This window comes from Thamnophis elegans, chromosome 2 (assembly GCF_009769535.1).
Source record: "Thamnophis elegans isolate rThaEle1 chromosome 2, rThaEle1.pri, whole genome shotgun sequence".
Classification (NCBI taxonomy): domain Eukaryota; kingdom Metazoa; phylum Chordata; class Lepidosauria; order Squamata; family Colubridae; genus Thamnophis; species Thamnophis elegans.
In genome coordinates this window covers 28353974-28416769 of record NC_045542.1, presented here as the reverse complement: position 1 = coordinate 28416769, position 62796 = coordinate 28353974, and the positions used below count along the sequence as shown (strand labels likewise).

Sequence of the window (62796 nt, the reverse complement as noted above, 5' to 3'; positions counted from 1 at the left end):
GAAGAAGGGTAGTCATAAATCTCAAGGGGTGAATCTAATGAGAATTCCAGCACTATCAGCCTCAGGGTCAACGAGCCTTGGGTATGGAAAAGAAATCACGGGAAAGAAAGTTTTTTCTGCTGCTTTAGATTTATTAAGGCTGGATCTCACCTGTAACTTCTCAGAGCAAGCTGTAGTAACTTGATGGGCTTAACAAGATACTTTGAAACAAACTGTCATAAGTAAAAGCAGCTCCAAAGTGATTCAGTTTTTGGGGAGCTGGTTTGTGTCAATCTTGCCTGTTTCAGCCCTGGAGGCATCACATTTTTATTTTAATACTGAACTTCTCAATCATAATTTCTATCTCACTCATCTTTTAAATGTTTTGTTTCCCACACTAGTATGATAACTTGTAGCAAAAAGCAATCGGAACGACAATAATAACGCTGCAGCTGCGTGGGGAAGATGGCTGCCTGAGTTTTTCGCTCCGGCTGGAAGAGAGCTGAAATCGCCTCAAAATTGAGCCCCAATTATTGCTACCTCAGACCGGCTTTTACAATCTTGGCTTGTGATCCCTGTGGCCGACTTTTTTGCCTCCGACTCCCACTACTACTACTGCAACCATCTGTGACTGTTCTCGGCTTGCCTTCCCAGACAACGCTGCCTCCCTGAACTGTTTCCACCACTCACACCCCCTGCCACTCTGGCTGTTGCTGCTCGGCCATGGAGTTCTTTGATCTCCATCTTCGCCGAGAGCTGTGCATGCCACCCTGTATTTACAACTCTTGCAGAAAAGGAAAGTGGAGGACAAAGAGGACGTGGGTAGGGAATTTGCTCTCTCCCCTTGCGACCGGGATTAACCCCACACCTATTCTAAACTGTAGAACTTTGTCCCTTCTATTTGATCCAGCGGAAGAGGAGATCCTGGGCGTAAAGACTTGCCCTCTCTTGCCCTATTACTATTATCTCCAACTGCGCCAATCGCAATTTTCCGTGTTTTATGTATGAGGTGTGACTGGTATGTTCGATGGATGACTGTACCCACTTTTTAACCCCATTATTGTTGTATTTTCTGTGTTTTTAATTGATTTATGTGGGGAATGCATGGATGAGCGGCTGTGTTTGCGTGAGAGGATGACTGATTCGAAGGGCCTGTCCGGAAATGCGGGAGCCATAGGGGTGGTTGGAGGGACTACGGACACGGGAGTGGGCCGGAGCATTACGGTCTTAACAGGGAGGGGCAGATATGGCGGGGACTTTAGGGCTGGCCATTACCGGCCATTTCAATTTGCCTTCGCTCGGTGAACGCTCTGATGGAGCGCAGGAGTTCATGGCCTCCATGACAGCCATGGGCTTGACCCAAGTAATCCGGGGCCCAACTCACTTGGCGGGGCACATGCTCGACCTCGTATTTCTTTCGGAGCAGTGGAGTTGTGATCTTGGTCTGAGGGGTAGTGAGATCTTACCCCTGTCATGGTCGGACCACTACCTACTGAGGCTTGACTTTCGGAGACCAAACCCCCACTGTAGGGAGGAGGAACCGACCAGGTGGTTCCGCCCCAGGCGACTTATGGACCCTTTGGGGTTCCAGACGGAGCTTGGGGTTATTCCTGATATTCTCGCCCGCAGTCCGGCGGAGACTCTGGTTGCTGCTTGGAACTCGGCAGCAACGGAGTCTCTTAACCGGATTGCGCCTCTATGGCCGCTCCGAGGCAGTGGATCCAGGAGGGCCCCTTGGTTTACTGAGGAACTCCGGGAGATGAAGCGCCGAAAGAGACGCCTAGCGCACCAATGGAGATCCAGGAAATCCGAATCAAACCGAGCACTTTTAACATCCTGCATCAGAGAGTACATCCGGGCAATCAGGACGTCAAAAAGAACTTACATTGCCACTCTGATTGCTTCCGCTGAGTCGCGCCCAGCCGCCCTGTTCAGGATAACCCGTTCCCTCCTAAATAGGAGGGATACGGGTGATCCTTTACAGGGCAGAGCTGAGGACTACGTCCAATTCCTCGCAGATAAAGTTGCTCGGTTTCGGGCGGACCTGGACTCCAATCCTGCAGAACCAGCCGAGGCACTAAGGGATAATTTGGTAGGTCATCGCTGGGTTGAATTTCAAGCTGTTACCCCTGAGGACGTGGACAAGGCCATGAGAGCTGTAGGTGCCTCCACATGTGTACTGGACCCGTGCCCCTCCTGGCTGGTTGTCAACAACAGGGAGGTGACACGGGGCTGGATCCAGGCAGTTGTTGCCGCCTTCCCTTCGCATTAAAGGCGGCGGTGGTGAGACCCCTCCTGAAGAAACCATCTTTGGATCCAGCCTTCCTAAACAACTACCGTCCAGTCTCCAACCTCCCCTTTGTGGGGAAGGTTGTTGAGAAAGTGGTGGCCTTTCAGCTCCAGCGGTCCTTGGAGGAAACCAGTTACCTGGATCCATTCCAGTCAGGCTTCAGGCCTGGCTACAGCACAGAAACTGCTTTGGTCGCATTGACCGATGATCTCTGGAGAGCCAGGGATGGAGGTCATGCCTCCATCCTAGTGCTCCTTGACCTCTCTGCGGCTTTCGATACCATCGACCATGGTATCCTTCTGCGACGACTGCGGGAGGTGGGGGTGGGAGGCACTGTCTTACAGTGGTTCTCCTCCTACCTCTCGGACAGGTCGCAGTCGGTGTTAATTGGAGGGCAGAGATCGACCACTAGGCAGCTAACATATGGGGTGCCGCAGGGTTCGGTCCTGTCCCCCCTTCTTTTCAATATCTACATGAAACCGCTAGGTGAGATCATTCGACGGCACAGGATAAAATACCACCAGTATGCGGACGATACACAGCTGTATCTGTCCGCCCCGTGCCAACTCAATGAAGCAATGGACGTGATGAGCCAGGGCCTTGAGGCTGTTAGAGACTGGATGGGGGTCAACAAGCTTGTACTCAACCCAGATAAAACCGAGTGGCTGCTGTGCTTCCCTCCCACTAATTGGCCAGGTGTTCCATCTCTCAGGCTGGGGGGTCAAATTGTATACCCCTCAGATAGGGTCCGCAACTTGGGAGTCCTCCTGGACCCACAGCTGACTTTCGAACACCATTTGTCAGCTGTGACCAGGGGGGCATTTGCCCAGGTTCGCCTGGTGCACCAGTTGCGTCCCTACCTGAACCGGGAGGCTCTCACAACAGTCACTCGTGCCCTTGTGACCTCTAGGCTGGAGTACTGCAACGTGCTCTACATGGGGCTGCCCTTGAAGAGTATTCGGCGACTTCAGATGGTCCAGAATGCAGCCGCGCGAGCGATCGTGGGTGCCCCTCGATTCACCCACGTAACACCTATCCTCCGCGAGCTGCACTGGCTGCCTGTTGATCTCCGGGTACGCTTCAAGGTGCTAGTTGTCACCTATAAAGCCCTTCATGGTATTGGATCTGGGTACTTGAGAGACCGCCTACTGCCAATTACCTCCTCTAGACCAATAAGATCCCATAGATTAGGCCTCCTCCGAATTCCATCAGCCGGCCAATGTCGACTGGCAACTACCCGGAGGAGAGCCTTCTCGGTGGCTGCTCCGACCCTCTGGAACGAACTCCCCGTGGAGATTCGTACCCTCACCACCCTCCAGGCCTTCCACATAGCCCTTAAAAGCTGGCTGTTCCAACAGGCCTGGGGCTAAAGATTTGTAACCCCACTCGAATGGTATGACTGTTGTGTTTTTAACGATGTACGGTTTCTATGTTTGTAACTTGTCTGTCTTTCCCCTCCCTCCAATTGTGAGCCGCCCTGAGTCCCCCCAGGGAAAAGGGCGGCATACAAATAAAGTATAAACTATATAAAAAAAAACTAAACTATAAAAAAACTATAATGGAACATTTGAAAGATGTGTAAACTCACCAGTGGAAATCCCAAAACATTAGTAAGACTAGAAACTTAGCATAGGCACATTTGCCATTTCATCATTTCCAACTTCCTTGTGAGATTACGGACGCACGGACGGATGGATGGATGGACAGTCTCATTCACACACGCACTGATTTAGGGTGGAGGAGAGCAAGAAACTAGAACCCTGTTTTTCATTTTCTTTATAATATACACTTGTATATGATTTTCAATATTCTAACCTTCCATTGCCGGGGGATGATAGGAACTGCAATCCTTGGGGACACTAGACTGGGAAAGACTGATTTGATCTCTTAATGCTATATAGTCAGTCAAAATGCTTATACAGGTAGTCCACAATTGGGCCCAGAATCTTGATCATTTAGTGAAACAGTTGTTCAGCAAGACACCCATGTGACTGCTCAACCATTTCAATCCCAGCTCTCCCAGCTGCGGCAGTTAAGCAGCCAGTAAAAGACCTGCCTGCCAAAGGAGAACAAGCAATTCCATTCTATCCACAGAATTGGGCTATAGAGAAACAAAGTTTCGACCCCAAATATTTCTGCAGCCTGTTAAGGATTCCCTAAGAACAGAGATGGGGGTGGATTCTTCAGCAGCTTACAACCTTTTCTGCTGGTTTCCCCATTGACTTTCTGGGGAAGCCTGCAAAGAAAATTGCAAATGACAATCACATGATCACATGGCACTTTCCAACCAGTTGTAAAGTGTGCACAGGTTGCCAAGTGTCCAGATCACAAGCACATTACTGCAGGGGTGGAGGGGGCATGGAACAGCATGAAGTTTTAGAATGGCCAGAAGTGCTTTACTTTCTGAAACTTCATATTTTTGAATAATCATTAAATGACCAGTTGTAAATCAAATGAAGGTAAAGATTCCCCTGCTTATATATGCTAGTCATTCCTGACTCTAGGGGACGGTGCTCATCTCCATTTCAAAGCCGAAGAGCCAGCACTGTCCAAAGACGTCTCCGTGGTCATGTGGCCGGCATGACTAAACGCCGAAGGCTCACGGAACACTGTTACCTTCCCACCAAAGGTGGTTCCTATTTTTCTATTTGCATTTTTACATGCTTTCGAACTGCTAGGTTGGCAGAAGCTATGACAAATAATGGGAGCTGACTCCATTACACGTCGCTAGGGATTCGAACTGCCAAACTGCCACCTTTTTGATCGACAAGCTCAGCATCTTAGCCACTGAGCCACCACGTCCCTTTTTGTAAATTGAGTACAATGTAATAATTGTATAATATAATAATTGACTTTTAACCAGTGCTATCTATATATAAAGGACTGAAAAAGCTGCCTTTTAAATTCTGAGAGATGCTGCAATCTTTCAGTACAAACAGCACCTTTTCTTTAGTTTTTCCTTGGATTAAAAGGTTGTGATGCTCCTTAGACTACTCTATATGTTGCACAATTCAGCCACGTATGCAAACCACTACACAGACACGCAAGTAAGGTTTCAACAATCAAACAATACTTGCAAGAATCGTTTGCACTTATCCTTTCTCCACTCCTCCACTGTGTGATTTAAGAAAGTGAGATCCATGATGGCATCTAATTATCCATCTCTAATAGCACATATGTGAATAGCACATTTTTTTCTGGGATTGCAGCCTGAGGGAGGAAGTAAAGGTTTCTGTGCAACTCCCCTAATCAGAGAATCTGGGAATTGTCCACAGATCAGGCTTTCTCAACCTTAGCTATTTTTAAGACATGTGGATTTCAACTCCCAAAGTTGAGAAACACTGATCTAGATCAGCGGTCACCAACTGATCGTCCATGGGCCACTAGTGGTCCATGAGAAAAGTTTGGTGGTCCGCAGAAAAATGGTGGCAAAGAGCTGGAGGGCCTTGTTCCAGTGGGACTGCATCATGGCCTAGAACTGATCTATCTCCGTCCGCTGAGCTTCCAGCTGCCAGTACCTGGCCTTGCACTCCCGCAGGTCTTCCCTCTGCTTGGAAAGCCTATGCCCGCAGTCCTCAGTGAGGTGCTTCTACTGCGCCTCCTTCTCGGTCAGATCCAATTTGAACTGGGCTGTTGGGTGGCTACTTAGCTCCAACAACTCCTTCCTGTTGGGGCCCTAAGGTGAGGAGTGGCTGGGAGGTGAAGGGCGAGTAGAGGCTGGAGAGGTGCCCCTTGACATGAGTGACATCAAGTGGCCACACCCACCCAGTCACATGACCACCTAGCCACACCCACCTAGCAGTTATTAGGTAGATCATATTAGTGGTCCACTTGATTTAAAATTATTAATTTAGTGGTCCCTGAGATCTGAAAGGTTGGGGACCCCTGGTCTAGATGGCTCCAGAGTGGGGGACGCTGGCGCGCATAATGTACTGTCTCTTCTAGTGAGAGCGACAGAACAGCTCGATATAAAATGGATAGTTGTGAGCTTGGATAGGATTTCTAACGATGCGCTGCTTGTAAACGAATGAGGTACATCACTGAATAAGCCTAGAAGAATGCACACTTCTCTTAACAGTCTTTTCTTAGTAGCCATGAAGGTTTCCTCTGAAATTTATCCATGCTGACGCTAGAAGGAGCTACATTACCACACATCCTTCCCACGTTTTTCACACAGACTATGAAATATGAATGTTTATGCATTTGCGGCTTGACAGTCCTGGGCCACATTCTGAAAGCATCCCCGTCTGTGGACCAAAACTGAAAACACTAACTAGGAAAACGTTCCTTTGCTTCCTTTCAGGAATATCGAGCTGTTCCGAAGCACATTATGCACCCCAGCGTTTCCCAATCTGGAGCCATCTAGACCGCGGTTTCTCAACTTTGGGAATTAAAAGTCCCCATGTCTTAAAAGTAGCCAAGGCTGAGAAAGCCTGATCTGTGGACGATTCCCAAATTCTCTGATTAAGGGAGTTGCATTCCGGTACAACAGAAGGGCGCCGGGGTTGGGGAAGCAAACGTCAGGTAGGTGCTAAAGGAAAAAGACGGTCTTGTGCAAGGAATCTTCTTTGTTTGGGACACGATCGCCCCTTGTCTTCCCACACACGTAACGGTGCGGGAGCAGCGAGAAAAAAAAACTCGTCTGAGACAGTTTCGGATTTACACTTAAAAGCTGAATCGGCCTTTACAAAGATCGCCTTTTTGTAAGCTTAGGACGCCGGCCAACAAGATCCGGTTTCTCAGCCTGAGGCTCACCGCAGCGGAAGCTCCGCTACCTGGGCCGTTTAAAAAAAAAAAGCAGCGTTGTTTCACAGTGCTACCGACCGCAGACGGCTGCAATGATGGGGCCTCAGGGGAACTGACGCTTCGCTTGAGAACTGTCCTCCACAGGTTCCAAAGGAAGCTGTCTCCGCCACCCGTCAGCTTTTGTCACTGAAGAAGAACCCTGAGGACTAGCGGCTTGGAAAATGGAATTGTAGACCTCTCCTAACTTCAGACAGAGTTTAACAGAATGACAGACTTGGAAGGGACCTTGGAGGTCTTCTAGCCCAACCCTGCCGCTCCCTCTCGGAGTTTTCATTCTTCCCGAGGGGAAAAGCCTTCCTGGGAGGAATGGGCCGAGTGGAGGGGGAAAGCAAGCTTGGCTGATAGAAAACAGCCCCGATAATGTCTCTTATACCTGTATTGGGGAAGCGTCCAGACAGAGGTCAGAGCTTTTGTCACTAGATAAGAACCCTGAGGACTAGCGGCTTGGAAAATGGAATTGTAGACCTCTCCTAACTTCAGACAGAGTTTAACAGAATGACAGAGTTGGAAGGGACCTTGGAGGTCCTGTAGCCCAACCCCGCCGCTCCCTCTCGGAGTTTTCCTTCTTCCCGAGGGGAAAAGCCTTTCTGGGAGGAATGGGCCGAGTGGAGGGGGAAAGCAAGCTTGGCTGATACAAAACAGCCCCGATAATGTCTCCTATACCTGTATTGGGGAAGCATCCAGACAGAGGTCAGAGCTGGAAGCCCGACTATTAGCAGCGCTTCCCAGGCAGAAAGGTAAGTTTTTCTGGGCGGTGGGCATGGAGCTGCGAGCCGAGGGGGCGTGGCCTCCCGGAGACGGGGCGTGGCCCGAGCGGCGCTGTCTTTGCAACCGGAGGCTTGACTCGCCGAGAGAAGGCGGAGGGGCGTGTCTCCCATCGAATCCCGGAGCCCAGACACAGCATCGTGTGGCGCGGCCACCCGTCTGCCTCTCCTTTCCGCCGCTCTCCCAGCCATGACCCTGCGAAGACTCCGGCGCCTCCGGCCCGGACAACCGGCCCAAGAAACGGCGGCCAGCGTGGCCGGCCCGGAAGCTCACGGGGGCCGAGGGTCGGAGCTGGAAAAGGCGCTGGCGGCCTCGGGGGGCACCTTGCCCCGAGCTAGGAGGGTAAGTGGACGGACGCCGCCCCTGCCGGAGGGGGACACGGCGGCAAGAACCCGAGCGTTGCACACGCGCGATCCTCCTAACCCGGCGCCGGCTCTCCTCGGCCAGTCTCGCCCCCCCCCCCCCACACACTCACACCCCTTCCAGTCCTGGGTGTGTCTCGTTGCGGACCCGATTAACGCCTATTTGTCATTGCCTTTCCTACCCGTCTTCTCCCGAGAGGCGAAGAGCCCCAAGGACTGGGAATTAGGGAGGAGACCCCCCGACCCCCTCGGGCTTTCGCTGCCCCGTTCTGCGAGGAGGGGCTGCCTTTTCCCCGTTCATTCTCCGCGAAGGCATCGTCTCTCCTCCCCACGTCCCCTCCGCGACCTGCCTGGGGTCAACACGGTCCTCCTTCCATCACCCAAAGGTGCTTTTTTCCCCCCAAGAGGCAACTGGACTTTCTGGTTTTTCTTTGAAGACGTTTCGCTTCCCATCCAAGAAGCTTCTTCAGCGTCTTCAAAGAAAACCCAGAGAAGTCCAGTTGCTTCTTTGAGGGAGAGATAGAGAGAAAAGCACCTTTGGGACCACCCTGATTTTGGATAGACAATCACCTGCGATACTTCTCGATGCGGGAGGCACACTTCTCCCTGCCTTGAAGGGTCCGCGTGGGAGAAAGAGGGAGCCGAGAGGAGGAAGATTCACACGCACTTTGGGGTCCGTTTGCAAGACTGATCTGACTAGGTGGCTCAGTGGCTGAGACACTGAGCTTGTCGACCAGAAAGGTCGGCAGTTCGAATCCCTAGTACATGTCTCCTGCGTGAGGGGTGGTGGTGATGGACAAGATAACCTCCAAGGTCCCTTCCAACTCTGTTACTGTTTACTGATCTTAGCCTCCTGCTGCCATCCCGACCTATGACAAAACGTAATGCCTGCCTCGGGTGAGGATGGTGGAAAGAAGCCGGAGCCACCAGAAATTCCTTGTAGTGGAGAGCTCTCCAACCTTGGCAATTTTAAGACTTGTAGACTTCAACTCTCAGAATTGGCTGGCTGGGGAGTTGAAGTCCACAAGTCTTAAAAGTTGCCAAGGTTGGTGACCTCTGTTATAGTGGACCTGTTAGTCCTGGGATTGAGCAACTGTCCTGGATTTGCTTGAAGAAGCTAGTGGGCAAGTCTCCTGGGTGGGCTAATGCCTCTTCTTGATTGTTACCATTTAGTATCTGGAGGCAATTTAAACTTGTAATTGACTGATGGCTTCCAGTCCATGAAAGCAGTACTGTAAATAAAAATTAATGGGTGGCAAACCATTTTGGGGACTGGAATCTACCAAGTGAGGGGGAGGAGAGGCTTCTGTGATATACTTTTTTTTGTGGGGGGGGGGGGCTGCTCTTTGGCCCTGCTAGTTGCATTTGCAGCTGACTTTCTAGATGGAAAGGCATCACATCTATGAACTCACTGAATTTGTTGTTTTACATCGCAAAAATGTGTGGGCTTATGTCTCACAAAGCATGTTCAGTGAGAAAATTTACCTGACTGTATATCCTACTGGACGTGGTTTGAATATATTTGAATAAGTATACACTATGCTCTTTTTTTGAGATACAAATGTAAAACATGACTGTCTACATTCAAAGAGGTTGTGGTGTTCAGATGTTTCATTGTTTGCATGGGTTTCTTGCTCTCTGGAGGGAATCGTTAGGAAGGCAATATGGTGAAGAAGAAAGAAAAATGTCCATCTGTTCAACATCTCAAATTCTGTGGTTACTGTCCCCCTCCTAGTTACAGAATCCATTTTAATTTTTTTTTTCCGTTGAGCTCTGATTAATTCGGCACAAAGCAAAAAGTCTCAGAATTCAAGAATGCTCGGTGGAGGGAGTGAACTGAGCTCCCAAACCTTCCACCCCAAAATTGATTTCTGATAACTCCTGACTTTTCAGACTCATTTACTGAGGGGAAGAAGTACTGTAATTCATTTTGCAACTGGAGCCAACTCAGCTCAGCCAGTGAGCTATTCACTCATGCAAACTAATCTTTATCTATTGCTAGGTTAGGTTATAGCTGATTTTTTTTTTGAAACTTCTAAGTGCGTAGGAAGAAAAGAAACAAAAAAACCTCCTTAAAATCATCCCCTTCTCCAAACCTTCCTAGTGTTCTCTTGGCGAGTTAGACTGTATGTAGCTTCCATAATTCACAGCTAGCAAGGTGGAAATGTAAGTGTCGGGATGGTGTGCTTCTGAGAATTTGAAATTGAAAGAAATACGGTGCTGTTTTCTTGGGTGGGGGTTTATGAAACAAGTTTTATATCTAAATTTGTTTCTGAGATGTTATGTTGGCAATTCTCACCGTAATTTGAGGGGAAGGGTGTTGGAATACTTCTGGACTCACTATTAAGCGACTACGGTTTACTTTCTTAGTGCTCCTTTTAACAAATTTGTATGTGTCACAGTTACTGCTGCAGATACTGTTGCCTCCAGTTCATCGTTTTATGGCTGTGGTGACTGTGGTTTAAATGGGGAATTAATTTATGTGGTCTTCTCTATTTTTTTTATTGTGAAAGAGGGGATAATGGCACAACAGCCCTTCTTTGTCTCAACAAAGGGCAAGATCAGAAAGCTTACAGGAAGCTATTCAGAAAAGCCAAGAACCTTTGCTGGACCTATTCAAAATGAATCAAACCTAACAGGGATATATGTGTCATTTATATATCATGAAAGTATCCTAAAAACACACCGAAACCTTTTTTTTTTTTTTTTGGCACTCACAGATGCTTTCATCTATATCAGGAGTCTCCAAACTTGGCAATTTTAAGACTTGTGGACTACAACTCCCAGATTTCCCCAGCCAGCATGGCTGAGTAAGGAATTCTGGGAGTTGAAGTCCACAGGTCTTAAAGTTGCCAATTTTGAAAACCCCTGATCTATATGTTTGAGCAAAAATCCCACTGCCCCACCCCCTACTTATCCTGCCTAAAGCAAAGTCAAATGCAATGCAGGTAGTCCTCAATTTACAACACTTCATTTAGTGATCGTTCAAAGTTACAACAGCGCTAAAAAAAAGGGACTTATGAGTCATGACCGTTTTTCACAATTACGACCTTTGAAGTCACGTGATCAAAATTCAGATGCTTGGCAACTGGTTCATGTTTATGACTGTTGCTGTGTCGCAGGGTCATGTCATCCCCTTTTGCGACCTTCTGACAAGCAAAGTCAATGGGGAAGCCAGATTCGCTTACCAACCGGGTTACTTGCCTATCAACTGCAGTGATTCGCTTAACAACTGTGGCAAGAAAAGTTGCAAAATGAGGCAATATTCACTTAACAAAGGTCTCAATCAACAACAGAAATGTTGGGCTCAATTGTGGTCGTAAGTCAAGGACTACCTGTATGTTGGGGAGGGGGCACTTTAAAAAAAAGATTGTATTTGTCATTTAAAAACTTCAAATTGCATTCCAGAAACCAGCTTTGGAGTATCAAACCCTGAGCTGCATTTGAAACAACTGTTAGAAGGAAACAGGGACTCATTTCCTGTAAGGCCCTTCGTGTCCCATAATAGCGTCCTGTGGTTATGGCTGCTTGCTACTGTGTGCAGATGCAACAGCTGTTAAAAGAAACTCGGTCTGCTGTGACTTCTGTGGTTTCCCCCCTGACAGGCAGTCGGCTTAGTGGGTTCTAGACTTTACTAATTGCCCTCTGAATGGAAAGAGAGAGGCGGCAGACTGCCGCACGGGGGTGAAAACTGTGCTAAAGCACCTTGACATCACTTTTGTCCAGAACAGAAGTGACGTAACTGGGAAGAAACAATTACGGGAAAGAGGGAGGAGGCATGGACTGTATGAGCCCACATGGAATGGCTTAGAGCCTAATTTTCAGTGTTCTGTTTCTCCCACCCTCCCTCCCCTCAACCTCCCTGCTGGTTTGAGGTTAGCAGCAATATTTTGATTTCTGTTTCCTGCGCTCATTGCCAAGCATGGGAGTTCCCAAACAAGAAACACTGACAGTAATCGTATTGCTTTCGGGGATGGCTTTTACCTCCAGCTATGCTATATTCTAGCCGTGGTGGCACAGTGGTTAGAATGCAGTATTGCAGGTGAATTCTGCCGATTGCCAGGAGTTCGATCCTGACCGGCTCAAGGTTGACTCAACCTTCCATCCTTCCAAGATCGGTAAAATGTGGAAGCAGATTGCTTGGGGGCAATAGGCTGACTGTGTAAAATGCTTCGACAGGGCTGTATAGGTCTAAGCGCTATTTCTATTGTTATGTTTGTGCTGTTGTTGTGTAGCTTTGAGCCTAGGTCCCTCTTTCCTAGGAAACTCTGTGGTTTATGCTTAGGGGAAGGTTCATTTCCCAATGCTTGGTTTTGCCCTGAAATGCAATGAGGTTTTCAGAAGGCAAACCTTTGTTACTGCTTAGCTCCCCAAGTAATTTTGGCCTGATTGCTGTCTGAGAACTTCTTTTTAATATTTTTTATTAGAATTTTATAGTGCAATAAAAGCATAAAGTGAAAAGGGGGGGGGGGGACAAAAATTTGGATTTTTGTTTAAGAACTTCTGAAATAGAGTATTTATTGAAAAAAAGGTAAATGTGGAACATAACATGTCACTTTAAGAAGGACAATTCAGATATTAAAGAGTAGGATAGGGAGACAGGTGCTAAACCAGTTTGTTTCAAACTTGACAACTTTACAATATCCTGTTTCTCCAAAAATAAGACCCAACTGGAAAATAAACCCTAGCATGATTTTTCCAGGATGCTCGTAATATAAGCCCTTTCCAAAAAATAAGCCCCAGTTAAGATCATCAGCCAGAGGGCCACAATTAGTACCATATTAATACAAGACTGGGTCTTATTTTCGGGGAAATACGGTATGTGAATTTCTATCCCCAGGATTTCCTAGCTAGCCATGTTCCTCATGTTGCCAAGTTTGAGAAACTCTGTGCTAAACAATTGATTGACTTAAACCCGATGAGTAGTGAGCAAATAATAACCGGGTGCCCTTTCCCTCTTTAAAAAGGAAACTTGGGTTTGGAAGAGTTGTCTGCTTTCATAGTTTGTACGTTTTGCATGCTTGGCGTGTATGTGTGCGTGCTTCCAGGCTGGAGACCACTTTTTTAATTAGAATTTTTCAGTGCAGTAAAATATACAAAAGAAACAAGAACAAATATAGAAAATGAGAAACAGAGGTACAATGGCTCCTTCTGTCCTTTCTTCTAACAGTAATTACCATCGTAAACATTTTTCCTGCATCTTCTAAATCATTTATAATCCCCAAATCATCAATTCCTTCTTCTTTTCTTTCATCCAAAGTCCAGTCTTTTTTTTAAAAAAAGCATCTGTTGTTTTATCTCTGCTAAACTAGTTAGCTTCGCCATTTCTGCAAGTTCAATGAATCTTCCAGTGTAGGCATTTCATTGCTTTTCCAACACTATTCCACATACAATAATAATTTTGCTGCACTTACCATATACAATATTAATCCCATATTTCTTTTCTAATTTCTGTGCTGGAGACAAGGTTAAGAAGCAATTCTGAAGTATGGAGAACTGAGCCTAGCTCAACCCTGAGATTAATTGTGTGCACATGGAGTGCAAAGAAATCCTCCAACACCTTATATTGGGTGTATTTACTGTCTTTTAGCTCCAAGATCCTTTCTAGTAATATTACACTGTAGATTTCTGGTGACTGCAAACATGTAGCCTGGTCAATTGTATAGTGTCAAGATGATTTTACCCAAATGGGCTTTCTTTTCTTATCCTGCCCATCTTATCGACCTGCCTTGTTTGTCCCACTAGATGACAAATTGTTCATTTGTTTCTCCAAATATAGTAAATTGACCTCCTGGAGGAAGTTAAAACTTGATTTAATACAGATGTGCCACTAGAATATCTACAGAGCTATCCTGGCCTTTCAAAGGAGCAACATATTTGCCTGGGATGAACCCCATGAGGTGATGTCATAGAAAGGATAGAACTTCTTGGGCCTCCATTTCAGGCACCTTGATGTGAGAAAGAAGCTAACCGGGTTAGGTCAGATTAATGCTGAGAGGGGAGACCACTAGGAAATACCAGGGCTTTAGTTAAAACTGGGGAAAAAAGAAAGTTGTCCAAAACAAAGCAATGGTAAACCAGTTCTGTATATTTGCCAAAGGAACAACAGGAAGCTCACATTCAAGCTCGGCTCAAAGCACACTTTACAGACTTACAACTATAATTGAGCCCTGTTGCTAAGCAAGACAGTTGTTAAGTGAGTTTTCCTCCATTTTACGACCTTTCTTGCCACCATTGTTAAGTGAATAGCTGCAGTTGTAAAGTTAGTAATGCGGTTGTTAAGTGAGTCTGGCTTCTCAGTTGACTTTGCTTGTCAGAAGGTGGCAAAAGAGGGTTGCACTGCAACCATTATAAATATGAACAGTTGACAACAGGTCGAATTTTGATCCCGTGACCATGGGGATGCTGCAACAGTTGTACATGTGAAAAGCAGTCACAAGTCAGCTTTTTTTCCCAATGTCGTCGTAACTTTGAACACTAAACATATGGTGCTAAGTCAAGGACTACCTATACTTTTTTTCAGATGGTGAATGCCTTTGGACAACCATTCTGGCTTGCTTCATTCACCAAGGTCTTGGATAGACTTTGGTCTATAACCGTGATGGTGAACCTATGGCAGGGGTCAGCAAACTGTGGTTCTGGAGCCGCATGTGGCTCTTTCCTCCCTCTGCTGCGGCTCTGTCACCGGTCGGCACCACAATTTTGAGAGGAGCTTCCAGTGGGGGTAGGGAGGTGGAGAGAAGCACAGTGCGCCAGGAGAAGACTCTATGGCAAGGGGAGGGTTTTCCAGTTGTCTCCACAATTGATAGGGTTTTCGGTTATGACAAGTAGAGGAAAAAGTATGCCGCGCTAGGAGGAGACTCTATGGTGGGGGAACTGAACTTCCGGTCAGCTCCAGAATTGAACAGGGGGCTTCCAGTTAGGATCTTTGTGGCTCCCAGTGTTTTCTTTTCTGTGGGAAATGGGTTCAAATGGCTCTTTGAGTGTTTAAGTTTGCCGACCCCTGACCTATGGCATGCACGCCACAGGTGGCACACAGAGCCCTCTTTGTGGGCACGCAAGCCATCGCCCCAGCTCAGCTCCACCGCACATGTACGGTGCACCTCCCACTAGCCAGGTGATTTTCGGGTCTCTGCCGCGATGCATGGGGCGCATGCGGGAGATGCACGCACCTGCGTGGGGGTGGGTGGCGTTTTTGGTCCTAGGAGGTTGCAAGGCCTGCTAGGCCCAAATCGGAGTGGGGGGATCACACATGCATGCGCAGGGGCAGGGAAAGCATGAGGGTCATGCGCGCATGCGCAGCCCCCCGGGTGGTGTCATGCGTGCATTGCATTATGGGTGTGGGTACATTTGTGCTTTTGACACAGGACAACAAAAAGGTTAGCCATCACTGGTTTATAACCTCAGAGGCCTGTAAAAACTGCAACCCTGGAAAAGTTGCCCCCACCCATGTCAGGAAGCAGCCACTTTCTCAGCCTGCAAATGAAAAGCCTTGTTTGTTTATGGAACCATCAGCCTTTTGTCCAGTTTGGGGAAGAGGGAGAGTTGATAGCGCTCATTTCACTTTCAAAATTGAAGCATGCAATGATTTGCATGGACTCTGAGTCTCTGTCTCCCCCACCCACCCCTGTGGTTCTGCATCCTGGAATTTCTCGGGTTGGCATGGGGGGGGGGAGGTGGAACTAAAGAACCCTCGAGGGTCTTGTTATTCTTTTGTGTTTGTCCCTTTTCCTAGCGGCCTTCCCCACCCCACCACCCCACCTCTCGCAGTCCTGGCTGCCTGGCACACAGTCTTCAGCCCAAAAGGGCGTTTAGCATTTCTCCCTGTTCCTGCCGCCCCCGCCTGATATTGGAAGCACATGTTTCTTTCCCCTCAGTGTCTGGGTTTCATTACTGGTGGAGACAGGCTTCTTTGCAGGTCTGAGGCTGCGCCCTTGCATCTTGGGCCCAGGGAGCAACGCAAGGGGACGAGAGGGGATGAATAATCAGAGAAACAACGCAAGCATCCGCTCGCTCTCCGCTGGTTGCCATTTGGAAAAGCTTCTATCGCCGCTGCTGTTGCCAAGACCCTCTTCCTTTAGCTCCAAAGGTTCTTCCCTCCGGTGGCTCCTCACAATGCAAACCGCCTCATCCCCCAGCAGGATCAATAGGCTGCCCACACTTGCTGCAAACAGCAACCCGCTTGCCTCTCCGGTCCCTTCTACACGTGGCAGCGACCCATGGAGGCACACACGCAGACAGGCATGCACCCACCCCACCCCACTGAAACCCAGCTGGCCGCTTCAAGGCTCTGAGGTTGAGGCTGTGAAGTCAGCATTCGGTTTCCTTGGCTGGATGCAGCGGTTCAAAGCCAGAAAGAGGGAAGGAGGGAGGATTGGAGAACTGGAACATTCTCCCTATTGTACGTTGGGTCGGCTGGAGCTGAGCTGGGGGTGGGTGGAAAGAGATTTTGAATGCTTGTGTTCTTGGGACAATTGGGCATTTTTTTCCTTCCCTGCCTTAACGACGGGCAACTTTAAAAGGTCCCAGCAATGTCTTAAGAGCAATGATGGCAGAGCTTTTGAGGGTTGGCATATCAAACATTTGGAAGATGCCTAACTTGACTCTGCTGGTGGGTCACACACAAACCCCACCTTGAACAAAAGAGAAACAATTCTTTTTACACAAACACACACACACCTGCCAATCTAGGCCATCCTGAATAGCAGCACTCAGTGACAGGGCTGAGGCTGGGCCTGAAGTGTAGGCTTTGACTTCACCGCAGTGTTCCTGCTGTCACTCAAAAAGTCTTCCTCCACCACACCCCAAGGTGCGATTGTTGTGCAATCCAGCACTCCCAGGGTCTGCCATGCCCTGCTTACCGTCAGGCAATGTTCTCTTTCTGTTGACGGGCCCCTGCGGCCTACCCGAGCTTGCTCCAGATCACATGAAGCCTTCGCTCGTGAAACAGCCTCTGAAAACTGCCCCAAATCTATTTCAAAAAGAGTTGGGCAATGCTGCTGTGTCGCCAAAAATGATGATGTGATACCTTTGACATGTGCCGTACATTCTCCACGATTGGTGGAGACAGCAGTCATGTAGGGTTCACTCTGTCCAGTAACCAATAGGGCTGAGTCTACAGATTATAAAGCCTTCCTCCTTGCTGCTCTTCCCCAGCTTTTTAGATTCAGCCAGTTCTGGGCTGGATGTGTAGTTGTATTTCTCTGATTATATTGTTCTTTCTTACTAATTGGCTATTTCTAAAACTTTCATATTTCAACCCCTGCCATTCTTAAGATCTTGCAGGCAGCAAGACTGACAAATGATAATCTCTACCAAACTATAAGTGAGCATTATGACTGTAAGCTTCCCACTCAATAATGAAATGGGCGGCATATAAATAGGAGGGAGGGAGGGAGGGATGGATGGATGGATGGATGGATAGATGATAGATAGATAGATAGATAGATAGATAGATAGATAGATAGATAGATAGATAGATATAGATAGATAGAACTGCACTGGGATTGAGGAAAAGATTCAGAAGTCATCACCAGGTGTGCTGCTCCTATATCAGTGATGGCTAACCTTTTCATAGTTGTGTGCCAAATGCGCTTGCACATCCAATGCAATGCATGCACGCGTGACCCCTGTGTGCCCCATGCATGCACGTGTGACCCCTGTGCGTGCTCCGTGACCCACCACCACCATGCATGCACATGCGTGCATGACCCTCACACTCCCACTGCCCACCACGCATGCATGTGCATCTCCCGCATACACCCCACCCACCGCACATGCGCAGCAGAGACCCAAAAACCAGCTGGCTGGCAGGAGGTGCACATGCATGCACGGCGGAGCTATGGCACGCATGCCATAGGTTTCGCCATCACAGTCCTATATCCTTCCAGCCATGAAATCAATGGGTATGTGTCTCTTGAATTGATATTACTCTTACTTCCTCGCAAGAGATCTTGACCAGGAAGGATTCTGAACTGTAGGGAAGGGTGTGTGCTCAGTGTGCAATTATTCAAGTCTTTTACTTAAGTGCAGAATGAATGAATGGGATTTCTGAATAAGGCTTAGGACTCAGGTTCAGCTTTCCAGTACCTGCTGTTTTTATTAAGTAGAATTTGAATTTTGACTACTGTCTTTCCCCAAAAATAAGACAGGGTCTTATTTTCTTTTGACCCCTGAAATAAGCACTTGGCCTTATTTTCAGGGAGGTCCTATTATTTTTGAGGTGCAGGAGGCGGTCATCTCATGGCTGCTGCTGTATTGCAATATTTTGGGGGGAGGGCTTATTTTAGCACATGCACTCAAAAGCCCGATTGGGCTTATTATCCAGGCAGGTCTTATATTCAAGGAAACAGGGTAGCTTGCTACAGCCTCCAGGGTTTTGTCCAGACTCCTCTGGAGGAAAGAGGCAGAGCTGGTGAAGACACTCCTCGTGTGCCTTGGGAATCAACTGCCATTACAGTAGGATTCAAATCTATTTACTCCATTCTCAGCAGGCCACCCAAATATCCCACTTCACTGATGGGAGTTTGTTGAGGTCACTGAAATGCCATTGTCCAGCTTGACAAATACGGCCATTTCATCCCAACATGGAGCTGGAAACCCTTGTCTTTCCCCCCCCTCTTGCTTCTGCCATTCCTTTCCCTCCCACACTCTTCTGAAAAGTCATTGCAATCCTGAACCTTTTGAAAATGGTTGCAACCATGCAAATTAAAAAAGACTTGGTGCCTGCAGGTTAAAACAGAGGTCATTCTAGGCTGGGGGAAGAGGGTGGAGTGCTTGCTTGTCAGAGGCGGGCAGGATGAAGTCTTACATGAACAGCTGTTTATTTTCAAGCATAATTCCAATTGCATGTGTAGCTGCCTAATAGAAAACTGATGCTTCGTTTCTTGGCTGCGCCTTGCAGGAGACGTTGAGTTCAGCCATAAACCAAAGACATGCACGTTTGCACACTTGTACAACTCGGAAAGTTTAATGAAAGCCAGAGCATTGTCAATTGCCATGTTGTTTGCCATTATGCCAAGATGGCTGACATTCTTCAGGGGGTGCGACATGGCATGAATGTGGGATACCACCCACCTCCAAGGGTGGTTGAATCCATTTGTATTAATAATTTTTCCTAATTGGTCCTCCAAATTTCAGTTCCCATCATGTACTGTGTGGAAGCATCAACAATGAAAGTGTTTGTTCAGAATGGTCCTGGCAATTAATTTTATTTTAAAATTAGGGCTTCGGAATAAAATGGGCTTTTTTCTTCCAAAGGTTTTTTTCTCTTTCCGTGGCAACAAGCCATGTAGCTTTGAAAGCCTACAGTGTTCAGATGTGACTTTCTGAATGCTTTTCATCAACCCCGGTGGTGGGTGTAAGACCCTCTTAGTTGGCCTTTGTGGTTTTGGAGTGGGGAAACGTAACCAAGCTTGAGATGCAATTCCAAGAAATCTTCAGGATCATGTGAAAATTGGATATAAAGCACTAGGATGCCCCCAGGAGATTCAGCACCCTAGATGGTGATGTGCTATTTGTTTTGATCAATTTTTTTTAGTCAGATGATGCCAATCTCGGCTGGCTTCCTTGACCGTTTTTTGTTTTTTGTTTTGCTTCAAGCAATGAAACAGAAACCTCATTCTGAACGTCCATGAATGAGGACCTAATGTGCTTTCAACCTAGAGGACTTCCCATTCATGCATTGTGCAAGTCGCTTCATAAAAGGGAATAGCCGGTTTTTGGGTAGCAATCCAAATTGGGATGATGGTGGCATAAGAGGACAGATTTCCCATGGAGCAAAGGAACTGTTGTTTCTAACATCATCCAGAGATGCAGGAAGCTTAATCCAGATCAGGATTAGAGAGAGGGGGAGGGAGGGAGGGAGGGGGAGGAAGAGAGAGAGAGAAAGGGAGAGAGAGAGAGAGAGAGAGAGAGAGAGAGAGAGAGAGAGAGAGAGAGAGAGAGAGAGAGAGAACGTACAGGATGAAGACCAGGGAATGCCTCCTCAGCTTCCCTCCAGCAGGCTCCCCATCCGAATTCCCCTCCCTTGTGTGCTGTTAACCAATTGCATGAATGGCCTCTTGTCTAGCAACTGGCTTCCCAAAACAACCTCTGTGCTTTGGAGTTAAGGCAGAGACCTTGTTTCATTTTGGCAACCTGTTTTCATTGCCAGGTTGGCAGTGGACAGGCGTCCAGAGCAAGCTGACAAAGCTGAGCTTTTAGCATTGTTGAAAGCACGTAATGAAAATGACCCAAGTAATTCTTACAAACAGCTTGGTAAACAAGGGAGGCAAAGGTTCTCTCAGATCTTGATGCCACTTTAAGGACTGAAAGAAGAGTCATTAGGTGGCAGGAAAATGTGCTTTGCATGCAGCCTTTAAGGCCTCTGGGATTGTTCTGTGGCTCCGTTGTGCCAGTCCTTGGCTCAGTGCCACCAGTACTATCTCGGAGTGAGATTTGAGGCCAGCATCCTGCCATATACTTGGCTAATTCTCTTTTTTCCACCTCTCCCTCAGGGCTCTGGATTCAAGTGGCACTCTCTGAGCCAGTCGCCTGAACAGCACAGGTAGGTGCTAAGTTGTTCCTTTCTGCTGGGAGAGTTTCAGTGGTGAATTTTGTCCTGCTCTGCTGAAGACAGACTTGCTTTCCACTATGCCAGCCTACAGAGAAAGCCTTGTCTTCAGTGTAGTTGAACCAAAGGCTGTCTGTTTCTTGTTTGTGCTCCCTTAGGACACTGTGCAGAGCTGCCTCCAAGCAGTTCTTGTCTTACCCTGTGGCTGGGAGTGAGTGAGATGGTCCTATAGTGGCTGGGGGGGGGGGAGATGTAATAGACATTATGCACCTGGAGGCAATTTACAAGCATCATCAAGGTATTATGCCTTCTGGGATAGAACCTTTAGGGTGTCAAACTTGTGGCCTGCAGGCCAGATGCGTCACAGGCTAGGCTGGCCATGTCCACCCCCGTTTTAGCGAAGGGGGAAAAAGTGATACGTCATATGTTGTCATCACGAGTTTGACAACTGTGCTCTGGCTGTGTTAACTCCAGTCCTGCATCTCCTGCTGGGGACAGAATTTCCCCAGCTAAAGCTTCAGAACGATGGTTAACCTCCCATGGAATAGGCAGGGAGTTTCAGTTTGTCTCTTTAATCAGTAAACTTTTCAATTGATGGTGATTGCAATTTCTCCTTTATCTCTGTGGCGCAACATTCTCCAGCCTGGTGTCCAACAGAAGTGGGATGCACAATACAGTGCTCTGATTCAAAAGCTAAAAAAGCATATAGTACCTTTCAGCAATTCCTCAAATCAAAAGCCTCTTCCAGGATCACATGGTAATGTTGTGTTTCCTCAAAAATAAAACAGGGTCTTATTTTCTTTTGACTCCCGAAATAAGCCCTTGGCCTTATTTTCGGGGAGGTCTTATTATTTTTGAGGTGCAGGAGGTGGCAAGCATGGTCATCTCATGGCTGTGGCTGTGCTGCAATATTTTCAGGGAGGGCTTATTTTCAGGGGAGGGCTTATTTTAGTGCATGTGCTCAAAAACCTGATTGGGCTTATTATTCGGGGAAGTCTTATTTTGGGGAAAACAGGGTCAGGTTGGAGGACGAATTCCCACAGTTACCTCTCGGTTGAGCAGGGCTTATGGGAATTGTTGTCTTAGCATACCTGATGGACATTAGATTGCCATCCCTAATAGGAGATGATCTTACCTTCATGCGATCTGATGCAAGAAGACTGGGATGTGGCATCGTTAAATTCTCATAATAAGAGGGTTTAGACAAAATATCCACCAATTACATTTGATACCGAATCACCTTCAAGTTTTAGGGATGTGCCCTTAAAGCTGCATTGGTGAAAGTTGCAAGAACAAATTGCCACTTCAGCACTTTAGGAAGAAGCTTTGTTGTGCAGGAAAAAAAGACAGAGTGTCACAAAAGTGTGCATTGGAGAAAGGACCTCTGTTTTCACCTCAGCTACTAACCCCATGGTTGCAGTTCTCCAAATGATTTGAGGTGAAATTCTCCTGAAGCTTTCTTAGAGAACAGGAAAATTGGGTTTTAATGGGGCACATGAAAGTTATAAAAAATACCCTTCTATAGGCTTGTGATTTCATTGCTAAATGGGGACAAAGAGAATTTCCAATTTTGAAACATAATTAAATATAGGATGACTGGATCCCATTATCTTAATATGAGCCATGGTGGCACAGTGGTTAGAATTCTGCAGGCTACTTTTGCTGACTGCTTGCTGCCTGCAATTTGACAGTTCAAATCTCACCAGGCTCAAGGTTGACTCAGCTTTCCATCCTTCTGAGATCGGTCAAAGGAGGACCCAGATTGTTGGGGGCAATATGCTGACTTTGTAAACTGCTTAGAGAGGGCTGTAAAGGACTGTGGAGTGTATATGTCTTAGTGCTGTTGCTATTGCTATCTTACTTCATCCTCATCTCAAGTTTTTGCCAACGTAGCATCCTCCAGGTTCTTCTAACCTGCTACCTTGGCAGCATGCTGGGTAATAGGATTTGTGGCCAGTACCTCTTTAAGGGTGCAACGCTGAAGAAATAATGACCCTCCCCCTTGATAAACCTACTGTCCTATGTGAAAGAACAAGGAGAACAAAAGCCAGCAGTAATCCAGGCTATTAGGAAATGCTTCTCTATAAGAGTTTCTCCTAAAATATGCTTCTGAATTATCTTGGGGACATTTCTTAAATTCCAATTGACAACTTGTAGAAATTGAATAAACTTTTGGGAGTCACTTATGATAATTCATTTCAACTATACTTCTTTTCCAGAAATAATAAGCAGAACAAAGGCACACAGGGAGGTCAAGTTGGGTGTGTACATGCGCCCATACATTATTTGTGGCCAGATGTTCTACTGTTTTATGAAGAAAGACACTTTTTCATGAAATGAAAGGAGGAGTCTTTGTCTCCTCCTTGCGGTTTCCAAATTTTCATTAAATAGGCATTTATTTTATCAAACAAGAAGAAATTTTGTCCACTTACTATCCTTATACTAGGTCGATTCATATCATAAAATGGACAATGTTCATAGAATGATCAGTTTCACTTAAAAGGACAGAACATACACTCAACTTACAACAGCTGGTGGTAATATATGGACTTCGATTTTTTTAAAAAGTGAACATTGATAATCTTGGTTTATTTGGATAGAAAGGCAATGCAAATATTTCTCATGGAAATTTTCAGAATATTCAGTAAACGTTAGTTCATTTTAGTATTGAAGTTACTCAAAAAATTTTTAGGAGAATTTGACTGGGATTTTAAAATGTATATTTGATTGTGAAAGATTGCGGCTCTGCCAGAGGAGCAGCCATCCATGTAATTTACCCTAAAAGATTATTACTGTAGGTTAGATTGTCTGCCATTCTTTGGTATTTATCTTACATATCTCCTTTTTGCAGTAAATGTGTCTGCAAGAAGGAGATACATATATAAAAGCATACTCTTGAATGATGTAGTGGTTGTTTGCCTCTGAATCTATGTTTGCTTCAGCAACCTCATCCCTGATTACATTTGTGTTTGCTTTGGCTATGTTTTTGCATTTGGATCTCATTTTGTTATTTTGTTAGCCCCAGTCTGGATTCATAAAGACTACACGAAAGGCTGCTCACTTCCTGTTTGTTCCATTGGCTTAAAGTGGTGGTGGAAGGAGCCGTAAGGGAAAGAGGGACTTTGAGCTGCAGAGATGATTCTTGGGCAGGGCAAATGTTTGATCCAGCTGCCTGGCTAAGAGGCAGAATGCTGCTTTCCACTTCCCTTTGAACACACATGAGGCAGAAGTTGCTGAACTATGACTAAGGGAAATTCCTGTAACTGAAATCATATTGTAGGGCAGTGCTTTATCTGTAGGAAGATGGAGGAATCAGAAAGTGAAGAGCGATCCTTACACAACTTGGTGAATGTGGCTTGAATCTGCCTCATGCAAGGTCCTGAGGAATTTCAGCTGAATTTCTTTCCTCTCACATTGTTTCAGGAAGGTGATCACACTGGAGAAAGAAGAGACTCAGACGTATGGTTTTGAGATTCAGGTAAATGTTGGGAGAAAGCCTTCTATTCAGTGGTGGGATTCAAATAATTTAACAACCGGTTCTCTGCCCTAATGACCAGCTGCATGGGTGTGGCTCGGTGGTCATGTGCCTGGGTGGGCGTGGCCAACTCAACATCACTCGTGTTGATGGGCGCTTTGCCTTAGCTGTTACAATGTAATAAGGGTTAACCGGAGAGGCAGTTTCTGTAAGATTAGGCTAAAACAGTGATGGCGAACCTTTTTGGCACCGAGTGCCCAAACCGGAATATACGTGCAGGCAGGTGCATGTGCGCGTGCCGGAGCACCGGAAACCCAAAGACCAGTTGGCCGGTGCGCACATTCCTGTTTTTTGGCTGTCGTTTGGGCCATTTTAAAGTCATTTTTGAGCTGTTTTCAGGCCATTTTCTGGTCCAAAAAATAGCCTGAACATGGCCTGAAAAAAGGCCTGAAAACAATCCCAAAATGGCCCATTTCTTGGCCATTTTTAAGACTGTTTTGTGGCACTCTGGTGTCCATGAAGACCAGCTGGCTGGTGCGCAAAAACAGCCCGAAAACTGTTTGAAAAATAGCCCAAAAAACTGTCTGTTTTTTGGGCTTTTTTTCGGGCCGTTTTCTGGCACTTAGGCACTCACGAAGACTAGCTGGCCAAAAACCAGAAGAACAGCTGACAATAGCATGCGTGCCCACAGAGAGGGCTTTGCATGCCATCTCTGGCACCCGTGCCACACATTCGCCATCACGGGGCTCGAAACAATACCAGAATGTTTCCTTCCCGCCTTTTTTACAGGATTAGCCCTGTAAAGTGGAAAAAACAAAATGAGATTTCTTCCAACAACCGGTTCTCCGAACCGCTTAGAAAGTTAACAACCGGTTCTCCCGAACAGGTGCGGAACTGGCTGAATCCCACCACTGCTTCTATTCCTTCCTAGGCTTACCTCACAAACTGCTAAGAGGAAGTTTTGCGGGCTGCCCTCAGCAGGAATTAAGGACAGGGTTTTAAATCACATGCTCCGGCTATTTGCAAATGAGAAACAAGTTGAAATATAAATTTCAGACATTACCAAAGTTGAAAACTGAGGACTTGGATTTTCAGATTGTTGACTATCAAATCTGAGGAAAATATGACAACATCTTGAATCTGTCCTGTCTCACTTTTCAGCTGTTTGATCTTCGACATTTCAGAGAATGAGAAGTGATCCAAATCAGGCGGAATTCATTTCATCTCACAGCTTGCTATGGCTGTCTAGCTCTTCATGCTGCTTTATCTCATTCATTATAGATTATAGCATCAACCCCTAATCCACCCTTCTCATGCCATAATGAATAATAATTCTTTTCCCCATCTGGGTAATTTTCAGACCTATGGGCTACACCATCAGGACACAAAACGTGTGGAGATGTTCACTTTTGTTTGCCGGGTTCACGAAAACAGCCCAGCCCAAGCAGCAGGCCTTAAACCTGGTAAGCAACTTCATTTAATACTTTGTACTGCTTCACTGGAGCTCAACAGCTGACTGGTAAAATCAGAAGGTATGATTCAGATTTCAGATCTTCCTGGTCTTCAGTGGCCAGAGGGGTTGTCACTCTGTCTTCTTGAACTGCGAATTTCAGTGCACACTTGTGTAGTTCCTCTGTTTTATTGTTGTTACCCGGGTGTACTCTTAGGTTAAGCTTATGCTCACTCACTTACACATTCACAGCCCTGGAAAATGGCCACGCTCAATCCCAAATCAACTGAACACTGAGGCACAAACGGTTCTTTAAAATACACAGAGACCCAGTGAATTTAAAATAATAGCAAACTTTTACTGATATATTCTCTCTCTCTCTCTCTCTCTCTCACACACACACACACACACACACACTCAGACACACACACACACACACACCCAGACGGAGTCCTCCAATGCCTTTCCACAGCAGAGACCTACTCAGCCTTCCCTACAGTTGTAAAAAGTTGGGAGGAAGCCTGGAGACAATGTGAGACTGGGCTAAAGCCACCATTCTTAAAAGTGATGAAGGCATGTAAGCAACATGGACAAAGGCCAGGAAAAGTTCCCTCAGGGAAAGGAACCAAGTCTTTAAGGGAACAAAAGGACAAAAAGAGGGCCTGAACACATGGCAAGCAAGCCCCTCCTCAAGTCTCACCCACAAAGGAGTTGAGCCTGCAAGGGAAGCCCCTTCCCACCAATTCTAGGAGATAAAAAGAGGTCTTGAAGCCAGCCCAGCCTTTGGGTTGTTTTTGGATCCCAGACTTGGCAGCTTCTGTCCCTCTAGCTAGTGCCTGGCAGCCTAGTAATGGATGCTGGTAAATGTGGACGTGTGTGGGTGTGGGTGTGTGTGTGTGTGTGTGTGTGTGTGTGTGAGACAAGGAATTTGTCTTTGGTGCTTATGCTCTCAGTGTACATAAAAAGACAAGATACATTCATCAAGAATCATAAGGTACAACACTTAATGATAGTCATAGGGTACAAATAAGCAATCACGAAGCAATCAATATCAATATAAACCGTAAGGATACAAACAACAAAGTTACCGTCCTGCCGTCATAAGTGGGAGGAGATGGGTGATAGCAACGATGAAAAGACTATTGGTAATAGTAATGCAGCCTTAGTTAATAGTTAGACAGTGGTAAGGGAATTATTTGTTTAGCAGAGTGATGGTACTCAGGGGAAAACTGTTCTTGTGTCTAGTTGTCTTGGTGTGCAGTGCTCTATAGCGTCGTTTTGAGGGTAGGAGTTGAAAAAAATTATGTCCAGGATGCGGGAGATCTTTGACTCCAGATCACCAACATGGGGAGTGACAATTGCCTTCCAGGCTCCCATGGGAAATAAAAGGGGGAAATTGGTATTAAACCAGTTTTATATGTCTAAAACAGGGTGAGGGGAATCAAGAAACCTTCTCCAGAAGAAAAAAAAGACAGACAACAGCAGGAATACCTGGCTCTTTTTCCTAACATCATCAGTTTGTCCAGCTAGGATTTCCAGATTTAAAATATACTAGTTCACAAGGCATTCCTGCTCACTGGAATGTTAGGCATTTTTCTGAACAATCAAAACACTCTGTGTTTTCCTCTTAAAATGGGCGGTGGGCCCATTGTCTCCTGGCCAACAGGACTCGGTGAAGAAATATTGTACTGTACAATAGTCAAAAGAGCAGGGCCTTTCTGAGACAGGCCAGGAATGCAGGCGCCCTCTCCTTGTTGCCTGTGTTTCATTGGCTCCTTATAAGAAGGCCTCAGCCAGCTCTGGCTCCACATCACAGGTAACCATGAAGAAGGCTGGGGCACAGCTTCCATGACGCTCAGAGGTGGGTTGCTACCGGTTCGCACTGGTTCGGGCAAAGCGAGTGTGTGTGCGCAAAACAGCACGGGCAGCGAACCGGTGGTAACACCGGCAGAAATCCATCCCTGATGACAATGCCTCCTTCTTCTCTCCTCCCAGCTGCTCTGCTCTGGAAGAAACAAGCATTGTTATCTTTATTTAAAGCATGTGGTTTTTTCCCCAAACTTCTTCCCTTTAAGATATCGGGATTTCAACTCCCAGAATTCTCCAGCCAGTTGAAATCCACATATTTTAAAACAGACAGGGTTGGAAAACGCTGCTTTAAAGGATCAGATTGACAGCAGGCTCAAAGGGAGGTGAGGGGGGCATCCAGTTGAATTAGAGCAGTGTTTCTCAACCTTGGCAACTTTCTCAACCTTGGCATTCACTGGCTGGGGAATTCTGGGAGTTGAAGTCCGGACATCTTCAAGTTGCCAAGATTGAGAAACACTGAATTAGAGGGTTTAGCTGTGCAGTGTGGGACCCTCCTTTCTTCCCATTAAAATCTGCTTTTCCTGCTTTTTGCACAGAGCATGTTTTTAAAAAGTACACCTCTCCAAGCCTGGATCATCTGTACCCATTGGCAGAAAATTTCCTGGCTACCAAGCAGTTTCTTTTTTTCCTCTTATGTAAGCAACCCTAGTCTTAAATTGTGCTAAAAAGCTGCAGAACAATCTCAGACGGAATTTGAAAGAATACTCTGTTGACATTTTCAACACCGTAATAGATTACCATCATCTGAATCAGGGTTTTTTTCTGAATGGGAATATTGCATTGAGAGGTGTTAAATGCTTTTATTTCTCCTTCATACTATATGTATACATGTACAGGCATTCTTTAAGATTATGTGTACACAGTTGTGACCCGCCAGCGGAACTGGCAGCAGAGTCGGACAGTGAGGAGGTTGGGGAGGAGCATAGGCCAGTCCTGGAGGCTGGGGAAGGCTCGGACGAGGGCTCTGTGTCAGAGGCAGAAACAGGGCCGAGACCGTCTGGCAGTGATCAGGTGCCTACGGAACTAGACAGCAGTGAGGCAAAGGAATAGCTAAAGCCTGTTCCCAGTGTGCGCATGTGCAGAGCTGCCAGAAGAAAAGAATAATTCAGAAATCAGGATCAACTTGGGAGTAAAGTCACAGTTGGAAGGTGATTGGCCCCTCCCATAGGAAATAAAAGAGGAGCGAAAGGAGAGTGGGCTTTTGCAGGAAACATTTCGTTCCTTGGTCGTTAGATTCATTTCAGGAGTGTGAAGATCTGTCCGTGAATCTCAGAGACTCTGTGCCCAGTTTTTCCTTGCACAGCACTTCATTTGGAAAATGTTTACATGGCAGCTTTCCAAGATAGATAAGGTCTGTAGTCATAATTACTCCTTTGAAAGACTGTTTGCCAGGCCTTTGCTGAATGTGAATGAGAGGAATTCACATTCATTTAATAAAAGGGGTTTTGTCAGGACCAGGACTCTGCCTCGTGCTTTTTGGGGAAGCCTAGGTCAGAACATACACACATATACAGTATATAAGTGCTTGTATACATACATACATGCAGACACTTCGATTCCCCGTGTTTCTAATATTTTCCCCCAACCCCAATGTTTTTTTTCTTTTAATCTTTGTAATTTTGTTTAATAAAACAGAGAAGAAAAAAATCTAAAAAGTCGTGAGTATTTCTTGACTAAGTATTTCTCCACACTTCTCCAATGGTCCTGGCCTTTCCTAAACTCATGACACATAATTAGAGTGCTCAGAATAAAACCAAATCAAAGTGCAATTATGCTGTTTTATGCCGTGTTGGTCTATGGAGAAAAAAAAAACTGAACCCATACTTGTGCAATAATTTTATGAAGACCAAATTAATGCAATACAAGTGTGTGCAAGCTTTTTTGTTCATTTCTTTAAGCAAAATGTTGCAAAAACCAGGGGAAGAATTACTTCACCTCTTTTAACCATGAATCGGAGGGACCACAGTCGACTCCGATATAGCCATTGTGCATTGAAAGGCTTCTTTGTGTTAGAAGAGGTGGGGATCAGGCATACAAGGCAAGCCCCCCTGCCAAAAAAGGTTGGGGGGGAGAAGGGTCCATCCATCCCTATCTCCACCACCATTCTTCCAAGCTCGAGAGACCAAAATAAAGAATGTTTTTGCAGATTTGAAGAATTGATACCTTTAAGTATGTGGGCCCAATACAGATCCTTTGTCCCCCCTGACTCCTTATTGTTGCCCCTCTGCTTTGTAGGAGACACAATCACAGGGGTGAATGGACTTAACGTAGAAGGCATCCGGCACCGTGAGATTGTGGAGATCATCAAAGCATCTGGAAATGTGCTCAGGTAAAAGCCAGACTGATGCTTTTAGCCAGAACTAGCCGCCTCCCCCATCCACCACCACCCTTTCCATGTGCCACTGCTGTGGTTTCCAAGCCATGGAGGCACCTCTCATCCCACTTTATCCCCTTGTGCAGGTTAGATACCTTGTATGGTGCATCAATCCGGAGGGCTGAATTGGAGGCTCGCTTGCAGTATCTCAAGGTGAGTGGCATTCAAGCAGGAGCATGCGATGAAATGTTTACAGGTTTGGCTCGGGTGACGGCCAAGAAGAGGCAACCATTTTGAATTAGGACCTGTACATGGGCATGAAATGATATCCCAAAACTCAACCTGGGTAACTGCCCCACAAATATTTTTATAGACAGAATTGCAGATTTTTTGGTTTGATCAGGATGCTCCATACTCCTAAAAACCACAGAAAGCTGTCCTATGCCAAGTTCAATTGCTAATCCATCTGGCTCAGTATTCACTGTAAAAAAAAAAACACCAGTTTTCACTGCATAGGAATCATTAGGAGGAAAAGGAGCAAAGTTAAAATGTCTTCCCTTATTCCCCACCCCTTGCTCCCACCCACAAATGTGTCCCTTCCCATTTGCCGTCTGCTTCACCCACTGAGCTCCCCTATTTTGGGATTCTGTGCAACTCTCCAGTCAAAGAAATTCCCCCTGCATAACAACGTCTTGGCATGGAGGAAATCAGGGGGAAATGCAACCTCTAGGGCAGTGCTTTGCAAACTAGAATTTTCAATAGGCATCAGAAGAAGAAAGAATAGTTGTGCCGACCAAGCTAACATTCATTTTACACTGATCAATAACTTTTCCACTTTCCATCAAATGTTTTTTGGCACTATTCACTTTGTTCTATCACAGTAAATGTCATTCCCACTGTTGGTTTTGATGTATCCGTTTTTCCCAGCAGGAAATTCTTGATCTAGTCTAGTTCTTCACATGCATTATATCCTACCAACAACAAGAAGGGATGATGATGATAGCCATGCCACCTAGAGAATGCAGGAGATGTTTCAGGGCTGAAATTTTGGGCTACTTTCCCATTTATATTCGGCTGTTGTTTAGGTGATCTATTTAAGAAAAATAGATCTATGAAGCCTTTTAAGAGGTCTAATTTTACTTACCTTTCCAAGCCCCCCCCCCCCCAAAAGCAAAAAAAAAAAAAAAAGTAGTGGGCCCGCCCCAAAGTGTATCTTTATGAGTTGAGGGATCCTTACTCTTATTCCCCATGATTCAGGTGTAATTTAAGGTGATTCTGGACATGGCAAAAGGAATACATACACTGATATAAAAGAATACAGTTTGCATAACTAAATTGAGTACATTTTTTTTACATTGCCTGATTTTTGGTTTTTGTTTGCTATTTATAAATATTATAAAAGAGATAGTGTGGTGTAGTAGTTAAGATATCAGGCCAGAAACCAGCAGACTGTGAGTTCTGTAGTCTTAGGCATGAAGCCAGTTGGGTGACCTTCGGCCAGTCCTTTCCTCTCATCCCTAGATATATTGATTCAAAGGCATCTGTCTATTCACCCCCCTCTCTCTCTCTCTCTCTCTCTCTCCCTCCCTCCCTCCCTCCCTCTCTCTCTCTCACTCATCTACCCTGTTTCCCCAAAAATAAGACCTCCCCAGATAATAAGCCCAATCGAGCTTTTGAGCACATGTGTTAAAATAAGCCCTCCCTGAAAATATTGCAACACAATAGCAGCCATGAGGTGACCATGCTTGCTGCCTCCTGCACCTCAAAAATAACAAGACCTCCCCAAAAACAAGTCTGCTTATTTCAGGGGTCAAAAGAAAATAAGACCCTGTCTTATTTTGGGGAAAACACAGTATCTATCTATCTATCTATCTATCTATCTATCTATCTATCTATCTATCTATCTATCTATCTATCGGTATCTACTGATAGATCTATCTATCTATCTATCTATCTATCTATCTATCTATCTATCTATCTATCTATCTATCTATCTGTATCTATCTATATAGCTATCATCTGTCATCTATCTCTATCTAATGTTGAAGGCTTGAATACGTTTTTTAAAAGAAAGAAATTTGAAGTAATAATAACACAGAGCAGCTTTGATGCCTGAGCTGCTCTCTTATTTCTCCCATTGTTCAGAAAGATGCTCTTCATCATCTCCTACTGCATATTTTTCTTATTAGATATTTCATATACTAAATCGGGAAGTGCGACCTGCAGAGTTTGCTAATATATGGAGCCACAGCCTTGTTTATTTACCGTCTGAGAATCTATAGTTCTGAGAATTTTGTTTATGCGTTTAGCAGGAAGCCTCCCTGTCTTTGAGAAGTAGGTGGGCCATTAGTGTCATTTAGAAGCCAGCAGGTAGTTGGACAATAGGCTGCAGCTCTTCTCCTATGTCAGGCTTTTGTTTAGTCTTTTTGCAGCCTATAAATTTCCAGCTCTTGTCTATTGAATTCCTTGAACCTTCAAACCCAAGAAGGGGAAGCTATCTGCTTTACCCGCGGAGCAAATAAAAAAGGAAGGATGAGATTTAAGGAGGATGGCTCACCAGCAGTCCAGCACCACTTGAAGGAGATTTTAATTAGATCTATAGACATGACTGATCCTTGTTGTTGTTTGTAACATCAGTTTCTTTCCATTGCAGCAAACGCTCTATGAAAAATGGGGAGAATATCGGTCATTGATGGTCCAGGAGCAGCGCTTGGTCCATGGTGAGTGTCAGAAGAGTGTCAGCATTTTTTTGTGAATGGTTGAAGGGGCTGGCAGCAGAAAGACATATTTACAGACCACTCTTGGCTGTGTTGGTGTGAACCACTAGGCAGGAGTGGGATTCAGCCAGTTCGGCATGGTGGATGTTAACTGGATGTTAATTTTAATCTGGTTCGCCAAACCAGTAGTTGCAAGGACTGGCTGACCTCACCCACCCCACCCCTCCCCTCCCAGGAGTCTCCACATGGCCTGTTTTGGATGCCAGGTAAGTTCAGAGCCCACATAGAGACTCTGGAAGCACAAGAATGGGCCTACTGGAAGTCCAGAAACTGGTCCGTTTCCGGCCTCCGTAAGGCCTCCAGAGCCCAGGGGAGGCTGTTTTCGTCCTCCCGGAGGTTCAAAAAAAACCTCCAGAACCTGGGAAGCGTGAACCCGCCATGGTGCAGGAAGCTGATTAGGCCACGCCTCCATGGCCATACCCACCCAGCAACCGGGCAGAGAACCCAGAGAAATGTTTCAATCCCACCCCTGCCGCTCGGTGAGTGTTTCTGAGAATTGAAGTCCATTCGACTTATCGAAACACCACACTAAGCCAAACTAAGATCACAAAGTGCGGATCCAAGTGTGAATCAGTTCTTCTCTTTGGGAGAACAAGCAGGTCCTTGTATTCACTTCAGTAATTGTTTACTCTCTTATGATAGGGATTGTGGTTAAAGACCCCAGCATCTATGATACATTGGAGTCTGTGCAGTCCTGCCTGTACGGCTCGACACCCTATGGGATGCTGTTGAGAGGAGCTGGGAGTACTTACAGCAGCGTGGGCTGTGTCAGCACTGCCACCGATGAGACCGAGGAATCTCTTTACCAGACTTGCTTTTTTGACTCTGCCGACTCCCTGGACATTGTCCCTGCAACAGCCCAGTTTTCATGCCCCAAGACAACATTAACCCGCAGCATCAGCGTCAAATGCACCACTACCACCACCACCACCAATGGGGATGCCTGTTTCTGGGACAAATCCAGAGAAGCAAAGAACTCTGTGGTCACGTCAAGGCCCCCCAAAAGCAAACATGGAAGCTTCCGCAAGAGACTCCTCAAGTTTATTCCTGGGTTGAACCGCTCTTTGGAAGAAGAGGAGAGCCAGTTGTAAAAGGACACTCATTGGGAAAAGCAAAGCACAGTTCAGCCATGAGGCCGGCTGCCTCTGCTTGCTGTGGTCTCTATTTATTTATTTATTTGATTCACAGAGGACTGGGCTTCCGAATGCCAACTGACCAGCTCTATGAAAATGCAGGTTGCAGTCTATCTTGGACTTTTGGAAGAATAATTCATCCGCCTAGATGGGAGTGGGATAACACCACCCGTTGGGTGGGTCTTCAGAGTCCTAGGAAGAAATGAGTGGTGGGAGAGAAAGAAGACCTCAAAAGAAAAGAAAAATGTAGCACATTGTGAGGCCAAAGAAGTACAAGTCATTTTGTATACTTCATTCATGCGAGGGTAGTTTTGGTTTGGGATGTTTTTTCAGGAATTGGCATAAAGCAGCCTCTTCAAGTTATCGGGTGTCATTGTGGGCTATAGGGTCTTCTAGAAATGGATGGGAAGCAGTACATTATTATTGGTTTAAGTAGCATGGACAGTTTTTTTTTTTTTAAGAAAAACACCTGAAATGTTTGGTTTGGGTTTGTACATTGGGTGGCTTTTGTTAGGACTTAATGAGGGGGGCCATTAGAAGAACCAGCATGGTAACTTAGCCTAGAGCATGAAGTAGCATTTGAGGTTTAGTCAGATAGATTGAGAAAGCTCAGATCTGAGGCAAAAAGTAGAAAGCAAGAGCAACCACCATCTTTTATTGGACACCCTCCAGGTGCATTGGGACTTCCAAGTCCCAGAATTCCCGTTTAGCCTTGAATTTGGCCACGTTGGCTGGAAATTTGCATTACATTTAGAAGATTCAATTCTATGATGGAGTGAGCTGTGTAGGTGGCCATGAAGAAGCAAGAACTCCCAAGGTGTTTCTGCATTTTGGTTTTGTATTTTTAAGCGTTGAAAGGCAAACTGCTAGGAGTTTTATACACATCAAGTTCAATCATTCCCTTACACTTGGGGCCCGGTCAGTTCTAAGCTATGCTTAGAACAGTGGTTCCCAAACTTGGCAACTTTAAGACTTGTGGACTTCAACTTCCAGAATTCTCCAGCCAGCTCTGCTCTGCTGGCTGGAGAATTCTGGGAGTTGAAGTCCACAAGTCTTAAAGTTGCCAAGTTTGGGAACCACTGGCTTAGAAGAAGGAACACTTAATCCATTTTGTGAGTCCATGTCTTGCAGCCAGCCCACATGTCTGTAGCAGCCAATACTTTCCCTCCTGCTGGGAAGGCCTATGGATTGAGCTGTAAATGTTTGGGGAACTCCCTTCCAACTCCCTCCCCCACACACACAGTTTGTACAAATGTGGTTTCTGTGCTGCTCTGTATCTATATCTGCTCTGGGGAGCCACATCCTGTCTGTCTCATTACCTCCAGAGGCTGCAGAAACTCCCCACAACTTCCCTCCAGTCTTTAAAAACAATCCAGATGTTGCTACACGTTTCTCCTCTCCTTATTCTATAGGGCAACTTTGAAAGGAAAAGTTATAAGAAAACTTTTGGTGTTACATTTTTCTCTTTCAGTGTACCTAATTCTACTTGAAAGGCCAATAGGAAGAACCACATTTAAATTCAGTTTATTCTAGTTTTACTGACTTTTCTCCAATTCTGTAAAAGATTGGCAGTGCTCCACTTTGTTCCTGCTGAATTATACAGCAATTCTCAGGACTGCTTAGGAAGAGAAACAGTAGAAGTCAAATAAGAGCCAAACCTTAAAGATCTGGATTCTGCAGGGTAGCTAGATATTATGAAGGACGGGTCCTAGGCAGAATGAAATTTGTGGCAACCCTGCCCAAATCCCAGCATAGGATCTTTCTCAGGATTGCTTAAAACTATAGAAGGAGGAAGGCAGAGGGGGAATATGGGCAAACATCGACATAAAGAGTCTTGTTATGTTGGCTGAAAAAATGGGAATTGTAATCCAGCATATCTGGAAGGTGCCAGATTGAGAAAGGCTGGGCAAACCTTAGACAAAACAAAAAGAGGTGTTTGTCTAAAACCTTAAAGAAAAGGTGATTTGTGAGCTTCCATAGGCCACTGCACTACAACTCCCAGTCCCCTTTATTATCCGCTATGTGAAGCAAAGGCTCTTGGGAATTGTAGTTTAGCGACATTTGGTGAGCCATATTCCTGGTCTAAGTGAAGTCCCTCGGAATAGAACCGTGCCTCTAAAAACAGCTCCGAGTCTGACTGCTCCAACCTCTCACCAGCAAATGCCTTGTGTGAGGGAAACCAAAGGGCAGCTTTCTGTTTTTTTGTTTTTAACTTTATCTCAGGAAGTAGCTGCAGGAAGAGGGGAGGAGGGGTGACACAGCGCAGATGGGAAAAGAGTGGCTGTTGTGCACCCTGACAGATATTTCTTAAAAGAGATGTTAAGAGGGAGGGGGGAAAGCAACAAACAAACAAAGCAAGGCCAGCAATTTTGGGAGGCACCATGTGCCAATAACTGTATGCATAAAAAACTGATTCAGAGTTGGATTTTTGTACAGACATGTGCAGCAATGTTTCCACTGTAAACTTTTGGATAAAACTTGTGAGATGTTTTGCATTCAGACAGTCGTGCTCTTATTTTCTGTTGGTCTTAACAAACAGCAATGAAGGCCTTGGAGCTCTTCAACCATCTGCTGCTGGATTTTCTCAAGAAACCGAGGAAGGTGACCTCTTGACTTTGAAAGCTCTTCAAGCTACAGAGAAGACTTGGGATACCAAAGTGCAGGGTGTTAATGCTGCCCAGCCCAGGCCAAAGCCGATTGTCTTATTGGGTGGAAGAACAGTATTTAGAACTGTGGTGGAGAACGATGGCCCCTTTATGACTTGTTGGACTTCAACTCCCAGAATTCCTGAGCCAACCTTGCTGGCTCAGGAATTCAGGGAGTTGAAGTCCTTCTTGTGCCATATCCATCATCGGACATTGGTCGCGTTGACCGATGATCTTTGGAGAGCCAGGGATGGAGGCCACGCCTCCATCCTGGTGCTCCTTGACCTCTCGGCGGCTTTCGATACCATCGACCATGGTATCCTTCTGCGACGACTGCGGGAGGTGGGGGTGGGAGGCGCTGTTTTACAGTGGTTCTCCTCTTACCTCTCGGACAGGTCGCAGTCGGTGTTAGTTGGGGAGCAGAGATCGACCCCTAGGCCCCTAACGTATGGGGTGCCGCAGGGTTCGGTCCTGTCCCCCCTTCTTTTCAACATCTACATGAAACCGCTGGGTGAGATCATTCGACGGCACGGGATAAAATACCATCAATATGCGGACGATACTCAGTTGTATCTGTCCGCCCCGTGCCAACTCAACGAAGCGATGGATGTGATGAGCCAGGGTCTGGAGGCTGTTAAAGACTGGATGGGGGTCAACAAGCTTGTGCTCAATCCAGAAAAGACCGAGTGGCTGCTGTGTTTCCCTCCCGCGAATTGGCCAAGTGTTCCATCTCTCAGGCTGGGGGGTCAAATTATACGCCCCTCAGACAGGGTTCGCAACTTGGGAGTCCTCCTGGACCCACAGCTGACCTTCGAACATCATTTGTCAGCTGTGACCAGGGGGGCATTTGCCCAGGTCCGCCTGGTACACCAGTTGCGTCCCTACCTGAACCGGGAGGCCCTCACAACAGTCACTCGTGCCCTTGTGACCTCTAGGCTGGAATACTGCAATGTGCTCTACATGGGGCTGCCCTTGAAGAGCATTTGGCGACTTCAGCTAGTCCAGAATGCGGCCGCGCGAGTGATTGTGGGTGCACCTCGCTTCACCCACGTAACACCTATTCTCCGCGAGCTGCACTGGCTACCTGTTGATCTCCGGGTGCACTTCAAGGTGCTACTTATCACCTATAAAGCCCTTCATGGTAGTGGGCCTGGGTACTTGAGAGACCGCCTACTGCCAATTACCTCCACTAGACCGATACGATCGCATCGATTAGGCCTCCTCCGAATTCCATCTTCCAGCCAGTGCAGACTGGCAACTACCCGGAGGAGAGCCTTCTCGGTGGCTGCTCCGACCCTTTGGAACGACTCCCCGTGGAGATTCGGACCCTCACCACCCTCCAGTCCTTCCGCGCTGCTTTAAAGATCTGGCTGTCCCAGCTGGCCTGGGGTTAAGATTGTAGCCCCACCCGAACTGTGTGACTGTTGTGCTCTTTTTTAACATGTTGTATTGTCTACTGTTTGTCTTCCCCCCCCCCTTTTTTGAATTGTGAGCCGCCCTGAGTCCCCCCAGGGAAAAGGGCGGCATACAAATAAAGGAAACAAACAAACAAACAAACAAACATTGACGATCATGTTGGCGATCCTATTTTTATCAACAGCTGCATGAAAAAGTGTTGCTGAGTTTTGACCAAACCAGTCCCTTAAGATTTTGAAGGCATGATGTTCTTCTTCTGCCTGGACCTCGTTTGTCTTCAATCTTTTTCCTGGAAGATTAAGTAAAAATATGCTGTATTTTTCTGGGTGTTGCATCACATCTCCAAAATATTCTTTCGCTTTTTTTATGGTTTTAATGATTTCCCTTGGCTTTCCCAGGCGGCTTATCCCTCATTTCTGTTGAAGTCCACAAGTCATAAAAGGGCCATCGTTCCCCATCCCTGATTTAGAGGGTAGGAGCTTCTCTGGATGTTTTGCTGCCAAAGCTTTGAGGTTATCCAGCTGCTGCTGAGCCCCAAGTGACCCAGTGGTTCTTCAGCATTCTTTCATGCTGCTGAGTCCACACATTTGCTTCCCGGCAGCCTCCGGCTTCTTTTGCAGCCAAATCGACTTCTGCCTTTGGAACCTATGACTTCAATCTAGATCCAAAGTGGAGTAGTTAAATTTAACTTTGGACAGAGCAGGGGTCATCTTGCCTCTGTGTTGACATGATTGTGCTATGGCCTTGCTCCTGTAACTGAAAATGTAGGTTTCCATCCAGGCTTGGACACGATGTATGGAAAATCCTGGATTTTGCTGAACTCGTGGGTTTCTTAAAATGAAATGTAGCACTGTCAGTAGCGCTATTCACCTTCCAGCAGTCGGATGCCCGATAGAGATCATTCTTTACTGATCCCAGGAAGCTCATCGTGATAAAATCTAAAGTTGGAGGGCAAAAGGGCACCCTCTAAACAGAAGTACTTTATGCATTTGCAACCACTGGTTCCGCTATACATACCCATAAGTACCAGTTCCACTGCACTTTATATTTACAAGAATTCTGTATTTGCAAACACGGCCTTGAATTCAGCAAATGCATCACACACAACAAGCAGACGTTCCCCAACATGATACTGAGCAACTACGCAGTGTAACAAGTAATACATGTTACAGAAATCAGCCCCAGTGCATTTTAATTCCCAGTATAAGAAACCAAAATTATAGTTCTATTGACATGAAGCTGTTTTCAATCAATGATTTCTTAAATTATACTAAGATATGGTTTGTTCAACTATGGTTTTTTGAAGAAATCACAATTGTTCTCACACTGTGCTGTTATCCCAAAGTTAGAGAATTCTGACCATTTCCTATGATAGGCATTCCTAGAGCTTGATATAAATCAATACAGATAATCTTCAGCTTATGACCACAATTTGGACAAGAACTTTCCTTGCTAAGCAAGGCGGTTGTTAAGTGAGTTGTGCCCAATTTTACAACTTTTTTGGCCACAATTGTTAAATGGGTCTGGCTTCCCCTGTTGACTTTTGCTTGTTGGAAGCCAGCTGGGAAGGTGACAAATAGAGATCACAAGACCTAAGGGCCTTTCAGGGGTGAAATATGTGCTAGTTGCCAAGCACCAGTATATTGGTCACATGACCACGGGGAGGATATGATGGTTGTAGGTGTGAGAACCAGTAATAAGTATTTTTTTTCAGTACCATTGCAATTTCAAATGGTTGCTAAATGAATGGTTGCAAGTTGAGGATCACTTACAAAACTGAAATGAATTCTTAGTCACAAGTCTGTGCTGCTGATTTTGCCTTTTCTAATCCATCCTAGTCAGCACTTAGAGCAGAAATGTCAAACTGGATTTCTTCAAGAGCCGGATCAGCATTATAGTTCTTCTCCACAGGCTGGCTAGGGGGCCGGGAGGAGACGGGATGGATGCTTCCTGCAGCACTTTGCTCGCCAAAATGGGGCGTGCGGGGCACATGTGGTCCTTTGTGCCCATTTTGCCCAGCAGGGTGACACAGAAGGTTGTCCAGGCCGAAAACGGGACACGGGGAGGGGAAACGTGTGCAGCCCCACCCCCCAAGCCCCATTTTGGCTGCCAGAGGCACTGCGGACTGCTCCTTTGCTATAAGCTGACTCTGTAAAAGCACTATGAAGCGATATATAAGTCTAAGTGCTATTGCTATTTCCAGGCCGGCTCTGCCCCGAACCCTGACTTTGAAGGAGATTCAACCACTTGCATTGTTGTAATGCAACAACAATGCCTCCTAGATTAATGTGGCCTGTTAGGATTTTTTTCTCCAATTAGCAAAAGCACTTAGACTGATATACCGCTTCACAGTGCTTTACAGCCCTCTCTAAGCTGTTTACAGAGTCAGCCTATTGCCCCCAACAATCTGGTTCCTCATTTTACCCACCTCCGAAAGATGGAAGGCTGAGTCAACCTTGCAAGCCATCAGGATCGAACTCTTGGCAGTCGGCAGAATTAGCCTGCAATATTGCATTCTAACCACTGTGCCACCACTGCTCTTTTTAAAGGCAAATTAAAACTTTACTTTGGGAAAGTGAGCAGCAGTAGTAGTGGTGATAGTGCCTTAAAAAGTGGGCACCTGGAACTCTTTGAAGGAGAAATTCTAGCATAGGTGTGTTCTTTAGAAAAACCAGGTTACAGTGGTTTGGTTGGCATGTCGTTACCCCCAAGACCACCTGTTTTCCAATGTATGTATGTATGTATGTATGTATGTATGTATGCATGCATGCATGCATGCATGCATGCATGCATACATACATACATACATACATACATACATACATACATATATATATATATATATATATATATATATATATATAAAGCTACCTGCAGAAACCAGGCATGGACAAGGACACCTAATAAACAGCAAACTAATTGGCTGCTTGGCAGACCAGGGGTTGAGGAGGCTTATGCGGTACCCTAGTGCTAATTAACTTAAAGGACCACCCCCACCCCCACTCCATCTGTTACCTGCCAAGCGGAGACCAACTGTTTCGCTTGTTCAGAGGAATACATGCTTAGCTGGGTGTTTCAGAACCCTTGGCAAAGCCTTTCCCACTAATCTCAGTCAATGCATCTGGGAATAAGCCAGGTTTACAAATCCACTCTCTTTCCAATTGCACCTTTTACCCTAAGCCAAGGAAGATAACCTGTTTTACCTCAGGTCTTTGTGGCTGTGCCCTTAACGACTGCCTGAAGACCAGATATCAGCAGGTAGAGCTTTCAAGATTTTGATTAGCATTGCCCTAGCTAAGCTGCATGATGGAGTGGTGGTGGCGGTGGGGGAGATGAAAACATTATGGCAGGTTCCACACATCATGCTGTATTGGAAGGCAGTTTGTTTTTCTCCTGAGAGGGAACCCTAATCCCCATCAGCCTCTAGCTTTAAGATAAAGTTGCAGACCACCTGCTTTTATTAAGAGAGATCTGTAACAGCACAGCTGAGTTGTTTTGAGGAAATACACAGCATGCGCTCTGGTGGTGCCCCTTTTCCTGAGAGCAAATGGCTGCTACAGTTCCCCCTTGCAGAGCTAAGGATGGACGGTGCATTGGTGAAGCGCCTTCTCTATAAAATACCTTTGGTGCAGTGATGAAATCTAAAAAAAAAATATTATCGGTTCTGTGGGCGTGGCTTGGTGGGCGCAGCTTGGTGAGGAGTAATGTGACTAGGTAGGCGTTGCTATGTAGCCGTGTAACTGGGGGATCAAAAGACAAAAACTCACTTTAACAATGTCCTGCTGGAGAGGGTTGGACCAGATGACTTCCAGGTCCCTAGAGCCGAGGTGGCGCAGTGGTTAAATGCAGCACTGCAGACTACTTCAGCTGACTGCAGTTCTGCAGTTCAGCTGTTCAAATCTCACCGGCTCAAGGTTGACTCAGCCTTCCATCCTTCCGAGGTGGGTAAAATGAGGACCCGGATTGTTGGGGGCAATATGCTGACTCTGTAAACTGCTTAGAGAGGGCTGAAAGCCCTATGAAGCGGTATATAAGTCTAACTGCTATTGCTATTGCTATTCCAGCCCTGGATTATCCTCTGAAGCTGCATCTAGTGCCAGGTTTGTAGTCCTTCCTTCCTCTCCTTTTCCCTCCCTCCTTCCTTCTCTTTCTTTCTCCTTTCTTTCTTTCTTTTTTTCTTTCTTTCTCAGCACCCCCCACCCCGCCTGGTTTTTGGCCAACAGGCTTCAGGGAAGCCTCCTGGGAGCAAAAACGAACCCCACTCTTTTATGTTTTGAGGGACACAAACTGAGGAGACTGGTTAACTGTAACAAGAACCTTTTATTCAACGCTAGAATAGGCAAGACAAGAACAACTCCCATCTGACAGCTATTTATACCAGGAGCTGTCAGACGGGGAACCAATGGGAAACCCCGGTTTCTCCCGCCAGCTGGCAGTGGCGTCCTGGCCAATCAGAGACGCCTTACGCAGCGCCATCTGCTGGCCAGGACACAACACACCCCACCCTGCGTTGCTCACAAAGTAAATACTGATTCATTTTCCAAACAGCCCTCATTGGCTAACCCAGTTGCCATGTCTATTCATTGGCTGACCTTGTTACCAAGCCCTACTCCAGTTCATGAATATACACTGACAATTTCCTCTCTTCAAAGTTTCAAACTTTTGCTCCTCTATTGGAGAATATCTGTCCCCGCGTTTAGGGCAAACCTCTACATGCACCTGACAAAAGTGACGTCATTGAGACCTGACAAAAGTGACATCATTGAGATTTCATTTATTTATTAAACTTGTTTGCCGCCCATCTCACCGCACATTTCTTCCATTGGGAATCTTATTTCAATACTGGCAGAAGGGACATGCTGCATAGCCTGCAACCAAGGAATTTTGACTGGTGGCGGGGTCCAGGAGAAGAACCTTTTCTGCCCCTGCCCTTTGGGATACTGTGCCTCCAGAGGTAAGAAGATCCATCCTCATCCTCTTGTCCTTCCTGAAGGGCCTCAAAACCTGGTTCTGCCATGCTAACTGTAAATATCACTAAGATTCTTCACCTGGGGTGTCTTTGCACAAATAAATCCAAATTGAAAATGTAGATTAATATCTCTTTATGCATAAAAAGGGACCCCCAATGGATACAAGGTGAAGGGCTCCTTAGAAGGATTGGGTTGCTTGGTCACTTTATATACAGTTCAAAGCAAGGGTGAAATTCAGCAGGTTCTGACAAGTTCTGGAGAACCGGTAGCAGAAATTTTGAGTAGTTCAGAGAACCGGCAAATACCACCCCTGGCTGGCCCCCGAGTGGGGAGGGAATGGAGATTTCGCAGTATCCTTCCCCTGCCATACCCACCAAGCCACACCTACAGAACCAGTAGTAAAAAAAAAAATGAATTTCACCACTGGTTCAAACATATTGGGTTTGAATTGTGTTCTTTCATTGATTAGCATTGTTTGACCCTTCTGTGATCAAATAAGCACGCCCAGTAGCTTGATATGTACTATGCAACATCCCATAATATTCTTCGCGTGATCTTATTAATGCCCAATTGCATGTTTAGGGAGTGAGTTTTGCACATTGTAATTAGTTTTGGAGTTACTAAAGTTCAACTTTTTGTACAGACCTTGCCTTCAGCAGGTTCGGGCTGGTCCTTATCAGAATTTCACATTCTTGCTCGTTACTTCAAAGAACTGGAAATATTAATCAAAGGCACTCCTAATTACTGAAAACATTGCTCAAAACCCCTCCCCCCCATGGCTTCTATCAGCAGGTTGGCTTAAAGCCCTCCTGGGGGCGTTTTGCGTTGTAGATGAGAGAAAACCCCACCTCTTGTATCACTTATGTACTTGCTTTCTAGTTTTAGCAACAACAGTGGCTGAAGAAAATAGCGCCTTAAGGGAATCTGCAGGTGATGATCTAGGTAAGACAGGGTTTTAAGAGGTGGCATCGGTGGTTCCTATGCAATCATGAGCAGATGAAGTAAGGGAGAAGGTTAAATCTATAAATAGCACAAAGAAACCACTTGTATTAAGCAGGTGTTGCTAATATCAAAACACTCACCTGGCTCCATTGCCATAGTATTCGGACACCTGGCAGTTCTATTTACAATACTGTAGTGTCACTTTACAAGGGCTACCAAATCTGTGCGGCAAAGCTCCAGATCCTGGGTCATCTAGATTTCCACAGGCTGGGAGCCCTACACAAAACCACTGTGAACGCTCAAGAAAAATGGCTGCTTTTATTAAAAGATTCTTGGCAGTAAATTATTTTCCATCATTATACCAATAAAAGTTTCAGGTTTTAAGACGGAGCCTCGGTAAGGGTTGGGGGAGGAGGTGGAATAATTTAGTATTTATTAATATTTATAGGCCGCCCTTTTCCCCGCGGGGACTCAGGGCGGCTTACATAAAATAGGGAGGGGGGGTATAAACAATAAACATAAAACAATACATAAGAGTAAAATAGTACACAACATTCATTCTTCATTCGGGTGGGGACAGATTGTGATCTTATCCCCAGGCCTGACGGGATAGCCAGGTCTTGAGGGCTATGCGGAAGGTCTGGACGGTGGTAATCTGTTATATATAATCTGTTTTATATGCTGGCAAATTAGCTGTTTCTTAATATGTTCTATGAACTCTTCTGAAAAACCTACTTAGTTTTTCCAAATTAAATTTTTCTTTCCACAGAAAACAATTTCAGTGACATATATTAATCTAAACATTCTTCAAATACAGTATAGTACAGAAACCATTATGATTACAATGCATCAGATTCTTAAAAATAGTATAATATAGTTTGTATTATTTAAATTATTGATATGATACACATCAACGTCAAATGTGTCAAATTTTATTTGATGGATATTTTTTTTAAAAAAAACCTTGAATTAAGACTTTCACAGCTTCCTCTACTGTTTTGTTTCCTAACTCATCATCTTTCCAATCTGCCCCAGTGTAAAAACTGCCCCTTTTTTACTTTGAACAGGGGTCAGCAACGTTAAAATGTGTAGACTTCAAATCCCAGAATCTGGAAATTGAGCTCTACCCATCTTCAAGTTGTCAAGATTGATAAACACTGCACTACTGTACACAGTTACTATTGTTAGTGACAACCTGAGTGAAATTCTAAAGTTTTGTAATATCATCCAATGTTGCTGTGGCAATATTAAGCCTGCCTACATTAATAATATGCTCTCATACTGCATAATGTGCAAAAAAGAAAGAAAAAAAGCTTTATAGTTTTCCAACTGTGCTTCAGTTCTAACCAAAATTCTCTCATAAAACTATTAGACCCAGGAGTGAACCTACTGTCTGGTGCCATTGGGATCCATTTGTCTTTCTGGGCTAATAGCAGCTTGTCACTCCTTGTGTAACCACAACCACAGAGTTGGAAACTTCTCCATTCTGTGCAGTTCTTCATATTTGCTTCCTGGTGCTAGCCTAAAAAGTTACTCTGAGAAATGCAAATGCCTTTCTATGTAATGACACTTCAGGAACTTCTCAGAGTAAAGGAATGGAAAAATCATGTATCCCATTAGTTGCTGAGATCCCATCATCCAGAGCAGTGGTGGGTTCCTACCGGTTCGGACCGGTTCAGCAGAACCGGAAGTGGTTTGGCAGCCTGGATCACTGGAACCGGCAGCGACTTAGGCCTGCCACCCCCTCGAACTGGTTCTCCGCGCACCGCCATAGGTGCCGCCATCTTTTTTTCCAGTTCTGGGCATGCACAGAACAATTTTAATTGCATTGCACATGCACCTGAGCAAATTGGCAGTAGTGCCTGCCGGAACCCACCCCTGAGCCAGAGCTGTTAGTAGTGCTGGCTGGGGCTGAAAGAATGAGGAAATGTAGAGGTTCCTAATCAGGGCTGAAGTGCTCTGAAGTCTGCTACCAGTTCGCTTCGTAATCCGATGATCAGCTGTGTCACACGATTGTTGGAACCTTTTAAAAACTTTTTAAAGGCATTTTTAAACTACCGGTCCGGGATAACTGGTAGCATTTTTTACTACTGGCTCGGGTGGTCCGAACCAGTAGCATTTCATCCCGGTTCCTAATGCCTGACATAAACATATTACTGCATTTTTTTGTTATTCAAAGCAACACTTTATCTAAGAGCTTGTTTTTTAGTTTATAGTTTACATTAGGTTTTTCAAATATTTGAAAAACCTAATATATTCAGGATATTACGAATGAATTCAGGATATTATTAACTGACATTTACATTCTATATTAGTGGTGAAAAATCTTACTTGATTTATTATTATAGTTCCCCCTACATTTATAAATTCCTTCTGTTTGAAATTCTGGAAACTATACTTAAAAATCCTTCAAACTATTCTTACCGAATTTACAAAAAGTCTCAGCCAAGAATGTATTGCATACACAAAAATACAGTGAATTCGCTTTATATACTGAATTCCAGGGGTGGGTTCCTGCCAGTTCTAATCTTTTCTATAGAAGAGGTTCCACAAATCTACAGTGCCGTTTAGAACCGGTTCCAGCTCTCTCCCCCTGCCCGTCCGCACATCATCAAGATGAAGACCGAGAGGAGGAATTCTGGGAGTTGAACTCCACAAGTCTTAAAGCTGTCAAGTTTGAACACCCCTGGGTTTTTTTTCTAAAGGGTTAGGGGTGCAAGGGTCTTGTAATTTGACAGCTTTAAGACTTGCGTGCTTCAACTGCCAGAGATTCTGAGCCAACATTTTGGTTGCTAAGCAAGAGTGTTGTTAAGTGAGTTTCACCACATTTTTACAAGTTGGCCACGCCCACCCAGTCACATGACTGCCAAGCCACTCCCACTCAGTCACATGGCTGGCAAGCCACTCCCACCCAGTCAAATGGCTGGCAAGCCACTCTCACCCAGTCACATGGCCAGCAAGCTAGTCCCACTCGGTTACATGGCCGGCAAGCCACTCCCACAAAGCAGGCCACACCTACAGAAGAAGTTCTAAAAAAATTGAAACCCACCACTGCTGAATTTCCTCAAATGTTTGTCACCCTGGCCTCAAGAAGCCCCATTGCAGATTGTATGTTGAGTCCTGCAGAGAAATTGAGAAATATGTATATCGTTTTTTTTTTTTTTTTAAAAAAGGTATTATTTTACCAAATATTGAGATGAGACCAAGATTCAACTGGTGACAGATTAGAAAAGAAAAACAGTGGGGATATTAGACTGGTATTAACATTTGCCACATAGCTTCCACCTCAGCTGCTACTACTAGCATCTTCTATAACCCATCATTGTATACCCATGTTGAACAATCACATCTGCTTTAAGAAGAAAATGTGATCTTTTATCACACACGTACATTCCAGCTTACTAAGAAGGAAGGAATCATGGGCTAAAACTCTTAGGCTGCTATTCACTGCTATATGAAAGTTGGTACCTTTCCAAATTTTGCTTCCCCAGGACATGACATCATATGTGTTCAGTTCTTGCTTCTCTTTTCTGGTTTTGCAGTGAGAGTTATACAGAACTGCTGATGGAATTTAAGGAAACATGCTGACCTTTTCACATAGGAAACAGAAAAGCATCTTGTTTTTAGAGAAGGTCTTTTTCCACACAGAAAACGAAATGGACATCTTGTTCTTAGATTTCCTTTTAACGGCTCAGTTTCTCTCTGTATCATATCAAATAGATGCACAAGAGAATTTGTCCTCAATACTGAGTGTACCTAACGGGATGTTTATGGAAATTCTTAGTCATCCAAGTCATGGTTGTCCTAAAGGTGTTTTTCCCCCAAAAAAGGCAACTGTGCTTCCTTTGTTTTTCCTTGAAGACGTTTCACTTCTCATCCAAGAAGCTTCTTCAGTTCATTCTTCAGTCCATTCTGAAGAGGTTTCTTGGATAAGAAGTTAAACGTATTTAAGGAAGAACAAAGAAAGTCCAGTTGCCTTTTTTGGGGGGGAGGGAAACATCTTTGGGTACCTATGCAATAATTTTCAGTTTCAGAAAATTCTCAGAATTGAGCCGTGAGAGATTCTCTTGCCTTTTTATTTAAAATGATTTGCTTAAATTTGACATTGTGACATTTTTCCTTTTCTGTCTCCAGTTTATCCCTACTACCAATTTGTCATACGTCCTAAAATGTCTACTAGCTGATTTGATCGTCTCAAACTTACAGCAAAGTAACTAAGTATATTTCAATATACTAGTTATCTCTCATATATTTTTCCCTTGTCGTGATGAGATATATTTGAAAAATGTAAATGGGGCATCTTGCCTGAATGCGGACTTTAAATTAGAATGTAATTAATGCTTATTATTTTAGACATAAGCTTCTACCATTGACTTGGCACAGAAACAAGGAACAGACGGGAGAAATTAATTTAATTGACTTGCTCCTTATTCTTCTCAACCTGTTGACCTCTAAATGTGTCACATTACAATTCCCATTTCCCCAGACACCAGATGAAGGACTGTCCGGTGCACGAGATCTAGACACTAACATCGAAATACATTGAATTAGGTATCTGAACAAATGTATCATGATTTAGTTTATTTGTCGTAGATCAAGCATAATGATAAGCCAAACCTCTGTCTTTTGGCTCATTGGAAGCTTCTTTGCCAATTCTGAGTGACCCACAATGACTCATTATATGTAGTTATATATACTGTAGTTAGAAAGGTGTGTGCTTTTGGAGTTATTTATACAAACAGACATAATTCTATATGTAGAAAGCACAGCCGTGACAGGAGAAAAGATAAAAATATATTCGTGTGCAATGTGGACATTCAATTTTCCTCTTGTCAGCCCTTTAACTACTGTTAACTAAATATAGTACTGTATCTTGAGTATCCCTCTAATTAGCAAACATCTCTCTAATGTTGAAAGTTTGCTAACTGCAGCTTTTCTTCACAGAGATTGGCAATCTCTTAATGGCCAACATTTTTCTTTCTTTCAGGGAAGGTGGTTCTGCCCCGTGAGTAGGACAAGTTTGTTGGTTAGATTTTTATCTGACTTTATTAGGTTATAGATAACTCAGTGTAGTGAACATGCATAATATTCCTTCCTCCTCATCCTCCTCCTATTTTCCCCACCACAACAATCCTGTGAGGTGGGTTGGTCTGAGATTGAGTGACTGGCCCAATGTCATTCAGTTGGTTTGGGCGTGTCCCTTTACTATTTATAATTTAACCTATGCCCCCAGTTTATTTTAAGCCACCCGCTTCAAAATAGCAGGAAACTATAATTTGGGGGTGTAGTAAGAGCAAATACTGGGGGCTATCAAGTGGTTGAGGCATTGTGGTTCTCCCACTCATGCACACACTTCTCTGGTGGCATTACTTTGACCCACAAAATGGCAATGACAGAGTGGTGCATGACATAATGGATTTGAGTGTTTAAAACCAGATTTTGAAGGATGCTCTCCAAAAGGTCTGAGAATAAGGCTTCTCAAAAGAAGAAATGAAGGCGGGGGGGGGGGGGGGTCAGATGAGATGAGACATGCATCATGTATGGATGCAGGAGGAAGTGGTAACCAAAGCAGGAACTGCAATGACGCCAGGGACAGCTTGGCATGGGGGTGGGTGGGTGGGGCCCCATCCTTAATCAGCTAAAGAGAAATGGAAAAATAGCTTGCCCAAATTCAAAAGTACAAGTATAACTGCACGTGACATGCAGAGATTCCTTGACCAAGATAATGGGGGGGTGAAGAGAGGAGAGGATGTTAAAGAGAAGTGCTACTTCCCAATAACCTAGTCACGTAGTCTGCTAAACAACAGATTGTGAAACAAGTTGCAATAGCCTTGTTCACATATAAGACTATTGATTATATGGCATACCCTGTTTCCCTGAAAATAAGACCTCTCCAGATAATAAGCCCAATCGGGCTTTTGAGCATATGAGCTAAAATAAGCCCTCCCTGAAAATATTGCAATGCAGCAGCAGCCATGAGATGACCACGCTCGCCACCTCCTGCACCTCAAAAATAATAAGACCTCCCCGAAAATAAGGCCAAGCGCTTATTTCGGGGGTTAAAAGAAAGACGGTATATTGCAGCAGGAAGCAGAACTGGCCACTCTTGAGTGAAACAACGAGTCCACAATGAACTACCCCCTGAGATCCGGATCCTGCCCACTCTCATGGCCTTCCGAAAGGCTATCAAAACCTGGCTATTCCGGCAGGCCTGGGGCTGTTGACCTCATGACTGAGGTCCAGCCCCAACCAGATTGGGTGCATGATGAGATTTTAATCTGTTTCCTCTGTTTTTTAATTCTTTATTTTTATAATTTACTTTTTCTGTAAGCCGCCCGGAGTCCTCTGGGATTGAGCGACCTATATATTCAATAAATACAATACAAAACAAAACAAAGCAGGGTCAGAAATAATTAGAAATTGGATGGGAGACTACCAGGAGATCCCAAGGCTGTAGGCTAGACTGGAAAGGTGAAAAATGAAAGTCTCCAAATAAGCAAAAGATGATCCATAGTTTGGATAAAGAATGGATATACTTTGTCGTTAGGAACCAAGCTTGGCTTGTGGGAGAATTACAGCCCACAATGGCTGGATTTGCATACAGGTGGTCTTTATTTAACACTCACCCAGCAGCTGTTCAAACTTACGATTGTGTTGGAACAAATGATACTTACAACTGGCCCTTGCATTTACATCCCTACAGTCATATGACCATGGTCTGGGCATTTGACACCCAGCTTGGAATTGTGACGTTGCATCATTCCATGGTCATGTGATCAGCATTTGTTATCTTCTTGGTTGGCTTCATAGAAGCAAAGTCAACCAGAAAGATGGGAGGAGGTTGCAAAGGACAACCACATGATGTACTGTACTCACTTAACAAATGGTGGTGATTCACTTAAAGACAGCAACTGGAAATGCTGGAATTTCCATCACCAAACAACATGGTCACGAAACATCACGTTTATGATCTTCCGGGTATCAGCTTTAGTGGAGTGTGCATATGGGTAAGTAATTTAATGCCAAAGAGCACGCCTTCCATAGGCAAGTCAGAGATCGTTGTTCGCTGTAAAACAAGCTGAGATCAGAAGTTATGACTCTAATTCCTTTCATTAATTGAATCGACCTCTAGTATACTAAGCTAAAGCCAAACAAAGTGCATTACCCATGTTTCCCTGAAATTAAGACCCAGATTTAAATGTTTTTGGACTCCAAAATAAGCATTAGGGCTGATTTTCAGGGAAACAAAATATCAGGATGATCAGACAAGCTGGATCCCCCACATACCCCCCCCCCAACCTGGTGCATCTGTTTCACCTGCCTTCTACCCCGTGCCTCTCCCTCCATCTGCTGCTGGTGCCGCTGCACAAAGACAAGTCTCCCACGGCCGGCCGGCCACTCCAACATATCGACTCTTGGCTTTCCCATGGCAGGTCCCGATCATGTTCCACCTCTTCCACCTGTGTCCGCCTCTTGCTTGGATAGGTACTCACCTGCGCTGCACATGCTGTGGCTGCTGCTGGACACCATTGGCCCCCATGCCCTCACTGCCTCTGGTGCTGGTCACGCCCCCTAGCTGATGACAACCTTATCTAGGGCTTATTTTGGGGATAGGGCTTATATCAAATCAAGTCAAGTCAACTAGGTTTTATTGTCATTGCAACAATATACAGGACAGTACACAGTGAAACGAAACAATGTTTTCCCAGAACCAAGATGCTACATCGCACAACATAAAAAAAAAAGAACAGGGCACAGGACTACATATAGCTCACAAGTATGAGTTCCAGTTTCTTTGTGTTGAGGAGTCTGATGGCTTGTGGAAAGAAACTGTTACACAGTCTGCTTGTGCGGACCCGAATACTTCTGTACATTTTTCATTTCATTTATTAAATTTCTATGCCGCCCAATCCTGGAGGACTCTGTACAGCTTACAGAAATGAAAAAAATTAAAAAGAATTATTAAAAACAATTGGACACAACAAGGTTAAAAAGGGAACACAACAAACACCCAATCAGGAGGGGGCTGGACCTCAATCAAGGGGTCAACAGCCCCAAGCCTGCCGGAAAAGCCAGGTTTTAATGGCTTTGCGAAAGGCCATGAGAGTGGGAAGGGCCCGGATCTCAGGGGACAGCTCATTCCAAAGGGCCGGAGCGGCAACAGAGAAGGCCCTACTCCTAGGCGTCGCCAGCCGGATGGCAGGAGAGTAAATAGCATGTATGGGGGCGGGGAGGTTAGCCACAATGTTTCTGGCTTTACGGATGCAGCATGTGGTGTATATTAGGCGCACGCAAAAAAAAAAATCAGCAAGGAACCAGATCGGAGTGCCCTGTTTGGGAGGGATTTAATGTGCAAGATGCAATATAAATCCAGCAGTTGACCAATTTCTATGCCTTTCTTACTATATGTTTCCTCACCAGGTCCCAATCCACAAAGAAGATTACAGGAGAACTACAGATCCTGTTATAACAGTGAGGAGGACCCCTTCAAAGCCAACAATTCACTGCTGAAGCCTTGAGGAAATTTGTTTAAGCTGAATATTTTTCCTTGAGGGAACCTTGTACGGATGGCATTTCCAGTCTTTGCTTCCAGGTGATCATTCCGTTGGCACTATGAGGTTTCCCCCATGTTTCCAAACTGTAGTTCCCATTGGTCCTAGATAGCACAGCCAACAGGGAGGCACATTCTGAACTGCAGTTCAGCACAAACTGGCAAGCAGTAAATTCCCCACCCTACATATTTTCCAAAGAGATAGCCATATTAAGAGGCCTGAAAAACTAACAAGACATTCATTATAATGTGATCAGCTTTCATGGATTGTAACCCAGGGTGATGTTCATTTACCTTCCCCACCAGTTTGCAAATGTAAGCTCAGCCTTCCGCGCATGAACTATGGCTTTAAAAAGTGCCTAAATGGGATGGCATAGATCCGGGGAGGTTGGGCGGGGACACCCGTAATTTCTACTACCAGTTCAGCTGAGCCAGTCCAAACCAGCAGAATGCCACCTCTGATTATAGCTGATTTCCTCTAATGCACAAAACCCACCTGAGTAAGGAACTGGGGTAGCAACTATATAAAATATCAGGGCACAGGGATGTGTATTATTGACTTGCTTTAAGGCCCACAAGGTTCACTCTTACTTAACTATGGGAGACGGCCTCTTTAACATTGCTCAAATTACCTACCCATACGAACACTCAACTAAGGTTGATATCTAAAAGATCATTTCTACATATTATCTCCTCTCGTTTTAATTCTGGGAAATTAAAACAATAGTTAAATTTTGATTTACAGTAACTAGACAGCCCATCAACCAGTAAATTACAGAAATAACATATGGAAAAACGTAACTGTGGGCATTGAGTGGCTGTCTAGAAAGTCTAATCAACTTTCACCATCTATACTGCTGAGAAAACTCTTGAGATAGAGATCGAAGACCTCCTGCACACCAAAAATAAAGATGTTTCACTCTCAGAAAAAAAAAGACTGGTACAGATAACAAACTAACAGCTTTATAAATTTAATAAACGAATTCCTTCGCAATGTCTATTTTGCTCTCCAAATTCATGCAGACTTAACTGTATCCCTAGATGGACTTGCCCCCCAACAGCATTTTCCAATGTATTTTACCAGGAAAATCCAGGAAAGTACACCTAGGGTTAGAGTTAGGTCTCCATGAATTCAAACAGGAAAATGGACATCGCCAATGGATTTAGAGTGCTTAATTACGCTTAGGAGAGTGCAGTCTTTTTGAGTCTGCCTTATCTACGTTTCCAGGTAAAATACATGGGAAAACCCCATTGGGGGAAAAATAAACCTAGGGTTAGGTCTCCATGAATTTGGAGAGCAAAATGGACATAACCAATAGTTTCCGAGTGCTTGATTATGCTTAGGAGGGTGCTGACTTTTCGAGTCAGCCTTCTCTACATTTTCTGGTAAAATACATTGGAAAATCCCATTCCAGAGGCAAATACACCAATATAATACCAAATACCAATATTTTTCTCTCCAAATTCATGGAGACCTAACCCTAACACTAGGTGTATTTGCTACCCAATGGGGTTTTGCCATGTACTTTACCAGGAAACGTAGATAAGGCTGACTTGAAAAGTCGATGCCCTCCTAAGCATAAACAAGCACCCCAAAACCATTGGCAATGTCCATTTTGTTCCCCAAATTCATGGAGACCCAACCCTAAGCCTATATGGATTTGCCCCCCAAGTGGATTTTTCCTTTTTGAGCCAGCCTTATCTATGTTTCCTGGTAAAATACATGAGAAAATCCTCTTGGTGGACAAATCCATCTATGATTAGGATTAGGTCTCCATGAAGAGTTGGGAGCTTCAATAACATACTTGTTATTGAACATGTTTTCTGTCTTTGCTTCCTAATTGTAACCTAAAAAGCTCTGGACAATTCAAAAACTTTTCTTAGTCATCATACTTTAGCAGGTTCTTATTGTCAGTGGGACATAGTGGCTCCGTGGATAAGATGCTGAGCTTGTCGATCCAAAAGGTCAGCAGTTCAGCGGTTTGAATCCCTAGCACGGTGTAAGGGAGTGAGCTCCCATGACTTGTCCCAGCTTCTGCCAATCTAGCAGTTCAAAAGCATGTAAAAAATGCAAATAGAAAAATAGGAACCACTTTTGGTGGGAAGGGAACAGTGGTCTATTTACCTTTAATGGAAAGGAATCTTTACCTTTATAGTCAGTGGGGAACTCATACCTTTCAGATGTTTAATTGATGAATATAAGGTTTTGGGTGCACATGACACATTGAATCATAAACCGATCCCATGAGCTGGTTTTGTATAATGTATTATATGATCCAATGTGATGGCTGATTTGGTTCAGAGTGTTTAAGAGTACTGCTAAAACTGGTTTATAGGAGGAAATTAACCTGGCCCAGAGCATATCAGCTATAAGTGGTCACTCCCACCATTTTGACCTCTTCCCAAGAATCTTCTGTTCCTTACTGGGAAGCTCATACATATAATATGCTAACCCCAAACACAATGTGCTTCATTTGGGCTCAGGAATTGCATGAACGCAATCGCTGGAGTTTGCAGCTTTGCGTGATAGGTGAATTTAGCAATTATAGTGCACAATGGGATATGAACTTCACTGCAAGAGAGGTCTTCTGTATTAGCTCTCAAAATGGCAAGGAGCTCCGAATTGCATTATTATAGATAAGAATCCCAGCAGGGCTGACACCAGAGAAAATATTGTCTACCCCCTCCCTCGGCTATCCCGAATGCTTCTCCCAGCACCTTTGATTGACAGGGCTTTTGTTTGCCCCTGTATCTGTGCCTCCTGCTTGCAGAAATCCATGTGCTGCTGCTTCTGTGCATTTTCCCACCTGGCATTCGCACAGCTGGCTAGAGCAAAACCAACAACTGCATTCCCGGAGCTTGAGGTTTTGCTGACACCGAGAAAGCAATCTGGAGATGCAAACCCATTGTGACAGGCCAGAAGGCTCAGGGGTCTGAGACCCTTTCGCTTGATTTGCAATGGCGTGCCAGGCATGGAAGCCACTGGAGAGCCACAAGAGTATTCTGCAGCCAGCAGCCTGGGGGAGGGGGACACCTAGAAATGCAACAAAGAATGGCGGTAGGGCTCTATCAGAAAAAAAGTTGCCAAGGCACAGCCTTCTTGGTCTCCTGTTCCAAATCAGAGGTCAAAGCATTGAGATGGAGCCACTGATCCCTTTCTTTTGATATTGTCCAGGCAGTCTTACGTTAACCAAGTTCAACATGCAGGAATGCAGCATGTAAACTTCACTGGATGCTGTATATAAACACACCCATGGGGAAAAAGCTTCACCGGTTGAATTGTACCAGCCCTGCAGGTGATATTAAGGATAAAGAATTCCAGTGGGAGCAGACTTGGTGATTTGACATGGAAACTCATTATCTGTGTTATCTTTTCTTAATGCCATCTCTTTAAGCAATTCAAATAGCATCTTCCACTAGCCAGGATCTACCTACCCCCCCCCCAAAAAAAGAACCCTGAATCAAGGGTGAAATTCAGCAGGTTCTAACAGGTTCTGGAGAACTGGTAGTGGGAATTTTGAATAGTCCAGAGAACCGGCAAATACCACCTCTGGCTGGTCCCAGAGTGGGGTGGGAATTGGGATTTTGAAATATCCTTCCCCCAGGAGTGGGGAGGGAATGGGGATTTTTCAGTATCCTTCCCCTGCCACACCCACCAAGCCCACCCACCAAGCCACGCCCACAGAACCAGTAGTAAAAAAAAATTGAATTTCACCATTGCCCTGAATTCTTCTCTTGCTGAACTATGCAGAGCTTTAAATTCAAAGGCTAAAAGGTACTTTGGAACAAAGGGAGTCCTCAAATAACAACCATTCATTTACCAACTGAAATGACAACAGCACTGAAAAAAGTGACTTGCAACCAGTCCTCACACTTACAATAATCATAGCCTCCCTTCAGTCCCATGATCAAAATCCAGGTGCATGACAACCAGCATTTTATTTTATGATGATTGAAGCATGGGGGGGGGGGGTTATCATGTGACTGCCCTTTGCAACATTCCCAGGTGGCTCCCAACAAGTAAAATCAATGGGGAAGCTGGATTCACTCAACAGCTGCTCACAGTTGCTTAACAAGGTTGTAAAATCAGGTGTATCACTCATTTAACAAGTTCTTTGTTTTGCAACAGAAATGCTGGTCCTAATTGTGATTGCAAGTTGAGGACTACCTGTATTCACCTGGCTCCAGTCAGCAGCTGCCTTTTTTCTTTGAGATAGAAGCCAGAAATGTGGAGTTGGTACCTTGAAGATCATCTAGTCCAACCTTCAGGAGATGTCATGGGGGAAGTGAGTGTCCTGTCCTCTGTTACGTCATCCCTCCACTCCATAGCCTCACAGTATCTCATGTCTCTTTCCGTGTCTCCCACGGAAGAAATGGGGAAGGGCGTCTTCAGTATTTGTTTTTCCAGGAAGTTCCAGGCTAGAGAATAAAACATACGAAGAACGGCTTCAGGGTTTGGGTTGGCTAGTCTAGAGAAAAGAAGGATTAGGGGCAGAGGTCGGTTGCCAATTTTTCTACTACTGGTTTGGGGATGCTCCCGCGCGTTCAATGCTTCTGCTCATGTGCAGAAGCATCCAGGGGGATGGGCAGAGCCTCTCGCTGCCGCTACTACCAGTTCATCCAATCCGGGCTGAACTGGAAGCAACCCACCACTGATTAGGGGTGACATGATAGCAGTGTTTCAGTATTTGAGGGGCTGCCACAAAGAAGAGAGGGACAACTTATCTTCCAAAGCGCCACAAAGCAGGACAAGAATCAATGGATGGAAACTAATCAAGGAGAGAAGCAACCTGGATTTAAGGAGAAACTTCCTAACAGTGAGAACAATTAACCCATGGAACAAGATTGCCTTCTAAAGTCGTAGATGCTTCATCACTGGAGATCTTTAAGAAGAGGCTGGATAGCCACTTGTCTGAAATGGTGTAGGGCACAGGTGTCAAACTCGATCGTGTCATGTGACGTATCACAATGTATTGCGACTTTTTTGCCTTGTGGAGCAGGGGGGGGCATAGCCTGCGCCTCTGGCCAGCGGGCCATCAATTCGGCAGGCCTGCATAGGGTCTCCTGCTTGAGCAGAGGGTTGGACTAGAAGATCTCCAAGGTTGCTTCCAGCTCTATTCCATTCAGGGTTGCCCTCCAGAATTGCAGCAAAATCCCTGGCAAAGAGAAATCAGGCTCGGTTTCAGGGGTTGCTGCTCTTCACGTGGGGGAAAAGCAAAGAGTAAAATGACAAGATAGGTCGGATGATTTAATCCTGTAAATGCCGCCACTCATGTGCTTTCCTCAGTCTGTCATGGTGGCATTTGCATGATTCCATCATCAGGTGCCTATTATTTGGGCAGCATTAGGTCACAACACCTGCTCCTAGGTGCTGCAAAGCCCCTTTGTGCTCCTGATTCAAAGCTCCGTCCAGTCCTCTTCCCAGGTGCACATAACAGCAAAGCTGCCTTCCCGAAATCAGCAGGCAAGGCATCTTTGGACACCAAGATTAACACCGTGGTCTGTTCATATCTGCCTTTGTGGATTTGTGCCTGCACTTACGTGAAAGATTAATGGCAGAGAGTTGGATGGGATTTTAACTTTCCATGAGGTCACAGCCTCCCAGCCAATAGCAGAGAAAAAATTTATAAATAGCCCTACTGGATGGTAACACCTGGGTGATTTCAGCGAGAGTTTCAAAGCTAAGCAAAGTTGGACTTTGGAGAAGCTCAGGTCTGTGATCTAGACTGAAAAATATGAGGGGGGGAGGAACCCACTCTGGTAGAAGGCAAAGACAAGACAATGTTGCATTTTGCTAAGAAAACAATGTCGGTGTGTTCATATACAAAGGTGGTATTCAGCAGGTTCCGACCAATTCTAGAGAACTGATAGCAGAACCTTTGAGTAGTTCCGGGAAGTGGTAGATACCATCTCTGACTGGCCCCGCCCCCATCTATTCTCTGCCTCCCGAGTCCCAGCTCATCGGGAGAGAAAGGGGATTTTACAGTATCTTTCCCCTACCACGCCCACCAAACCACACCCACCAAGCCATGCCACGCCTATAGAAGCAGTAGTACAAAAATTTGAATCCCACCACTGATTAAGAGATGCGTACCATAAACGTGAGATGGAAAATCCCAGTGAGCCATTTTAAATCCCAACTTTCACTTGACCCCTGTAAAATGGGGATTTTACTGTATCTTTCCCCTGCCACACCTACCAAGCCACGCCCACAGAACCGGTAGTAAAAAAAATTGAATCCCACCACTGTTCATTTAGTTACCATGATTGAAGATTTCGCTTTATTTTATAACTGCCTATCAGCTTGGAGGTAATGACCTGGTCCAAAGCCTAACTTCTCCCTCCTCATAGATCTTATCCTGCAGCCGGCCACCTCATGCTTTTGACCTGAAATTCACCACAGGGAGTTTGCAATTGGCCAACTTGTCCTTGGAAGAGAGGGGAGCCTGATGCCTCTGAGTCTGATCGTGAAGGAAGTAAAAGGCCACGTGCCCTGAGACTCACTTGATGCAATCGAGGCTCCTCCAAGCATCTTTTCCTGCCTGGTTTCCTGTGGGATCCGGTGGAATTTCTGCTTGGAAACTCCCCCACCCCAGCTTTTCCTGTGGCAGCCAGGGGATGCCCTTGGGCCTGAGTAAAGTCGAATGGAAACCCATTATCCTTTCTTCCATCATCTTCCACCTCCTCCTAGACCAGCATTTCTCAGCTTCAGCAAGTTCAAGAGGTGTGGACTTCAACCCCCAGAATTCCTCAGCCAGAATTTAAGTCTGGAGATCTTACATTTGCTGAGGTTAAGAAACGCAGACATAGAATATCAACCCCTCTAGGTTTAGAGAAGATGGGTCTCTTTTGTTTTTGCTTTTTATTTGCAAGATGAGGCAGCCCAATACCTCATTTTAAAGATTTCTTGGTCACTGTTGCTTTGAAGGGAAAACCTATTACAGTGATTTCATAAATCAAATTGCATCAAACTATTGCTTTGCTTATGGGCACGAAGGTAAGTAAGCCTCATGCCTTTTCTTTCACCTTTCCTGTGTTCTAACCCTGCTCTTGGGACGATGGTTCAATGGTGGACAGGATGACATGGCCTGAGCTCCTGAACAGAAAAGGGGGATCAGATGCTTCTAAATATTGGGTGAAGAGGAAAAAGAGAGCGAGATGCTGAAAGTCCCTGGTTTTATGCCCTCTCTGGCCTTTTATCTTGAGCTTGTATTCTGAATGGTTGTCAGACTCCCATGGGGCCATTCAGGGGCAATTCTTTAGCTTGTGCTTTGAGTCCAGGTTTGGTTGAGCATTGCTTCTCCCCAGGTGCCCTGTGGTGAGTTTCTGTAGAAGGCTAATCATACATTTGCTATGTAGAGTAGACTAGCTTTTTTTAAATGGCCAGTTGACAAAGGTGGGGGCTATTAAGAGTGAGTCTGTTTCCTGCCTAAAAACATGTTTCTCCCTTTCTTATCCAGGGAAATATAATATTCTGCCTTTTCAATATTTCCCAGGATATTTCATTTTTCTAGGAGAGGGGTGGGTTTTAACTTCCTACATTTGTCCCCTTCCTAATGATACCAAGAATGAAAGCTACCTTCCCCCCTTTTAACAGCTGTGTATTTGTGTGACCTATAAATCATGAATCCAGCAGTGCGTTGGTTGTGCTTTTTGATGATCTCTGCTGGGCATGAGATGTGGGGGGTTATGGGTCAGTTCTCATTCTACTTGACCTCTCAGAGGCTTCCGATACTATCTGCTATCGACCGTCATATCCTTCTGAAACAGCTCCGGCGGGGGTTGGGAGTGGGGCTTGTAGTTGTCCTAGTTCACATCTTTCCCCTGAGGCTGATTTCAGTTGATGTTGATGGGGGTCGAGAGGTCCAGTCCCCCCAACCCTGCTTTGCAGGGTCCCTCAAGGATCAATGTTTCCTGATTAACATCTACATTAAACTAGTTTGTTTCATTTTAAAACATTGTAGTACAATAAAGGCATAGGAAGTAGAATTGGATCAGCTGGTCACGTTTCCGTATGATTAGCAATTGATTGTATAAAATTTCTGACACCAAAATACTTTAGATTAATAGCCATGAAGGCTTCTTCCCCCACCCTACCCCATATGTTGCTGCCTGAAATTACAGGATATTGAATATTGATTATGTGCTATCAAGACTTTGTTGACATTTATCGAGCACGTAAGTAGATTTTTTCCAGGACAATCTAACTTGGTCCTTCAGCTTTTCCAATAGGGCACCTATCACAACAGTAGCTGAGTTCATCCACCTTGTTGCTGATTGGCCTCTTCCTCTCCTTCCTTTCCTTTCCCAGCTGTTCTGACTGAGGCTTCCCAAGAACATGTAGCAAACTCCTTGACATCGAGCTGGCCATGCCCCCACAGCCACGTCCCGTCCCCCCCGAGGTCAAATACAATCCTGATGCGGCCCTAAATGAAATTGAGTTTGACACCCCTGTTGTAGGTAGACACATCATGGCATCTGAATTTATTTTCCAAGGTCTTCATAGCTGGTCCACTAAGGGCTACAGGATATTAGGAGTATATTTTTGCACAAACATTCTGTGAGCTGCTTGTGTTTATGGACTCAGAACAAATTCCTGGGTTCAAGAATTTTTTTTTTCTAAATGCTTGTCTTTTGCTCCTGTCTCCCTTTCCACAAATTTAACAAAGAACATTTGACGAATTTATCTTTCCTTGCATGTCTAATCACACTTAATAAATAATTCTATTCTATTCTATTCTATTCTATTCTATTCTAGTACAATGAAAACCTCAGGAGTTTGCCCTAGCTGCTCTACAGTACCAGAAGGGAAGAAGACACGCGCCATCTACTGCCCATAATGTTAAACACACCCATGCTTTTTTGAAGAGTATTAACATTGTTTGGATATTGAAAAATATGGAATAATATCACAGTTTTTTTCACTCAAAAAAAGAACCCTCACATTGGCTGCAATATGATATATTCTGACTATATGCTGATAGCTCCTTAAAATGTGCCCATATCCACACATTGCAATAAACTACATTATAACCAAGTTTTGATAAGAAAAACAGATATGTCCATTTGCACCCATCATGTTAAGCCATAAATAGTGGTTTTACATACCATCAGCATCCTGACAAAATAATTCCAGCCCAAGATGTGAATCCCGCTTTGTATAAAGTATCCCATCATCTCTCCAAATATGGGCAAATAGTATACAGAAAAAAAGAAGTTCTTCAAAAGTCCTTTTCATCCCAAGGAAACCCAAAAAAAAATCTCGTTTAAGGGTACTCAGTGCTTTAGTTCAGCTCATCAGACCTTTAATGCAGGCATAATAGATTGATGGCAATCCAGGTACCATGTCCCATATTACAATCTTTCTATTAGATATGACCGAGGCTTCCCAAGCAGCACAAAGCCGAGTCCCTGTCTCGATAAACCCCTTTTATTTAATTTACAGTGAATTCCTCTCCAGCAAAGTCCCAGCCCAGCCTTTCAAGATAGTTCACAATTACCAACCTTTATCAGCCTTGGAGAGTAGCCAGGCCGATATCTTTCAGACTCCGCAATACTTGCCAAGAATGCAGGAATGAACTAATTGTCTCCTGCAAACTCCATACCCCTTTCACTCCTCTTTTATTCCCTATGGGAGGGACCATCCACCGTCCACCTGTGGCCTTACTCCCAAGTCGACCCTTGTTCCTTAGCTGTTTCCTTTGTCTGGAAACACTGCACATGCGCACACTGGGAACAGGCTCCAGCTGTTCGTCTGCCTTACTGATGTCTGACTCTGAAGGCAGCTGATAACTGTCAGACGGCTCTGGTCCCCTCTCTGCCTCCGACACAGAGCCCTCATCAAAGGCTTCCCCAGACTCCAGGACTGGCCCAGGTTCCTCCCCAACCTCCTCACTGTTCGAATCTGCTGCCAGCTCTGCTGACCACTAGTGGGCCACAACACCATGTATCTCTAAGCTGCCTTGACTTTATAAAAAAATAGGATATATAATTGGCTAAAGATGCTTTCTTTAATAGTTAGTTCTGATCATCATATACACAAGGTTTTTCCCCAAGAGCAGCTTCTTTCAAATTAAGTGATTGGCTGCTTAAATCATGCAACTATCTTTCAAAAAGAAAAAGTGTCCAACAAGAATGTCAATACATTAAAAGGCAAATGAATCTGATAGACTCAAAATTAAACTGTGAGTTCCGTTGTGATGCCATTACCTAGTTTGGTAATGAAAACCACCAAGCTCAGAGAGTGCTAAGGACCCTGCAAACGAATCTGCCAATAACCAGTAATAACATCTGGAAAATGTCCAAGCAAGTAAAATGTATCTGGTTAATGTTTTGCATTCCAAGAGAAATAACCCTTGGTCACATCCCATTGTCAAGATTCAAAGGAAGCCCTCTGGGGGAAAGCCTTAATAAATCATCCACAATGAATGGCAGGGGATCCCATTCCAAGTGATTCTATAACTGGAAGAGTTCAAATGAAACTCGCTCGATCCAAATAA

At 45.0% G+C, this 62796-nt stretch overlaps 1 protein-coding gene across 1 annotated transcript; it reads left to right on the top strand.

The window, feature by feature from the left end:
- The first annotated feature begins 7943 nt into the window (after positions 1-7943).
- Positions 7944-34785, top strand: GRASP (general receptor for phosphoinositides 1 associated scaffold protein). Its single transcript, XM_032212301.1, has 8 exons — positions 7944-8182; positions 20700-20749; positions 24179-24233; positions 25591-25693; positions 29785-29878; positions 30010-30076; positions 32517-32583; positions 33283-34785. Exons 1-8 carry the CDS (start codon positions 8030-8032, stop codon positions 33729-33731), a joined length of 1038 nt encoding a protein of 345 aa, XP_032068192.1. The 5' UTR covers positions 7944-8029; the 3' UTR covers positions 33732-34785.
- Positions 34786-62796: the final 28011 nt, after the last annotated feature.

Bases quoted from the DNA above. Each gene is read 5' to 3' on its own strand.
- GRASP (XM_032212301.1), top strand. From the start codon at position 8,030: ATGACCCTGCGAAGACTCCGGCGCCTCCGGCCCGGACAACCGGCCCAA. The intron at 20,750-24,178 runs GTAGGTGCTAAG...ACATTGTTTCAG, and splicing joins CAGTCGCCTGAACAGCACAG to GAAGGTGATCACACTGGAGA. The intron at 30,077-32,516 runs GTGAGTGGCATT...TTTCCATTGCAG, and splicing joins CTCGCTTGCAGTATCTCAAG to CAAACGCTCTATGAAAAATG.